The 60,948-nt window shown below is 37.0% G+C and overlaps 4 protein-coding genes and 1 long non-coding RNA gene across 7 annotated transcripts; 4 read left to right on the top strand and 1 right to left on the bottom strand.

The window, feature by feature from the left end:
* Positions 1–401: 401 nt before the first annotated feature.
* Positions 402–26,149, top strand: LOC127963883 (ral guanine nucleotide dissociation stimulator-like 1). Of its 2 annotated transcripts, none has more exons than XM_052563970.1 (18): positions 402–825; positions 15,996–16,106; positions 17,339–17,547; positions 18,299–18,373; positions 18,685–18,878; positions 18,989–19,113; positions 19,216–19,431; positions 19,816–19,919; positions 20,567–20,651; positions 20,976–21,065; positions 21,204–21,290; positions 21,483–21,515; positions 21,630–21,751; positions 21,842–21,931; positions 22,333–22,513; positions 22,602–22,853; positions 23,882–23,996; positions 24,098–26,149. In XM_052563970.1, exons 1-18 carry the CDS (start codon positions 691–693, stop codon positions 24,283–24,285), a joined length of 2,412 nt encoding a protein of 803 aa, XP_052419930.1. In that variant the 5' UTR covers positions 402–690; the 3' UTR covers positions 24,286–26,149. The 2 variants fall into 2 exon arrangements, with proteins under 2 accessions (XP_052419930.1, XP_052419931.1); XM_052563971.1 differs by lacking the exon at positions 402–825 and adding an exon at positions 11,962–12,180.
* An 880-nt stretch (positions 26,150–27,029) lies between these two features.
* LOC127963879 (perilipin-2-like) lies at positions 27,030–31,280 on the top strand. Its single transcript, XM_052563968.1, has 8 exons — positions 27,030–27,077; positions 28,131–28,197; positions 28,472–28,667; positions 28,774–28,856; positions 28,939–29,170; positions 30,044–30,390; positions 30,511–30,729; positions 30,845–31,280. The coding sequence occupies exons 2-8, from the start codon at positions 28,132–28,134 to the stop codon at positions 30,947–30,949; spliced, it is 1,248 nt and encodes a 415-aa protein (XP_052419928.1). The 5' UTR covers positions 27,030–27,077; position 28,131; the 3' UTR covers positions 30,950–31,280.
* Positions 29,488–30,603, bottom strand: LOC127963882 (uncharacterized). The gene is made up of 2 exons (XR_008154930.1): positions 30,455–30,603; positions 29,488–30,364 (listed from the first exon to the last, which is right to left on the bottom strand). It is a non-coding gene; the product is annotated as an uncharacterized LOC127963882 (long non-coding RNA).
* A 1,044-nt stretch (positions 31,281–32,324) lies between the features above and the next one.
* Positions 32,325–41,170, top strand: LOC127963880 (AN1-type zinc finger protein 5-like). Its single transcript, XM_052563969.1, has 6 exons — positions 32,325–32,472; positions 34,789–34,990; positions 35,107–35,212; positions 35,389–35,513; positions 37,812–37,919; positions 38,570–41,170. The coding sequence occupies exons 2-6, from the start codon at positions 34,831–34,833 to the stop codon at positions 38,716–38,718; spliced, it is 648 nt and encodes a 215-aa protein (XP_052419929.1). The 5' UTR covers positions 32,325–32,472; positions 34,789–34,830; the 3' UTR covers positions 38,719–41,170.
* Positions 41,171–43,342: 2,172 nt separating this feature from the next.
* On the top strand, positions 43,343–51,416 carry LOC127963878 (alpha/beta hydrolase domain-containing protein 17A). 2 transcript variants are annotated; one of them, XM_052563967.1, is made up of 5 exons: positions 43,343–43,718; positions 44,507–44,880; positions 45,831–46,025; positions 46,459–46,638; positions 47,832–51,416. In XM_052563967.1, exons 2-5 carry the CDS (start codon positions 44,513–44,515, stop codon positions 48,055–48,057), a joined length of 969 nt encoding a protein of 322 aa, XP_052419927.1. In that variant the 5' UTR covers positions 43,343–43,718; positions 44,507–44,512; the 3' UTR covers positions 48,058–51,416. The 2 variants fall into 2 exon arrangements, with proteins under 2 accessions (XP_052419927.1, XP_052419926.1); XM_052563966.1 differs by having other exon boundaries at positions 43,365–43,663.
* Positions 51,417–60,948: the final 9,532 nt, after the last annotated feature.

The raw sequence follows: 60,948 nt of genomic DNA, 5'->3' as shown, positions 1-60,948 counted from the left end.
AGTATCATTACTATCAGCTTCTGCCTAACTGAGAAAACAGAAGATGACTCTATCGGGTCCTCTTTCAACCCTTAGTCTGGAACAGCATCTTTTTAGCTTGAGAAGCTTTCAAAATAACAAAAAAAGACTTTCCCCATGTACAAGAGATATAACATTTTCTGTTTATAGTTCAAAAGAATTTAAAATTTCAAAGTAGTAATTGTGCTAAAATAACACTTTTGTTTAAACATCCTCTCAGTTTCCCTCCTTCAACATAGGACCCCATTTAAACCCCCCTTTTCTCTATTTTCTTTCTCTCCCTCCTTCTGCACACTCTGGGTATTAGTGCAGGGGCAGGGCTTATCACTCGCCCCTCCTTCACTTCAGTTAGAGAGAGAAAAAACAATAGACTTTAATCACTCATGTGGCCACAGCAGAGAAGCTGCCAGCATTAGACTGAGGTCGAGAGAGAGTGAGAGAGAGAAAGAAAGAAAGAGACTGTTTGTGTGTGTTGGGAAACAGCAATTGTGGACTTCTAAACACAGATTTGTTCGACTGTTTCCACTTCACACCAATGGACAAAAGGGCACACTCTAGAAAACTGCAAGAGATAATGCCCTTCTGAGACAGATAAGTAAACACACAGGCCTGCTATCACTGGAGCAACGGGTCTCTAGCCCTGAGCATGTGTGAGCAACCTGCACGGGCATCATGATCTCGCACTATCCGCTGGCATCGCTGCTCCCCTGGCCGCCCATCCCATACTGTCTGGACCTAGATGGGGAGGGAGGGGTGTCCCTGCAGAGGTACCAACCACGGTCACCAGACAGCAGCCCTCGTTATTGGGTAGGTCACTTACATTTGTCTGCAAGACTGCTGTGGTGTATTTCATTGTAGCTAAGTGCTAGTATGATGGTTTGCCTGCAGCTTGTGAATGGACTTTATTTGAGTTAGGGCCTATGCTTTCATGTTTGGATTCTATTCAGAAAATGTAAGATGAATTCAAAGTTAAATGACTCGTAGATTGATTTGGATTAAATTTATATTATGTTGGTTTTCAGTCTGCGTAATGATGCAAGCATGCAGAAGGAATTAACTGTACTCAAGCAGCAGTCTGAAAGTTGCATTTCACACGGCAATAGTTATACCTTGCTTTCTCAAGCAACAGCAGAAATATAATAGTTTCCAATAGTAAATCCAATCTAAAAATTGGACAATAAATACACACCAGAACTAATTTTTAAAAACTTATGACTAATTACACAACGTATCACAATGTGTAAAACTTATCAAATTGACAATCAGTCTGTAACCAGCAGGCTGGGTTAAGTATCATAGCACAGTAAGTTGTAGCATGTATGTGTTTGATTCACTAAAAATAACTGTTTTAAAACAATAATTTGCTCGAGAATCACACTACGCTTTTGGAGTTTTAAGTTTTTGATTCACAGAAAAGAACTGTTTTATAAGGGTTGTTCAGTCGGGAATCGGACTGCGCTGTAAGGATTTGGTTCACTAAAAAGAAACGACTCATAAGAATCATTCATTGGAAATGGATTGCCACTTGTCGCGCTGTATGGATTTGGTTCACTTTAATCGGCTCATAAGAGTCATTCTTTCGAGAGTCGGACAACACTGGTCGCTGTATGATAGAGTGCCTTGAAACGGAACATTTGTTCTGGTAATTTTATTTCTATGTTTTTTATGTGAACTTTAGTAAATTAAATTTCCTCAGACAAGTAGACTAGTCTAGGATATATTAAAACTTTTTAAGCTTTTTAATGCGATAGATGTCAGTGGGAGGAACTTGTTTAATGAATGTAAGTGTGTATGTGTGTGTGTTGACATGTTCATAATGGGACTCAGGTAAACCTCTTTGTAGCCTATAACCCAGTGCAATGAGGTTCACATCACTTCAGCTAAAATGTCTTGTATTAGCACTTTTGAATGTGAGCCATTCCATTCGGGGAAAGCTGAATCAGAGGTCAAAAGGGAAAACAACATTAGACCTAAATGTTTTCTCTCAAGAAAGCCACTAGATCTGCTGGCCACATATTCATTGACATGCAGAATTTGTGTGTTTGTGTGTACGTGGTGGTGGTAATGGTGTGTGGGGGTTTTGGAAAAGAAAAAGCTCTCTCTGTCAGCACTTTTTTAATAGTCATACACTGGAGCTGACTGCTGGTGACTCCATCTGTCTGACCGGCACTGACCAGAACAGTGAGATTCAGTTCGGGGAAATAGCATGACTGTATTATACAGAAAGAGGCTCTGCATCATTCATAACATCCTCGCTGGAGGGAGCGCACAGATTTGGGCAGTAAGATGGAGTTATAAGTAATGGATACTGAGAGAGGGAGATGGTGAGGGAATGGGAGTATGTGTGTGAGTGTTTGAAAGCTCATGTTAAGTAGCTTCAATGTATATATGTGAACTTACATAGCAGATTTGTCAGAGAAATTGCACAATGTGCTAGGGGTCAGTGGAAATGTTAATACATTTAAAAAATAAAAATGGATAAAAATATGTATAAGTAAAATATAATAACTACAAACACTAAATAAGTTGCAATTTACATAACTTTACATAATAATAATGTTCTTCTAACAATGAGGTCCTAGGGAGCCTATATATATATATATATATATATATATATATATATATATATATATATATATATATATATATATATATATATATATATATATATATATATATATATATATATATATATATATATATATATATATATATATAACTTTATATATACTTTTTAAATTAAATGTAGACTTTGGTTCTATTTATATTTGAAACATGGTCAAATTTTTTGCGGGTACTATGTAAAGCTCTGAGAGAATAGTTCATAGTGAGATAGAGAGAGGGAGATCCATCCTTATCCAACATCCTGACTCAAGTCTCTTCCTCTCACACTGGAGAGTTTCCGAGTATTGTTCCTCTGACAGCATATTGTTCCTCTGACAGTGGGGCCATAGAGCGCTCCCTCGTCACTTTACCCTACGCTCACCCATGGAGTCCAGTCCACACACATATTCACATACAGTACTTCACACATACACACTCACATCCATTCAAACACATTCAGTTAAATACCAAACTCGCAGATATGCGCACATACATAGACCAACACAAAATGACTTTGTCTCCCACAAACACCCCACAGATCTGAAACTCTCATTTCTCGATTATGCCATATGGGACCCCGGCCACCCTTCACCTCAGCCACGACATTCTCACTCCCTCTCTCGTTATCTCGAAAAGACTTCACATGATTATTTTTCCCTTCTCCAAATGCTTCAAACTGGAAAATACTTAATTCTAGAGACAAGAGAGGGCTGCATCATGCTTCAACTTTAACGTTTTTATCACTTGAAGCCTTTTACAGCTTTGCTGTACTGACATATCCGTAACCACTGCTTAGCTACAGTTACAAAACTGGTTGTTAAAGTTTGATAGGGCCTTCATGTTCGATAATTGCTTTGTTTTTGTGATTTTAATAATGAAGATGGTGGCCAAAGTTCAAGTAAGGTGGGTCAGGTCGCTCTGGATACCTCCTTGCACATTTTACCAGCTATAAATCCTGATATAGCTGCTGAATTTCTGCTTGACGCAGCAAAGCCTCAGTACAACCTTTGTAGTCAAGTGATCAAGGACTGGGGTCATTGCACTCATATATTCAGCCTATATGGCACAGTCCTGTTGCTGACATTCACTCATGAAGAAGTCAATATGGGTCAGTGCCATCACACTTTGAGGAAGCTTTGTGCAGGCTGTAAGAGCGTGTCTGGAATTATGCTGAATATAGGAATCGTAAACTAAGCATTTTCTGTTTCTGCATCACTTCCCTTTTTGGAATCTACTGGATGTTTGTTAAAAGCGACACTGATGGTTTTTTGTTAACCGGTGTTTCCTTGCTTGCTTTAAGTGAGTCACGCGTTGTAATGGAGAATCTGATTCAGTAATTCAGTGACAGTTTTGCAACTGGTAACAAGAAAGCACGAGGCATACTAGAGCTTATGCAAGTGCTGTAGTGTTGTAGTAGAATGAAACACTGTAAATTTAACAAAAGGAGATCAATCAGAGAGCAATCAGAGTTATGGCCTATGGTTAGTTTGTTTATGTTGTAATCCAATTACCTCTCGCATCTTGATAATTTCATATCTCTTCCCTGCTGTCTATGCCAAAAAAATGCCAAAAATGCATAGATCAAGGTGATGGTTAACTGGTGCTGTTTAATAATTTTACCTAATTTATTTGGTTACCTAACATTTGGTTTTCAGTTGTTTATTCTACATTGAAAAGTGCTCTTATTTAAAATGTATCTAAAATATCTCGCAAATACAAGTTTGCACAAATATATCTACACTTTTGTTCAGATGTTTGGTGCCAATAAGATTTTAAAAAATTTGGTAAGAAGTGTATTTTAAAATACGTAATTTATAATAATAATAATAATAATAATAATAATAATAATAATAATAATAATAATTTAAAATAACCTTTTGTTTTTAATATATATTTGTATATTTTAATGTATTTTGAAATATAGTTTTTTTCCCTTTTATTGTAATATATTTGTATATCTTGAAATATATTTCAAGATGTAATTTATTCTTGTAGAGGCAAATCTGAATTTTCATCAATCGTAACTCCAGTCTTCAGTGTCACGGGATCCTTCAGAAATCATTCTAATATTTTGATTTGATGTTCAAGAAACATTTCTATGATCAAAGTTTAAAACAGTTATGCCGTTAATATTTTGTCAAAAGCATGATACATTTTTCAGGATTCTTTTATTAATAGGAAGTTTAAAAGAACATTTATTTCATCTATTAAAAAAAAACAAGTGAAAAAACTAACTGAATATTGCATGCTCTTAAGGTATTTTAGTTACATTATAAATGGATAGCATTCTCCATAAATGTGTCAGTCTGCATGACTGCACTATTGAACTTCCAGGGTGGAGTTTGGTTCAGTGAGTGTATGATAATGGAACAAGTTACTAAAGCTGCTAATATGACTGCTGTCACCCTCAGTCTGACAGTATGATGCCTCAGGCTGAAGTCCAAAGATCACAAATCACTCAACTGGAGCAGAAAATTAATATACCCCTCATCTATAGAGCGAGGGGTTATACAGGGCAGATCAGTGAGTGGGAATGTGTGTATCTAGCATAATAGAAAAAACAAGTGCGCAAGGAATGGTGTGTTTGTGTGTGTACTTTATGTAAAGAGATTGCTCTTAAGTGTGTGTGCCCAGTAAATTCTGGGAGGTCTGTGAATCTTCTTAGCTGTGGTATAGATGACAGGTGTGGAGCCACTCAGGTCACTGCAGCAGTTACACAAACACACACAGGCCTCTTCAGCCTCACAGCAAAAAACAACAGCTCCTTCCTCCCAGCTACAGCCCACCCATTCATTCCCTCTTTCTCCCCCCATGGCTGCCTGATCCCTGTCATGTGGCCTGACTTATTCCCCCCTCTGCCAGAGTGGTTGAAGAGGAAAAAAGAAGGGATGGAGGGGTTGAAACTCAATCAGACAGGATCAGGCGCAGTGTTGAAGTTATTTAATTGTCTGAAGTTATTTATCTGATCAGCAAACACTCCCAGCAGACTGAATCATCAGAATCAGCATGTATATCTATCTATCTGTCTATCTATCTATCTATCTAACTATCTATCTATCTATCTATCTATCTATCTATCTATCTATCTATCTATCTATCTATCTATCTCTCTATCTATCTATCTATCTATCTATCTATCTATCTATCTATCTATCTATCTATCTATCCATTTATCCATCTGTTTATGATTATGGTGGCAGATGGTTTTGCAAACGTGGGGGTCCAAACCAGAATGACCACACTAACTAATTAAAGCTTATTAGCTCTAGGTCAGAGCAGAAGATTAATGACACCTACCGACTCGCCGCAAACAACTGGCCACCATATTAGTAATCAAAGGATGCCGTTCAGGATTTCCTCTGTTTTTGACCAGTCACTGAGCGTATTAAACCCACAGCTAAATGATTATAATAATCTTAATGCTGACTGTATAATCAGTCTGCCACAGTTCCTTTCAGGTTCTGTTATTATGATACTCTAAACACAGGACAGACCTCTGGAAAACAGATTTGGTTTTTTTTTATTTCAGCTGTCTTTCATTTCCCGCTGAGTATGGTTAAGCATGCACAGTATGTTTTATCGTATTTTTTTTATTGGTGAATGGCTACTAATTAATAACCAGATGACCCAGATGTTTCACATAAATCTAGAAAAACATTGTGGTAAAATTAAGGTTGATATAAACACTGCTGGTAAGGAGAAGATTGCACCATACTGACATGTTTCTTGGATTCAGTGTAAAACACTTTAATTGACATTTGGAGCAGATCATAACTCTTAACAATAAAACTCTTATAGTTCATTCTGCTTTGTGCTGATGTTGCAAACTCTGAGCAGAATCATGTCACACTGCCCTCTACTGGGCATGTAAACTGTTGTTGAGATAGATTAACACTAACACTTTCTCTCCTTCTCTCCTTTATTCCTTGTCTTCTTGAGATTCTGGGAAATTAGTCTCTGTGAGACTCTTTCACAGTTCCAGCCATTTGATGCTAACAGATGTTTTGACCTCACATTTCATAATGACAGAGTTTCCACTGTGGCATCTAGCCTGTGCTTCTTCTGATGGTGCTCAGTGGGGAAGATGTTGCTCTCTTCTTTGTTTTGTTTCAGTTTTCTTTCATCTGAAAACCCCAGGAGCTACTCAAGGACTTTCAGTTCTTCATTCATCTCTCTTGGTTGATTACAGTAATGTTTCTGTGATATTAAGTGATGTTGATTTATGAGGCGGAAAAGAAAACCGCTCACCCAGAAAAGGGAAATGAATGAAAATAGTGAAATGAGCAAAAAATGGTTTGTTTTGTTCAGAACTGAATACTAGCACACTGCATTTACTACACAGAAAGCGTATTTCACAACATTCAATTATGCATGTTTATTTGTTTGTCTAATATGAAAACAAATAGTTATTTAACCTTTTTTTAAGAAAAATTTAAAAAAAAAAACATTTCCACATTTGGAAACAATATGGATTTTTAATTCATCACATTGAAAATGGATGGTCAGGTGGATGTTCTTTTGAACTTTATATTCTTAATAGAACCTTTAAAGAATATGTCATCAATGTTTTAACATGTTTTTTTGAGCAGCAAATCAGAATATTAGAATTATTAGAATTTCTAAAGAATCATGTGACGCTGAAGACTGGGGTAATGGCTGTTGAAAATTCAGCTTTGTCATCACAGGATTAAATTATATTTCAAAACATATTAAAATCAAGCAAACAGATATTTTAAGTTCTAATAATATTAGAAAATATTGCTGTTTTTTTTTTTTTTTTTAGCAAATAAATGCATAAACATCAAAAACTGACTTTGTCGACTCCAAACCTTGGACCCAAAGTTTTCACTTGTGTTAGATTGTGTTAATTTCTTGTCAAGTTGATTTAAAAAGAAACCAAACATAATTTTGAAAATTATCTCACCGTGTTATGGCAACATGAGATCATAGATTCTTGAGAATGACTCTGTGACTCACAGATTAAAGTGAATAATGTTGAACTTTGTAGCAGACGGCGCTTCTGCACATAACAACCTCCAGGAAGGACTTGAGTTCCCTGGCCCATCATAACACAGAGAAATACACCACCACTGAAGGTTCCTTCCCAGCGCCCTCTAGCTCCAGCTCTCTCTCTGTCTGCGTCAGCTCAGCTATAACTCTTCTAGTGACACTGGTGCAACACAGCAGTCCAAAATCTGACCGTAAATCTTCCCATACATACAGAATGGACTAGACTTGCATTTTCTTTATCCCTCAGGTTTTTGCGAGCACCTTTGGCTGTGTAGACAAGATAGCTGACTAGTCGGTCAGGTACAATGACAAAAGGCACATAGAGTTGGAAGGCTTCAAGCAGGAAGTGGAGAGATTTCCTGGAATGTGAGTTTTTTCCCCCCACAGTGGTGCAATAACATCAGTCTCGTTACTCATGACTATTTCACAGGCCTTGTGCGTATGTGTTTTCTTGTGTGTGTTTACACGTATTTGTGTGTGTGAGTCTACCGCAGAAGGAGAGACTAACTGGAGACTGCGACTGTACTCTAGGGAGGTTTAGATTCATTATCCCTATTCAGTATCTTGATTCAGTCTCTATTGGTGTCGACAGAACAGAAATCCTCAGCCTCCCTAGGGGTCTAAACATGCTCCCTAAGATTCCCTCTAAGCCTGTTTCCTAAGCTCACCCACTATGCATCCCCACCTGAAAATAAACACCAGAAAATCCTTCAACAAATGAAATATTTTGCTCTATATATGCCTATAAAATGAAAATTCTGTCCGAAAATTTTCCGAAACCTGTATGATTTTCTGTTTTTCTCAGAGCACAAAAGGAGATGTTTGGCCAGATGTTCACGCTGTTCTTTTTCAAACAGTGAAAATGAATGGTGTGCAGAAGCTATTAAGCATTATATATAAAACAGACAAAAAAAAAAAAAAAAAAACACCAGATATGTGAGATGTCTTGATGCACTTAAATTCACTTAAAACACTCTTCTGACACACTAGTTTATTTATTTTACCTTCTAACAAGAATTTTTTTTTGAAGAGTAGAAAATTTTTTGTACAGTTTAAAAGTCTTTACTGTCACTTTTGATCGATTCAATGCATCCTTCCTTGCTAAAATAGTATTAATAATAATAATAATAAAAACAACCCATGCATAACAGAAGAATGAAAATTCCCAAAACAAAAAAAGTTTGGCAAACTATTGCTTAAACAGGTTGCATTTTTACAAATTAATATTGGGTCAATATAGATTTACTGTAGTTCACACACCTTGAATGTAATCAAATGATACAGAGTGTTTCCTTTAGAGATTGGCTTTACTACTGCTGCGGTGGTTGTGCATATGGATACACACTATCTCTATCTATTCCCTAGGGCTATAGCAGTGTATGAGATCAGAGGTGTGTGTGTGTGTGTGTGTGTGCACGTCAGCCGGGTCCAGCCCAAGCGTCTGCCATTTGTCAGACCTTGTTGTCGTGCACTGCAATGACATCACTCCCTTTTGAAAGCAAACAGCTATCCCTTGGGGGGACGAAGAGGTCATGTCCTCTCCCACTGCTTCTCCATGCTTCCCAGAGCCCCCGAGAAGCAGCTGAGTAGAGGACACCCAGTCAGACCGGCCTGGGAACTGGAGCGGATCCCAGAGAATGAGGGTTTCCCCTCTGAAGCCCCATTGCCCTCACTCACCGGACCACTCCTTTGTATGTCAAACACACTTATTGAATTTGTTGTGACTCTAGGCATGACGTTGAGAGTGATGTAGTTTGGTTTGAGGGAGTCATGTGATAGGTTGTCAGGGTTCTCCAGTGGTTACTCGCATGCATTTTACTAATACAGTCTTGGTCCTGGTATCTAGAATGTTAACCACAGTCAAGGATATTAACCGCATGGATAAACCATAGAGCTTGACTAAATTCCATGAAATTCTAGATTGAAAATTATTTGCTTGTGGACTAGACTCAACAATTTGGTTATATTTGGTTATATATGCTGACTTGACATATGTAACACACTTTTGTGGTACCACTTATGTATTTACATTCTTGCTCATCTATCATGACTGCCTACAATGGTAGAGACATTTTTTATTTTATATTTTTTTTAAATTTCTAGGCTATGCTTTAAGCACTGCAAGCCTTCTCTTAGCCACTTAATATATCTTTTGTATTACAAATGTCGGTTTATATATATATTATCTGTTTTCCTGATGTAATTGCAATTTAACTTGATAGGTCATGTGATTAATCATGGATGTATGTGATCATGTGATCATACATGGTTGTATATATGGAGGTGTGTCTCCCCACTTTGTTTCATGTCTGATGAAGGGCTTGGACCCGAAACGTTACACGTGGTGAGCAATCATTAAAATTGCTAAGGAGCATTTTCTGGTGTGCGGACTCATTGTTTACCTATATTTTGAAAAGTGCCTTCAAAAACCTCTTAATGTGCTATACATTTTTTATTATTATTGGCATTTTTAATAGCTTCTAATTCAAGAGGTTCTGATGTTCCCCAGAACAGTTTTGAGAGATATTTTATGTAATTTAATCAATTTCTCAACTAATTCATTAACATCGACACAGGACAAGAAAAAGCTAGATTTGAGAACAAATAGCAACATGGCAACATGTGATCAATGTGGTCAAGTCAAGTCTTTGCATAAAGATAAAAATAACAGTAGAGCATATTAATACAGATAGATACAGAATAAATATAAAATACAACTATACAAATAAGGGCATGTTAATTTTTTTTTTTATTAAATAGAGTAAAAACCAGTGAAGTAAACAAACAGTGCAGATAAAAAGATTGTAGTGCAAAAGAGCGTATTCAGACTGATTTAAAGTGACAAAAATTCTGAATTTATTTTTTATATAAGATGTATTAGTCTAGGACATTGATCTCAAACTCAATTCCTGGAGGGCCACAGCTCTGCACAGTTTTGCTCCAACCATAATCAAACACACCTGATCCAGCTAATCAAGGTCTTCAGGATTACTAGAAACTTCCAAGCAGGTGTGATTTGGAGCTGGTTGGAGCTAAACTCTGCAGAGCTGTGGCCCTCCAGGAATTGAGTTTGAGACCACAGTGCCCTTATTTGGTTGGGAAAGTATAAAATCTGTTTATATACTATTTTATACTAAATGTTTGGGATTGAGCAACATTGCCTGTAAAATGTATTTAGTTTGAGGGAGTACTCTTAGAATCTGTCTTCATAAAACTATAGCCCTTGAGGTTTATGATCTCACCGCTGGCCTTGTTAAGATGGAAGTAAAGGGCAGAAGGAATTGAAAAGCTTTCTTTTGTGTTCCCCAGTGTCGCTGCATGAACGATCACAATGATTCTCTATGGCGTCTTAATTGTCCTCTAGGAAGCATACGTGTAGCTGGACATGTGAGAGCCTGACTGTGTGAGAGAATGAACTGCCACATAACACCTGATCATTTCCACCTCGTCTCCACTGGGTTCAAACAAATGAAAAACCAGACGTCCTGCACGTAAGGGACATAATGGAAAATCCCTTCAATCAGACAATCAACTACAGCGTCAGCCTTCCTCATATTGTCTTGAGTTTAGCCATCCAATCATATTAGAATCTTTCCATCTTAAAGTTAAGATGTAATGGAAATAGGTACTGTATTTTCTTCTTTACTGTGACTTAGATCCCAAGAGAAACAGATTGCTGAAAAATGAAAAAAATGTAGATTGGGTACTTGGTTGAGACCAATGATTGTTGATTGGATGGAGGCAGATCTGAATGAGAACTCACAGTATATTATAATAAAATGACATAGTTTAAGACTAAATTATTTTTGGTTTTTGGACAGGACTCCCTGGTAGGAGAGATTTACATCTCAATGGAATAATTCCAGGTAAAAATAAAATAAGTAAAAAAATATTTCTTAAAAAATAAAGTATAAATAAAAATGATTGAAAATTAAAAAAAGTACTTTATAGCCTACTACTATTTGGAGAGCTATCATCACCATCCTCTTACAATGTATGAAAAAAGAAAACGGCTTGACCATTCTGCTAAACAGCACCTACTTTTCACAAATAGCCTATTCTGGAGTCACATGAGGGTGACTAGATGATAGAATTTTAATTTTTTGCGTGCACTGCCCGTTATCGTGAGTTTTAAAACGTTCTTCGGTGTTAATGTTGATGTTCAGTGTTGATCTATGATGGTGTACAAAGTTATTTAAAAAATGTACGCAGCATTCCAAAATAAAAAGGAATAGAAAGCGAACTACTAAAGCGGGAGGGAGAGAGAGTGCAGTGGGCGGAGTTGTGTCATTCACTAAGCGGGGGTGGACTGCAGAGCCAAAGGGAGGGAGGGAGAGAGAGAGAGAGCGGGGAACAGCTTGCAGAAATCAGTGTCGGGCTGTGTATGTGTGTGCGTGTGCGCGCTGCGCTGGAGGAGAACAATTCACCCAGGATAGTTCTGCGTACTACACTTAAAAACATTTTCGCTGGACTTGGGCTGTGTTCTAATGCCGCTACAGGACGATGAGAGAGGCCCTCACCATGAAATTCGCCTGGAAAGCTAAAATGGTAAGAAGTTGCGGTTCGTTTGCCTCCTGCACACTGTTGATTTTGCGGCTTTGAGCTTCTAAGAGAAAAAGACAGGAGCGGGAGGGGGGAAATAGAGCTTGGAGTGGAGGATAAAGAAGAGTTTGAGAGGGGAGGGGGTCGTGGGGAATCTAAATCATGCTGTTAAATTACATTTTACTGCAGTAATATATCTCTCCCCTCTGTTTATGATCCACACGCTGATTTGGATCTGAAAGTCTCCACGTAGGCGGCGGTTCCCGTTAGTTTCTGACTCTAGAAATACTTCTACTTTTATGATGAACAGCCTCCAGGCTGCAGACAAAAACAAAGCGGACAGATGGGCTTAACCCCACTTGTTATTGTTGTTATCGGTGAGGGATTGTTTCTCGTGGACTTTGGGGTTGTGTTGTTTTTGTGTGCAGGCTGTAGGGGGTAGAAAACGTCTCTGTTTGGGATGATAACACGGTCAGCATCCTTTCATTGTTTGTTTATAGGATTTTAGGGACCTAAACAGAGTCCTCAACTGTCCCACAGCTTTTAAAGTCTATTCGTTGCAATGCTTTTTCAAGGCTTTCATTATTGTTAAAAATATAGTGTTTAAGTTATCTTACCATATAAAGTCGCATAATCAATTTAAATTGACAAAGCACTATACTTTTTAAGTACTTAAGTAGGCTACTTGTTTTCATGTTTTTATTTATTTATCAGATATTACATTTACATATCAGATAGATGCTTTAGATATGCATTCAAAGTATTTTTCCTACGTTCTTGCTATCTTTAGGAGTAGAACCCATGGAATTGGCATTGCTTTTTTTATTATTGTTAATAGTATAGCAAAAAAAAAAAAAAAAATAGAAGCAATAAATATTAATCAAATTAAGTAGTAAATAATAAGAAAAAGCCAGTGATAAAAATAATAAAATGTTATAATATAATACAGTTAAACTGAATAAATTAAAGTTAATATAATTAAAGCAAAGAAACCTAACCTCAAAGAGCTCTTGTCTAATCTGATCACATGTGCCCACTTTACTAGTACTCCACTTTTTTATTTCAGAGAAAAACTATTTTGTTTCCTCATGTAGCCCCACCCTCTCTAATATCTGCCTGTGCCACTGAGCAGGCTTTTAAAGCCGCTTTGGAAAACATTTCTTCCAGTACAAAGGGGCAGCACAGTGCACAGACTGTGGGCTCGGCAGGGTCCGGGCAGTGGGTGAGCAGACCTCCTACCATTGTTTTTGAGTGCGGACTGCATGACTCATCCAGCTGGGTATTTATCTGAACGCACTGTACAGGAAACGGCCCGGGAAATACAGACAGACTGATCCACTTCATTCCAGGGACAGTTACTCTTTCAGGCGCATAAAACTGCAGACGTAGTCTGGATGTGCAGCAATAGTGAAAAAGCTCAGTAGGGAGTTGTTTGTAATGTCAGGGTTAATGACTTTGAAAGTAATGTACATAGGCTACAGGTATATGTTCTTTTAAACTATTACACATTGATTGTAGAAATACATACACCTATAAAAATGAACTTTTTTTTTTTTTTTTGCCTTTTCTGAGATTCAGAAAAACTTTTTTGTACTCGAGCGCTGGATACACTTGTTGGACCTATTTATCACGGCTTTGGATGAATTCACATAGTAATACAAGGACAGGTCCATGATGGCAGAATGCAGCCTGACTTTTTCCAGACTTCTGGAATCTTTTTGGATAAAGTCTGTTGACATCGTTAGTGAAACAGCAATATTTCATGAATGCATTTAGGTGCATTATTTAATGTGCATGAAAGCAACAGCTTGTTAAACATCTGTATTCATTTAAAGTCTTCCCACAGTATCTTGAGTAAGCACTGCAAAAATAAGTAAATAACCACATTTTTAAAAACGAAACAATCTTAATGTCTAATGAGATGGTAAAAAAAGGTTAACAATAGTTTTTTTTAGACTAAAACTAGTCTTCATATGTTTTGTATATAAGTATATATATATAATATTTTTTTCTTGTTTTTTGCACTCTAAGGAGACTTGTCTTTAAAGGAGATCTATTATGCTACTTTTTACATGATGTAAAATGTCTCTTGATGTCCCCAGACACTGTATGTGAAGTTTTGGCTCAAAATACCTCACAGATAATTTTTCATGGCTTGTTAAAATTGCCAATTTTAGGGTATGAGCCAAAACATGACATTTTTGTATGTCGCCCATTAAATGCAAATGAGTTAGCTGGAGGCCTCCTTTCAGAAGAGGGTGGAGCTTCAAGAGCTCAAGCTTCAGCATACAAATAAACATTCTACTGTTAGTACAAGCCTGTTATCTTTATAGAAAATTTACTCTGTTTAAAAGTCAGTAATTGAATTTTACTATGCATATTAAATGATCACTTATGAATTACACATACGAGGAGCATTGTGCGATTAAAAATAACAACAGCTGGTCTCATTGTGCCTAAGCTGCTTTTACAAACTATAAAAGTCCCACAAGCGGTCAAATTCACATTGCTTTCATATGCAATTTTTAACTACCACATTCCTTTTTATGATTATTCTGGTAGCATGTGAAGGCAGCACCAGTGAAACAGGCATAGCTTTAGCAACATTAGCCTTTACAGAGTGCTAAGAAGCTCTTTCAGAAGTGCAATTTTGGAAAACAAACGTGTGATGCTTACTTTGTCTGGAGCTGATGTTCACACACGAAGCGTTGGTATTGATCCCTAAACATATAGGGGATTTTTTTCCTGTGATATTTCCTTTGAAAATGAAATTCAATGCTAATGCTACATCAAGAAAACCGTAATGTTGCACTGCTGCTTCTCACTCAGGGCTGTGTCTATGCTAATAGGGCATAGAGTGTCACAAATGGGCGGGACTTTCCTATTGTGATGTGTACATTGGGAGAAATCTGGAACTGCTCATTTTGGAGAGACTGTTTATAATTTATTGGGATTATAAAAGAATGAGTGGGTGGATTTGTACCATTATAGGTTGGTTGTTTTCACACACTGCGGCCACACAACTGTGTTTAAACACCTTATAAAGGTGATTTTTGCATAATAGGTCTCCTTTAAAGCTAGCATTTTCTAAATGGTATTTCTTTTTATTTAACTTCATCATTTTTAAATTAAAATCTTTTCAACCGAATGCAAGTTGGCATTTAGATCTGCTGTCATCTTAATCCCTGACCCCCTTTTTCCTTTTCAATAATCCATTTCACTCATATACGTCACAATGCTGAAGAAAATAGTTTAATTGAGGTTATAGACAAATTTATTTTGGATATGAGAGACTGCACAGGATTTCGTATATCACAGCTCTACTTTAGTATTATCTAAAGTAGGCAGAATTTATCGATATTCTCTGTCTGACAGTTTAATATGAAAATTAAGCTGTGCACAGCCTGAAAGGCTCCACTCACTCAGACACTTAATGTTGGCCATCCCATTATACTGTTTGCATTTGTGTGTCTGACTGAGAAAGCCTATGTGTGTGTATGTATATGTTTACAGACTAAGTCTGGTTCTTGAACCCCAAGGCTGGATGGAGATATCCTTCACTGTTAAGAATCTGTAAAAGCTCTTGGGCTGATTTTTTAAATTCCAGGCCAGCTCTGATCTCATTTCTCTCTCCCCCTCTTTCTGTCTCCATCCTCCAAATGGGTTATCATTTTCTCTCCTCCACTCACTCCCTGTCAGTCTTTTGATACTAAAATTTAAAGCCAGAGTTCCTGTTTATGCTGAACTGAGACATGTTTTTCCCCAATTTGACGCCATGACATTCCAAATGGAGTAACATTGATTGTTTTCTCCCTCTGCAGAGCTCAGTGCAGGACTGGGGAGAGGAGGTCGAGGAAGGAGCCATATACAACGTGACGCTGAAGAGGGTCCAAATCCAGCAGGCGGCTAACAAAGGCGCAAGATGGCTGGGGGTGAGAGGAGGCCTTTGATCTAAATGCACTTCCACTCTTTATTTAAAGAAACAATTCGGCTGCCCATGCTGGGCCAGCCAGACCGTAGTGCATATTAAGGGTGACGTTGTAAAGCTTTTTATGGTTTACGGATGTATTTATTTGTGGTCGCAAAAAATGCATACAACTTTTTAAAGAGTGGTTTGTTTGGTAAAAGTAAAAGCCAAAAATGAAAGTTCTCACCATTTATTCACATTGATGTCATTCCAAACCTGTATGACTTACTTTCTTATACACAAAAGATTGTGTTTGTTGTGTCAGTCGTGTTGTTTTGAACCCCACTAGCTTTTATTATATGGACAAAAACATTCAAATTACCTTCTTTATGTTTTCCTTAATGTTATCACTACTTATGTGTTTTAGTGGCAGGAAAACATTAAACTCTGTTCTCTGTTGCACATTTTCAACCGAAAATTTGCTGCATGGATTTCAGTGTTTATACAACATTGTTATTTTATGAAGGCATGCTGTTATGGCCCCGTTCCGAATTACAGTGGTCAATATGGTATAATCTGTTGCTTTAACCATGAATACATTTTTCCATAATGTCAACACCCTTCTGAATCAACATCAAAAAAACAAAGCACTTATGAGCTGATTTGATTTCCATAGGGCTTTAGTTTGTTGTAACACAGCTGTTTCTACACTAAATGGGTGTCGAGTTAAAACCTAGTTAATTTAATGTAGAGTCATTTCATGATTTCAAAAGTAAGTTTGCTTTACAGTAATCATACTACAAAAATGTAAACAGAAATTCATTTGACATTGCAATTTAAAAGAAAGCACGTCTTACTTTTCGACACCAGTTAGAGCTCTGTTTCAGAGAATTCATGGTGCTTAATGTTTGACCTAGTTTTAGGGACTGCAACTCAATCATTTTATTTTTTCGCCTAGAAGATTTAGTATTTTTGCTGATTCAGTGACATTGACAGTGGCCTACTTTTAAATCACTTATTTTTGTGCGAACCATATTTATTCAACTAATGAAGCATTTTTAAGAAGTCTGCCGACTTTTCCAGCATGTCTCAGAGAGGGAGGAGGAGAGTTGCTCTGATTAAAAGCAGATTGTAGAGTTTCCTGTTGTAGCGTGCTTGCACTACCAAGGTCTTTTTCTTCCCCTGTTTATTTCTGCTTTTCTTGATACTGGAGTGCATGCTTAAGTATTTTCCTGTCCTTCTCCTTTGCTCTCTCAGGCGGAGGGTGACCGCTTGCCCCCAGGTCACACAGTCAGCCAGTTGGAGACGTGTAAGATCAGGAGTATCCGGGCGGGGACACTGGAACGTTTGGTAGAGACACTCCTAACAGCGTTTGGTGATAATGACCTGACCTACACCAGCATCTTCCTCTCCACATACAGGGCCTTTGCTACTACACAGAGTGTACTGGAGTTGCTGCTGGACAGGTGTGTACTCTAGTGTGCTTGTTTTTAATTGCACACATCATAAATGTCAGGTGAAACCTGCGTGCATTCTGATGCATTCCGAAGTTTTGAATGTTCATGTTTGCATGTTTGCTTAGTGAAGAGAGGTTGCATTTTGTGGTCACGCACGCTAAGCAAGTACTAATGCCCATCTGGTATTCCTGGTATTAATGTAAACGCAGTCGGTTAAATTGCATTAATGTAAACCGGTTAAACAAAAAAGTTGAAAATAGTATAAGGAAAAATAGTAGATCTACAGGGTTCGGACAGTACCAGGGAATTTTTTTAAAGTCTTATTTCAAGGTCTGGAAAATTCATGGAAATAAATTTAATGTCATGGTGGAAGTGTCAATGGTCAATATGCAAAAAAAAATTCTAGTTCTGTTCACTCCCTCGAGTATTTCTTTCACTGCATATTGCTTTTTGTATAAACTGCTTTATATCATTAGTTACTGAAATGTGGGAAACCTATCTCTATCTATGCAATATACTTCCCAGTTTAAATGCATCAAAGTAATATTTTATTACTAAAAATTATTTTATGTTATCCAAGTGTTTGATATTTAAAAACCTTTACTAATTAAAAGTGGACTAGATCAAGTGATACAATTTTTTAAATAAAAATAATATGACCACTTCACACAACCTTTAGTTTTTTGGGTCCTTGTTCAGTGGTTACTGCCTTTACCATTTGTCAGAATGCTCACAGGTTGGTTTCTGTCTTGGTGTTCAGGTATGGCACTTTTGAGGATTGTGAGGGGGAGCGTAACCAGTGTCGGTCTGGAGAGAGCGGAGTTGCTGTGAGAACGTGAGTTCCGTCGTCATCGTGGTTATCTGTGCTGCCGTATCTGCTGTGACTTCCGATCAGCTCTCGTGTTTATTGCTTCATTTCCATGGAAATGCAAAAATAGAGGTCAAACACTATGATGTTGTGTGCATGCTGGTGTGTGAGTTAAGAAGCAATTAGAAATAAAAGGGATCTGATGAATAATGGTGCTTGGTTGCTGCATGAATCACAGCATTGCAGCTGAATTATACTATGAGAGATTCCCTCACTGGTTTTCTCTGGTTTATACAAACATCTATGTGTTCTTATTCTTATTTTTTATTTTTTTTCAGTGCTTTGGCCTCTATTCTAAGAGCCTGGTTGGATCAGTGTCCAGAGGACTTCCAGGAACCTCCATCATATCCGAGCTTGCATCGTGTGCTGGGTTTCCTGCAGAAGGCCATGCCAGGCTCAGAGCCAATGCGCCGGGCTCAGAGTCTGCTAGAACAATTGCGTGTCCAGACAAGCCTAGAAAATGAGACTGAAAGTAAGACATATCTGGTTACTGTTAATAATTTTATCCATCCTATCTAACTTCTTGTCTATTCATGTTTGTTCTGTCTTCCTGTGCTTACAAAAACTGTCCGTTTGTTGCAGGAGGCTTTCAGTACACCAACCCTTTCTGCATTGGGGAAGATGAGGAAGTGGAAATCGATTTGCAGGAGGACTTCTTCTCCTTTAAGGTTGACCTTGTAGCAGAGCAGCTGACTTATATGGATGCGGTGAGCGAGAGAAACCTAGATTAAATCAGTACTAAGGGAACACAAAATATTATTTTGTACTGTCTTTGGCTCAAGCTAAGAAATATTTTCTTCTTTCCACAGCTGTTGTTTAAGAAGGTGGTTCCTCATCACTGTTTGGGTGCCATCTGGTCTCAGCGTGATAAAAAGGACGGCAAACAGAGCGCGCCCACCATCCGCGCCACCATCACCCAGTTTAATGCAGTAACGGCATGCGTGGTCAGCACCATCCTCCGTCAGCGACAGATGCGCCCGCATTTGCGTGCTCGCATCATCCAACGCTGGATCGACATTGCACAGGTGCACAACACACACACATTTGCACGGTCACATCTCCCAGTATGACTTAAGTTTTGCTCACGTTTAAACCTGTACCGTTTCATTTGAGCCGAATCTGAAGTGCTTTAGTGTTGTGTGATTTTTCTAGCAATACTTTAGATAAAGATAAAGCCTGATGTTGATCTGGAATATAGTTTTTCATAAGGCATTTACTGTTCTTGGTGCATTTGGGTGAAGACTGACACCTAATCTGTTTCTTTGTAAGACATAACTGTTTTAGATGAGATCTAGATAAACCAAAGTAGACATAATAATGACTTTCAACCTCCCAGATGATTTCTGAAAAAGTGTTTTTAGGACCATTTGTAAATGAATATGTATAAACATGGATTAACGTGTTCTCAGGAGTGTCGCATTCATAAGAACTTCTCATCTCTGAGAGCCGTTGTATCAGCGCTGCAGTCCAACCCCATCTACAGACTGAAGAGAGTGTGGGCCTCTGTTTCCAAGTAAGTTCTATCAATAAATAAACCTGTCAGTCATTTCTTGATTTCTAAAAATGATATAGACTGGTGAAATTATTCAAATCCTTTCGATAACATTGGTTCTGTTTACCTGTTATGTTATGATTCCTAGGGAAGTCTCTAAATGAATGCCATTCTAAAGTTTGGGATCACTATTATTGATTTGAAATGTACACTTATTCAGCAAGGATGCATTCCATTGATCAAAAATGATGGGAAAAACATTTGAAATGTTACAAAATATTTTTATTTTAAATAAATGCTGTTCTATCAAAGCATCCTAAAAAAAAGACAGTTTCAAAACTCCATTGAGTTGCACAATAATTTTCAAGTTATAATATTAAGCATTATTTAGTACCAAAATAGGCATATTAAAATGATTACTGAAGGATTATGTGACACTGGAGTAATAGCTGCTAAAAATCACATGAATAAGCTACACTTGAATATATATTAAAATAGGAAAGAGTTATTCTAACATTGTAATGGTCTTTCACAATATTACTGTTGTTACTATATTTTTGTCAAATAAATTTGACATGCAAAAATGTTGTGTATTCTGTAATGATTTTTGATATGATACCAGGAATGACATGCTCTGAGATTGTTTTTGTTTCACTCTGCAACTTTAGAGATAGCATGCAGATGTTTGAAGAGCTTTCCGATATTTTCTCTGACCAGAACAATTACCTTACAAGCAGGGAACTGCTAATGAGGGTGAGCTCATGCACACGTCTCTCTTTTTCAGTTCTGTTGTGTTTTCTTTGCACAGAGGCATTTAAATTAGCTTTCCCCGAATAACTAGGTCAAAATAAAATAGAATGAATGATAATAAATACATGAAATCTTTTGCCTGTTGTGTTTGTATTTTGAAAATGTGTTTATTATATTTTAGGCTAATTTGATGATGCTTTCAGGTACAATCAGAGTGTAGTAGTTTCAACTCTGTTTTACAAAAAAAAGTTCAGAAAATGGAGACAGTTCTGCCAATTCCTCCTGTGCCTGTAAAAAAAACTAATGATATCTTTCTGATCTTCACAGGAGGGCACCTCAAAATTTGCCAGTCTGGACAGCTGTGCCAAAGATCACCAGAAAAGATCCCACAAGAGACTGCAGTTACAGAAAGAGATGGTGAGTACGGTAGTTAAAAAAACAACAACAAAAACTATTGTCAGTATATACTGATAACAGAACATGTGTTAAATATTGTTTAAAATGTGTCATGTTACCTTAAAGCTAACAAATATATATCAAACTTTTTGTCTCCAGGGTGCCATGCAGGGGACGATTCCATACCTGGGTACATTTCTCACAGATTTGACCATGCTTGATACAGCACTGCCTGACCATGTGGAGGTGAGCCAAGCTGCAAGTCCAACCACACATTTCCAGACAAAAGGAAAACCTCATAAAGAATTATCTCTGTTATTACTGACCTAACATTCCCAGACTGTTGAGGTTTTCATTACCAAGGTTTATTTGACCTTCTTTTGGATGAGTACAATGATGAGGAGAATCTGGGCTAAAGTCTATTTCTGTGTTTCACAGGGAGGACTGATCAATTTCGAAAAGCGGCGCAGAGTAAGTACAACATTCCTTATTATTTGGTTCTTATTATAGTCAAAACATCTGCTGAATCTCATTACTATAGGCATTCAGATCTGTGGGAATGTTGAATAAAATCTCTCTTTGCAGGAGTTTGAAGTGATCGCTCAGATTAAGCTCCTGCAGTCTGCGTGCAATAGTTACAGTCTGACCTCTGATCCCGCCTTTCTGCGCTGGTTTAAAAGTCAGCCTCAGTACTCCGAGGAGGAGAGGTACACACGGTTTTCACTTTACATGCCTTTTTTTTCATCTGAATATTGTGTAAGTCTCAAAAATAATATTTCTCTCGGATTTTCCTGCAGCTATGCGCTGTCTTGCGAAGTTGAAGGATTGGGAGAAAACAGCCCAACGTCACCGAAACCCCGCAAGAGTATGGTGAAGAGATTAAGCCTGTGAGTGACCTAAAACCAAAATCTTGATGCCTACATTGATCATATTTTATTCTTAGGACCACATTAAATCAAAATTACAGATCTGTGACTCAGCAGTCCATGTCTTGTTAACTTTTATGCTAAAAGTTACATTTAAATTAAATATGTTTAAAAATGTACATTTCACCACCACAGGAGTAAAATATAAAAATTATGTTATATAGGAAAATAGAAAACAGAAATTTTCAGTAGTATTTCAGATTTTACTGCATTTTTAATTTAAAGAAAGGAAGCCTTGATGAGCAAGAGCGCAATCGTACCGGCCCAAAACTTTTCTTTCTGAATTATATTGCATATTCAAAGAGGATGACAAATTCTAATCATGTATTTAATGCCAGTTTTTGTCCTTCCAACTTCTCTAGACTTTTCTTAGGAACAGACACCACGAACACAAGCTCTCCTGTAAGAGAGAGCCCTCGATCGCCTCCTACTGGCAGCTCTGGGGAGAGCATGGACTCTGTCAGTGTGTCTTCCAGTGACTCTAGTCCCTCAGAGGGTGAAGGCATGACACCCACACACTCTATAGACACTCATCTGAAGAAGGTACAAACAACTTAATTTGTGACCACATTATTGATTTACTATTATATTAAAATAATGTATTAAATACACATCTGTTTGGTTACCTTAGCAGTCTGATTCTTCCTCCTGCACCTCATTGCACTCCATGGACACCTTCTCTTCTACAGCCAGCGCTTCTATATCTCTGGCCTCCCCGACCCTGCCCGGGCCCCCCTGCATGCACCACCGCTCGATCTCGTTGACGCCCATGTCCCCCTCATCACCTGGATTTCCTCCTCCCTATAACACACAAGCTCAGGATGCGTGCATCATCCGAGTGAGCCTTGAACAGGGAAACGGAAACCTCTACAAGAGTATCATGGTTAGTGAGGAATTAAATATCATTAATCTACTTTTAATAGTGTGCACTGTCTATTCAAGTATATTGGACCATTGGTAATCTATTGGTCAAATATTCTGATTAGTTATTGATAGACTACCTGCAAGGGTTATTAGTAAACTAAAACAATGAAAAAAAAAACATTCTTTTTAATTGAAATAATACAAACGTTAGCTGAAGTACATTTTATTGCGATCATTTCTCATTTAAATTTAGTCTAACTTGATGTACTAAAATTACTAAAACAATAAAAATATAAAAATGTATATTACAAGCTACAAAAAAAGACAAAACAAGCTAACCAAACAACTAAAACTTTAACTAACATTAAAATGGAAAATAAAATTATTATTTCTGATTCAAAATAAAAACTATAACAGTATCTCAATGATGCATCCAAAGTCCACTCTGCGGTTTATGAGTTGTCTTATATTAAATGTTGTTTAAAAATTTATGTTGCTAATTAATTATTGTTATTTTTTGTATCTAATATGTGTTTGAAATCAGGCAGATATGCATGTAAAAATAATTAATAAATTTAAAACTGTGGTGTGGGTACTGGTCAAATATCATGAGATAAATTGTGATTTATTTTATTCTATTGACAGCCTCAGAATTTACCAAAAAAAAAATTAATCAAATCTCTCCTTCCTTGATTTGAAATTCAGTACTTCAGTACTTAATAAAAAATCATCATTATTATTATTTTTGAATTTTAAAATGTTTCTCATCAGGTTTATATATCCAACATTTTATATTTATATAATATAATATGTTATATAATTTTGGAATAAGCAGAAATGTTATAAATAATGATATACATATTTCCAGATAATATTTTAGGGATTTCATTTGGCTTTAGTACAATGATAATATAACAGCCAATTATATATTTTTTATAATATAACACTTATAAGAGGTTATATTTAGAGGTTTTTGGAAAATAATATCACTAAATTAAGAGAGAGAAGACTTTCTGATGTAAAATGCATTATTGTTTCTCCATGCAGCTGACCAGTCAGGACAAAACTCCAGCTGTGGTCTCCCGAGCCATGGCCAAACACAACCTGGAGGGTGAGCAGGCCGCTGACTACGAGCTGGTGCAGGTCATCTCTGAGGAGAGAGGTACGACATTAAAACTTGTGTATCTGGCATATTAAGAAATGCTGTTTAGGTTTCTTATGGTGGAATGCGGTCATCACAATCATTTTTCCCTCTTTCTCCAGAATTGGTCATCCCAGACAACGCCAACGTGTTTTACGCCATGAGCACATCTGCAAACTTTGACTTCCTGTTGCGTCTGCGTGGTTCTGAGGGGAGGCCGGTTCAGATGCGCAGTCGTTGCAGCTCCACACTACCGCGCACACAGCAACGCTCCAGTCTGTCCCTCAGGCACAGCAAGGTCACACTGTAACCTCTGACCTTTTTTTGGACCAGAACAGACTTTGTTAAAAGACTACAGCCGGTGGAGTATTAGAAAATGGCCTTTAAAGACTATTTCAAGGGGAGTTTGTTGACTTCAGAAACATTTCAGAACTAATATAGACATCTCATGTTCTGCCATACTGCCTTTTGAAATGAAAGGCTTATGTTAATAGCAGCATGTGCCTCCGCCTCCCAACCTGGTCAACAAAAGACACATCCCATCCTCCCTATTGCTGGATATTTTGCACAAGTGCAGGAAAGTCTCCTGCTCCTCATCAGTATTTGCATAATGGCACATCGCTTCCTAGCCAAGAGGCCTACACAACTTTCTCAGAGAGACAGAGGGGAACGAAAGAAAAGCTGTGGGAAGAGAAGTTCAACGACAACCCTGTTGCCTTTATCCACGTTAACGATGGAACTCTTGTATCAGTATTGAAGACGAACTGCAGTAGCTGTGACTTCGTCATCAATGTGTCCTTCTCCTGTCCACTTGTGCACTGTGTGGACAATGTGGATCGTATCCCTAGACTTAAAGTGCTTAGACTGGCTCACTAAGAATCCACAGAATTACATTTACTTTCCATCTTTAAGTGCAAAGTGAAGAAAAGAACAACTGTTTCCTTTTAGATATCACAAATGGTAGGTATCTATGATGAAACAAGATATATGAAGTTATTTTTTCTGCCTATTCTAAGCATTTTATCTCTGTTTCGGTGTTTCTTATATTGTGAGCTGTGTGATGAATGCAGAGAATATGCATTCTGATTGGTTCCTGCTTGGTTTTATCAAGTCTGTGGTGTTTCCTTTCACGATTGGATCCATGTTGTGTCTTTAAGGTGTGGTCACACAGCACCAATAGGATGGGTTTCTATTAGGAAACCTGGATTGAGCTGCCTTCCTCTATGAAAGTGCACTTACTATAGAGTGGGCGGAGTCAATAGGTGTGTACTTAAAAGAGCACTTGGTCCACTTTTTGTAGCTTTTTTTCTCTTCTGTCTTCAAGTATCACTATATTAATGATATGCTTTTCTTTTTTGTTTCTTTTTTATACATATGTCTTTTGTAAGAGATGAAGAAGTAGCCACGGTATCTATGGAAAAAGGATTTTGGAAGTTTTAAAAAGATTTTGTTAACTAAAAATGAAAATGTAAAAAAAAAAAAAAAAGCTGTGAAATGTGAGTGTGTGGTTGTAAAGTAAGCATTAAAACAAGTCAGTCATTTCCATCAACCAGTACAATAATTCACTGTCACTGTACCCCCGTCACCCTAAAAGAAGTTTTCCAGAGCAATTTAGACCTGTTACGTCTGTGCACCCGGTGAATAACACAAAAACTAGTTTTACACAGAGGCATTTTAACAACAAATAGTTTCAACAGTTTCTAAAGGCTTATTGAATTTTTGCCTTAATCCTGTTCTTTCTCTACATAATTCCCATATATGTGTTACTCTGGTATGTTATAATCATTAGTTGGCCCTGACTCCTGGTCAAATGTCGACAGATGTATTACAGAATGTGCCAAACATGCCTTTTTATTCCTTTTGTTCTCTCGCACTATTTAGGAAACTTAAGTTTGTTACATGGAACACGTAAGACTTTGATGACACTAACAGTTTTTCAACAAGGTAAAAATGTAGCGTTTTATCGGTAGTGGGGGCAGCAGTGTTTGTATTTTGATTCTTTTGTCTTAATTCAAATTTATTCAGCACTTGTGAATTTTCTCCATTCTTTAATTTGAATATTTCTTCACTACCAAAGAACTGTACAGAGAGTCAGTGAATATATTATTATCCTTATTATGTTTTGTAATTTGAATATCACTTTTCATGAATTAAATGGAGACTCTCTGAAAGTACTGTGGATGTTGACTGAAATTGATTCACACCTAAAATACCATAAGAAGAAAATAGTAATTCATACAAATGGTTTTGTTTTATAATTCCTTTCTTGTCTGTTGTCTGTTTCTGTACATGATTAAGTTAATACTAAAATATCATTGCACTTTCACCCAGATTACTCAAGTCAGTACTCACGGTGGATGCTTTGACAAATGTACACGTCACCACATTACTCATCATCAACATTATCTCATGATTAGCAGGAGTGTAGAGGCAGGTTTTTTTTTTTTTTAATCCACTGGTTTCCAATCTTATCTTGTTTGGTTGTCGTCAGAGTTGTAAACACCACTGACATGGAGGGACAGGCCTGGATTGTGGACCAAGTGGCCTGTCAGAGCCTCAAAAAACTCATTCTGTGCCACTTAAGATCTCCATAGATGTTTGGTCACACCTCAGATGAATTCAAAAGGTTCATGATAATGATCACCGGTAAACTTCCAGAATCTTTATCAGCCCCCTGATAAATCTGGTATAAAGGTCCAAAATATTGTGAGAATACATGGCTCATTAACAGGATAATATGATGTTATAGTATACTAGATTATATTGTGTTCTCTTTTAAGACTATTGTATACAAGAGGGATTTTACAGTAACAAAGGTATTTAATAAAAAAGAAAAGAAAACTATACTTCTTTATCAGCAATAATGTAATAATTAAGATGATAAACTTTCTAAGGCTCTAAGGAAATAATGATATAAACTTAAAAAAAGACAAACATTTAAAAGTTGTTACCAATAACTGAGGGTAGTTTCATAATAAGAGGTTTCAGAAAGGCTGATTGGTCTGTTTTAAAGAACTCCGCCTAACGTTGCTCTTTTATTGCATCAAGTTGACACGGACAGCATTACACACTTCTACGCGAAGGACAACGGATCAATAACAGGTCAGTCCATGTGACAGCTGTCTGAAAGAATGGGAAAATGGCTATAGTGTGCGGGATGGAAAATAATAATCACTTTTCCTAGGTTAATTAATGTGATGTCAATAGACATATTATTCTCAAAGGGCGCGAGTTTACGATTGCGTTTTTTATTCCTAAGTTTTTTTTTTCAAGCGCACTAAAAAACCCGCCTCAGAAACAAAAAGCTTTCAGTTTTGTAAACTACAGTATGAGAAATGAGTCCACTGTAAAATGATGGTCTACTATTAAAGTAATTTGTCTACCGTTTCGGTCTCGTCTATCTGTCAGATTCCACACGGAATGGCGCAACAATAAAATTCCTCAGGAAGTGGGTGAAAGTTTACTGCCCTTTCTTTCCTCCGTTCAACGCTCTTGATTTGTCATTACGAGAAATAACAAGAATGACGACTATACTATCCTACTAACGCCCACTTCTTTGAAGTGTAGCGAAGAGATGATTCATTTGAGAGCGGAAGTTGAAAATTATTTACATTTATTAATTTAGCAGACACTTTTATCTAAAGCGACTTACAAATGAGGACAGTGGAAGCAATCAAAAACAACAAAAAGAGCAATGATATATATACTAGATTATATTACTCACATAATTTGTTAAAGTTTTCTTCCTAGGCTCAAAGATAGACGTTTTTCGTAATTATAAATAAAGCATACATAGTATGACACCATATAAGTTATTAATTATATCATTAGTTATTTCACAATACGAATTTATTATATTACCTATATTATATTATACAAATATCTGCCGTCATTTGCTTACCTTCACGCTGTTTCAAACCTGTATGAGTTTCTTTCTTCTTCTGAGCACAAAATAAGATATTTTGAAGATTGCTGAAAAAAGAATGGAAGTCAATGGTTTCATTACCACCATAAGAAAGAAATTCATACAGGTTTGGGAAAACATGAGTGTGAGTAAATGATAACGGAGTTCAATATTTGGTGTACTATCTCCTGTGTTTGTGTTTATGAGATGGATCTCAGTTTTTCTGATTAATACCGCAACATCTTCCACAGAATGGCAGATAACATGAAGACAGCAGAGAAGGACACAGAGGCATCACAGGCTACTCAGGAACAACAGGTTGGTCGCATGCTTTATGACTTACGGTTCACAACAGAAGTCACTATGAAGACCTACAGACAGTTTCATAACAGAAGTCACTATGAAACACTGAATGTTTAGGTCATAAGGAAATGATTCTTGCATAAAGTGACATTCAATTTAGTGCACCAATCTGTAGAAAAATGGTTTTATGAACACTTCAGGAATTCATTCTGCTCTTTTTCATAAATTAAGTTCATTCTACATTGTAACTGAGAATAAACAGCAACAAACTTTAACATTTGTGTTTCAGAGTGTGGTGTCCCGAGTGAGCAACCTGCCGCTGGTGAGTTCAGCTTGTGGTGCGGTGTATAATGCCTACAGCTCTACTAAAGATAGTGTGCCGCTCCTGAAAGGAGTAATGGAGGTGGCAGAGAGCGGGGTGCGCACACTGGGCACTGCGGCTTCAACAGGTTCCAAACCCATACTAGACCGACTGGAACCACAGAGTAAGGATCTTAGTCTTAGATGTAGTGTGGTGTCTATAATTTGTGAAGTTGTTCCTACTGGTTTTTGAATAACAAGTTGTTTTTGTGTTTTTTTTCTCTTGTGTAGTTGCAGTGGTAAATGAATATGCCATTAAAGGGCTGGAGAAGGTAGAAGAAAACCTTCCCTTTTTACATCAACCAGCAGACAAGGTAAAGTCTAGACTGACTTGTTCTGCATAAAACTTGAAGCACCTTAAATGCTATATGAATCAGCATTGTATTTCCATTGCAGCTGGTATCCGACACAGTGGGCATGGTGTACCAGTCAGTAACAGGAGCAAAGGATGCTGTGGTGGGGGCTGTGCTGGGTGGTGTGGAAAAGACACGTATGGCTGTGGCCGGTGGCATAAACACTGTCATGGGGTCCCGTGTAGGCCAGATGGTCAGTAATGGTGTAGATAAGGCCCTTACCCAATCTGAAGACTGGGTGGATCAGAACCTTCCAATCAGTGAAAAGGAGCTTGGTGAGTGTAGATGCACTTTAGACCCGGTAACATAATAAAAAAAAATAGATTAATTATTCTAGTTAAATGTAAAATTACCTAAAACAATCCCAAAATGTTTCTGAAATCAGCCTTGGGATTGAATACACATTAGCACAATGAAATGGTGAAGAGCACATTCCTGTTGGAAAGACTTTTTTGTTTCAGTTCTGGCAATAGGGAATGCAGTGCAGTGCAGAAAACATTTCACTTTCAAGTCCCACTATTGCTTTGTTACCCAGAAATAAAATTAAAAACACACTGACCTGAATCTCAAAGTGTTTCATACAATAAAACACTTTATTTCATGTATATTTATATTTATGTATTTTATTATATGTATATACAATATTGTTCAAAAGTTTGGATTCAGTCATTTTTACAAATATATTTTAATGTAGAAAGCATGGATTAAATTGTTCAAAGGTGACAGTAAATGTATATAAATTGAAAAAAGAATCTATTTCAAATAAATGCTGTTCTTTTGAACTTAATGGTTTCCACAAAAATGTTAAGCAGTCTAAATGTTTTCAAAATTGATAATGTGATGATATTAAGATTTTTTGAGCATCAAATCAGCATATTAGAATGATTCCTGAAGGATCATGCGACACTGTAGACTGGAATAATGGCTGCTGCTTTGCATTCACAGAAATAAATTACATCTGAAAAGATATTCAAATACAAAAATGGGTTTTTAAATTGTAATATTATCTCTGTATTCTTGGTCAAATTAATGTAGTCTTGGTGAGCATAAGAAACTTCTGAAAAACATAAAAATATTTGAATGACCTCAAACTTTTGATATGTATGAATGTAAGATATTGACACCACCAGTGTTGTTTCTGCCTACAGCTGCGCTGGCTGAACCAAGACCAGGTGAGGAGGAAGGATTCATAGTAACTACTAGACCCAGCTATTTTGTCCGCCTGGGTAAACTGTCAGCCAAAGTTCGGGAGAGGGCGCTTGAACAGTCTCTCATTAGGGCCCGCAAAGCCAGAGACACTACGCATGCAGCTGTGACTCAAATGACCAGCACTATGGACCTGCTGGAAAGTGCCCGGGTTACCTTGGCCAGTGCCAACCAGCAGCTAGGAGGTGCTCCGGAGCAGTTACTGCAAAGATGGAAAGAATGGAAGGAAGGGCAGCCCAAAGAACTGCCGGAGAATGTAACAGCTGAGACAGAGAAAGACAATGAAGAGGTACAGTTTGTATTCTACTTGGAATGCAATACAATATACATCTATGAATATTCATATGTCTTACTTCAGACTGTCTATCAGACACATTCTCAATGTGTATGTGTGGATGCCTCCTCATAGGAGATGGAGTCGAGAGCTCTGACGATGGTACGGGGTTTGAGCGATCAGTTGAAGGTGGCTTGTTCAGGGGTTGTGTCCAGTGTACAGGGTCTCCCAGGCACAGTGCAGGAACAGCTTCTGAATGCTCGACATACAGCTGGAGAACTCCAGGCATCGCTGAGCAGTACCAAAACACTCACACCCATGCTCTTAGAGCAGACACGGCAGCAGATTGCTCAGGTATAATCAATCTGGGTGTATGCAGTTTTGTACATAGCAGTTGTTGAGATCTATTTTATTCTATTCTAGAACTGTATGTAGAATTTAAATGTGTAATGTATATTTTCATTAACAGGTACGACAATCACTGGATGGAGTGGTGGAGTACCTTCTCAATAACACTCCTCTCAATTGGCTGGTTGGGCCTTTTGCACCTCAGAAAACAGAGAAAGGTGATTGAAAATGCAGTACAATTTAAATCTGATGTTTTGATGCAGAAAATGTAATACATGGTCAAAATTGTTGTATCTTGTATCTATTTCCATTTAAAAAAATAACTAGTGTTAACTGGAGTCTTTAGACTCACATTAAATTGTTTATATTACAGTATAATGAACATAAAATGTCAAATTTTCATTTCATTAATGTCAGTATTCTAAACCAAGCACTAAAAGCACTACCAGGTAGAGTAGGAAAGTTTTTGCTGTGTAGCATTTAAAAGTTTCTTAATTAGCCTATTTAAACACTGAATACATGTACTTTCTGAATAAAAGCAAACCATGCATACTTCACTGGTTTTGTAGTTCGTGATTTTCTTTTTATAACTCTTGAAAAATAGATATGCAGATTTTTCTAAAATGCACAATAAATGGATCAATGAAAAAAAAAAACTTTCTAAGAAGGTATTTCTTTTGTTACCATTTGTGTTTGCTTCCTGGTCACAAATTAAGGATTCTAAAGAGAGGTCATGTTTTATAATGAACAATTTCAGCATATTAAAGAATACGTATGCAATGTCACAGAAGCCAATTCATCTTTATAGTGAGTATATCTCTGCTCTGCTATGCTCTTGGGTGTAAGGCAAGACACGTAGTTTTTTTTCATAAACTGGTCATTTTTGTGGTTTTTGGCTATTTCGCCTACATAACATGTCTTATTTAAGACTACTGGAAAGAAAATGGTTAAAATACACATTTAATAGATTATTATTATTATTATTATTATTTTACATTTGATCTATTTACAGCTGTACATATAAATTATGCTACATAAATTCAAAAGCAATTTTTATCAAAATGAGTTATTTCTCACACACTGACCCGGAAATCTAGACTTCACCAAAACGTAGTTTTATTCCTATCTATATTGTGAAGATTTGTTTATGTATCATTCACTGTGATTTATGTAACATTTTATTCCTTAAAACATCAAAGGTATTTTTTTTTCTTGCTCCTGACAAAATTTTCTGATTTATGTAGTGATAAAAGATATTCCGCTGTAAAACAAACAAAGTGAAACAAGAATTTTCAACTCTATCAGAAGTGGAACAGGCAAAAAATAAAACTATATAAACTGTGAATATAATATAAGGCTACAGCAACATGTGGATGCAGCTAAATGAATAATTCACAGAGAATGAAGCTGAAATAGGAAGCTTTGACACTGAACTTGAAAATGAAAGCACACGCATTCCAAATAATTGCACATGACCATTTTGCCTTCCCTAATATAACTGCATTTTCACCCAAATAGTTTTTTTTCTCTTTTTTCAAACAAATAAACTGCATGTTATATAAATACCTGTGGGCTGGACTGAGGAAAGTGTGACGAGGTTTCGATGATGGCCAAAAAAGAAATGGTGACGTCACACCCGTTGTTTCGGATGACGTTTAGAGAAGCAGGCCGCACGCGCATAGCAGGAACTCTTGTCAGATTTCTGTGGATCAAGGTCGTCGATTTTCCCTAATTCACACGGAAATACGGGTAAATATTCGAGCAAACGGGGGTTTTAAGCCACCGCAAGTGGTCGTGGTACGGTCTCGAGGTTCTAGCTGTCCGTTTTGTGTGCGTGCCATCACGTCAGCTAGCCGTTAGCAGAGCTTAGCGCGTTAGCCTGGCTAATTCAGTATCACAAACAAAATTTCTTTTCACATGGTCAGCGATTTTAACGCGGTCAGCTGTGAATAATATTGACTACTTTCGAAGGAAAATGTTTGCTTTCGATGTCGCTTTGACGCTGACACCAATTCAATTTGTTGTTTGTCGCGGTCCTCGGGTCAAAGACAAAATGTTTTTCTAATTGCGGAGCGGTTCTCAGCTGATTTTTCCTGGACATGGTCCAAAATAACCTTATGTATTCCCCGTTTGCTTGGTAATGTGCCTTTTCAAATAGTTAAGTTAAACTACTATTTAAAAATTAAACCCCTAAGTTACTCGTTGTAATTTACTCGAATTGAAGCGCAATTGTTGTGGGATTGTAAATCGTCATTTGATCTGCATACTGTACAGATGTCAGTAAGTTAACCTGGATCATTCTTTGCTTTTTTGGGAAGCAAAATGCGAACAAAGGAACTTTTGTTTTCGTGCAGCACATTTTCAGCCTGTAGCAGGGTCACCAACAAATAAGTCAAAGGGTTTACAGTTGGGTTAAACAGTTTTCACCAGTTTCATTGATAAACCTTATGTCTTCTCTCTTTCTAAATAAATATTTTATTTCATAGCAATGTCAAGAGTAAATAAACAACATAAAATGGATATTATTTTTACATCTTTTCAGCAAAGTCAAGAGCACAAAAGATATCAAATTTGATGCATTTAATGTTAACCGTGTCTGGCATGTGTTATGAGCCAGCAATTATACATTTATAGTTTTTAATGTGTTTTAGTTGGTAACACTTCATTTTAAAGTGTCCTTGTTACACCTTATATGTGTTTATAGTACTAACTTTAAATTATGCCTAATTATAAACAACGAACCAAACTAGGTCTGTGTATTGCCAAGAATCTGGTGATATTTATCACAATACAGGGGCTGTGATACGATTTATTGCGATACAATCCTATATATTTTTAGGAAAGCTGTCATAAAGAACAAACCACCATATGCAAACCTTAGCAATAAATAAACAAAAACAATTATTTAACCAGAACACAGTGGGATCTGCATTTGTATTAATCAGTCCCTGTAACATTCAATGTTATTGAACCACTTTTTGTGCAGTATGAGTAAAAGGAAAAAAAAAAATTAAGTGCTTGCAGGATCGTTTAGTTAAAGGATACTCCACCCCAAAATTAAAATCTTGTCATTAATCACTTACACCCATGTCGTTCCAAAAAACGAGGCTTGTTACTGTCCCATAGACTGCCCAGTAAGTTACACTGTCAAAGTCCAGAAAAGTAAGAAAGGTGTCGTCAGAATAGTCTGTCTGCCATCAGTGGTTCAACCGTAACATTAAGTCTTTCATACTTTTTTTGACAATTTACTTGGCAGTCTATGGGACAGTAAAAAGCCTCCTGGTTTTCATCCAGAATATCTTAAATTGTATTCCGATGATGAACTATAAAAGCCCAAATGATGGAACATTTCAGCTTTGTACAACGAAAAAGGGACTGGGACAATTCTTTCATCCTCCATTACTAGCAGCAAGCTTGTGCCCTAGTGCTAGTATTTCCTGTCACTCAGACACTCAATATTTTCTTACACCCCTAAACCAAACCCTAACTCTGTAGCAGTTGCATATTGCTTATTAATATTGCCCAGTACTCATTTTTGAAGGACAATTTACAGTGGAACCAAATAGTTTTGCTCAACAATGAAAATTGTGTCATTGCTTATTCACCCTTATGTTATTCCAAACCTGTATGCTGTTTATTTCTTCCAAGGAACACAAAAATAGTTTTCACATCTTCACATTAATATTTTCCATACAGCAACAGTACGGAGTGACCATGGGCTGTCAAGCCACAGAAAGGACAAAAAAAGCACCACAAATGTCTATGACTTATATTCAGTGTATTCACACAATGCTATGGTAGCACACAAGTTTTATAACGTTTATGGTGCTTTTATAGGCCTTTTTTTAAGCTTGATTGCCAGTGGATACAAATTTTTATGGAAAAGATCTATGTGAAGTAAATTTTTCTGTTTCATAGAAAAAAAAAAACTCATATGGGTCAGGAATGACATCACGGTGAGTAAATATTAAAAAAATGTTAGATACTATTTTCCTTATCAGTCCCGTTCTGCCACCTAATGATAAATATGCTTATGAAATACTAATTCTTAAATCCGAATTCTAGGATCGCCCTCTCCCGTCCCCCTTACCCCCCTTCTCAAACAGCATGGCTCAGGAGACAAATCAGACGCAGGTGCCAATGCTTTGCACTATGGGATGCGGTTTCTATGGTAATCCTCGCACCAATGGAATGTGCTCTGTCTGCTACAAGGAACATCTGCAGAGACAACAAGGAGGGGGACGAAACAGTCCCCCAGGTGAGAAAGGTAGGATACCTAAATGGTTTACATGGCACATGCACCTATTGTATTAGGAATCAAACATGTTCACTCAGTTTTGAAGTTAAGCAGAGTTCATTGTTAGGTTCCTCCATTTCTTCCAGCTGCCACATCTCCTGTAGGTTCCCCAGGTGCATCTGCGGTAACAGTGGAGTCCACCCCTGTACCCACTACAGAAGCCGTTACCCCTCCTGAAGAACGCACATCTAAGTAAGAAGTCCTTTATAAATCTGAGACCGTGCATGCTTCAATTGGTACAGCTTCAATAAGTGCAAAACAGTCTGTAGCTCATTGGTAATCTCTTAATGAGCACAAGCTGCTTATGATGATATAGGAAGGAATTATAACAAATAACCCCTGTATTTGGTTTAATTGTGTTTATGCAGTAGTTCGCCCAGTCCAGTAACCCAGCAGATGACGGCTATGAGCATCTCACAGGACACAGCAACCACTGATTCAGACAGAGCAGAAGTAGAGGAGGAAGAGGAGGAGGGCTCGTCTAAAAGCACAGGTCTGCTGAGTCTCATATATGCACATTGTACAAAAATATTCTACTCCGAAAATATATTAGAACCTTTTGAAAAGGTCTTTCCCGGAAGAAATTTTGAATTTTTTATTGATGATTAAATTGAAAGATTCCATATCATTTTTATCAGTACTATTGTTGTTACTTCTATGTTTTTGTATAGTGATTGCTTCTTAATTTTTTTTTTTTTTTTAATACTATTGTTAATGATACATTGAAATGATTGTTAATGTTGCCATGAATATAGCCTAAAATGGCGTTAAAATATAAATACATTAATACTGAATTATTTTCGGGGTTATTATAGTTAAAGGGTTAGTTCATCCAAAAATTTAAATTCGTCCATGTTCTGCTCGCCCTCCAAGCATGCAAGGTGTATGTGACTTTCTTCTTTCAGAATAATCCAATCGGAGTTATATTAAAAATTACCCCTTGCTCTTCCAAGCCTTTCAATGGGGTAAGTGAAAATAAGTTTCATTTACTAAAAAAATTAAAATGTTGCGGTACCAGGTTTTTTTTTATTTTTTTAAGTACCAGTGGTACCCAGTCAACCCGGTTCTTAATGTTATATCCAAAAGATATGCAGATGCACTCTCTTCATAAAAGTTTTGAGAGATGGCGACTTCAAAAGGAGGAACCACACCAAACTAACAAAACACTTTAAAGACAGACACCCAGATCAAATGAAAGAGTTCAAGCAGGTAAGTTTCATTGTGTTTCCCATACATTGATTTATTTGTGGCGGCCTGGCACAATATCAAAACTGACCACCACAAATAGATTTTCCAAAAGGCTTTGACTTCGTGAATAGACATGAGCATTGCGTGTGTCAAAGTCGAAACCCAGTGTGGGTGACTTTATATCACTGTATTTCTGAAGGAAACTGTCTGTCTTCAGAAAATGATGGATGTAATTTTTATTTCATCTTGCTTGTAATGCCTGAGCAGTGTTTGTGAGCACTGGCTCAGTGCTTATTTGATTACAGCCGTTTCTGGAGAAACCTCTCTCACCTGCTGTACAAGCGCCTGCTGATGTATGCAGACACAAATAGAGTGCAAGGCATTTTTAAATGTGTTTTTGTTTTGCTTTGGTACCGAGAACCGTGGATTTTCAGTGGTATTGGTACAGAACACTGCAATTTTGGTACCGTGACAACACTACACGCATCTTTAATAAAACATCCCTCACACGGCTCCAGGGGGTGAATAAAGGCCCCCTGTAGCAAATCCATGCGTTTTTGTCAGATAAAGATCCAGATTTCAAATGTAATAAACACTTTTTTTTCTTTCTAACATCTGCTGACTGTGGGATGCGGAAGACGTGCAGGTGGATGATGGAAGACGTACGTATTTCAGATCCTTGTTTTGTGCTTCTAATTCGTGACCAGCGTTTTGTTTTGATCTCTCTCTCCACGCTTGTCAACAATCACTCAGCGTTGATGAACTACAACATCCGCCTGCACGTCTTCAGATTCCACACAGTCAGCAAAAGTGAGAAAAAAAGTGTTTATTAGATTTGAAATCTGGATATTTATCTCACAAAAATGCATGGATTCACTACAGGGGGCCTTTATTCACCCCCGGAGCCGTGTGAGGGACGTTTTATTACAGATGCGCGCAGTTTTTCACGTCTTCTGAACTGTTGACAACAAACACCCTCTTACCCCATCGAAAGGCTTTGAAAAGCAAGGACATTTTTTTATTGAACTCCGACTGGATTATTCTGAAAGAAGAAAGTCACACACATCTAGGATGCTTCGAGGATGAGTAGAAGATGGACGAATTTTCATTCTCTGTGAACTAACCCTTTAACTAATGCTAAAACTATAAAATGGCTTTTGTTCCTTAAAATGAAAAAAGCTTTAACTAAAATGAAATTAATAAAAACTATAATATACAATAACAGCACTGGTCATGCATGGTCTCATCTTTTATATCAGTTGAATAATTATTAGCAGTGTATAATGTTAAAAAAAAACTTTAATTTTAGTTGCACGATGCAATAGAATTTTAAATATACATTTTCTAAATATCTTATTATTGTTTTTAAATTACTTTAAATTGTACTTCTTGCTCATTAAACCATTGCATACATACCAAATTGTTCAACATATCAAAGATATCATTGGCAGATTATTTTAATATTAAACCAGTTGTTAGTAGAAGTATAATAAAAATTCTTGGTTATTAAATTATAATTTGTGGTTTTGATTGATATATTTGAGATTTAATCTTGTTTATAAAGAAATAATCTGTCAAAGGCTGACCATTTGTTTAATCACAGGGCCAGTAGGGGAAGCTACACAGCCTTCTTCAGATGGAGATCAGACTCCTGACAAGAGCAAAAAGAAGAATCGATGCTTCACATGTAGGAAAAAAGTTGGCCTCACGGGTAAGAACTAAGGGAGAAGCTTTTTGTTTCATGAATGAGGGCTGGGCCACACTTATCTTTGAGCAGTTTTCAAACTTTACAAAATATAGCATATAAGTTAAGAAAGTCAACAGATCTCCTCCTAGCTCAAATATATTTACTTTTTTGTTAGGTCTTATTCCCATTTCTTTCACAAATACAACGATTTCCCTACATGCATGTGTATTGATATTAATAAGAAATGTTTTTTGAGCACCAAATCAGCATATTAGAATGATTTCTGAAGGATCCTGTGACATTGAAGCCTGGAGTAATGATGCTGAAAATACAAGGAATAATTAGCATTCTCATATATATATATATATATATATATGGACATTTAAACGTTTTATAATACTTTTTTAGCCAAACATTTAAAAGGTAGTTTATGATTATTTTCCAAGATCAACCTAGTTGCTCATTTATTTCATGAAAATATAAATCTGTCAATTTGAGTTAATTTGTCAAGTTTCTGTGTAGTCAGACAGCATATTGCAAGTTAGTGCTGCATTTCACATGGTCCTGCTGGTATCCTGCCTATTCTTTAGAGACCTCAATGTTAAAACTTTCATACCCTTCGGAAATACATTGCCGACTGAAAGACTGATTCCACTTTCCTTTGTTTCCTGTAGGCTTTGACTGTCGCTGTGGTAACCTGTTTTGCGCTATCCATCGTTATTCTGACAAACATGACTGTCCCTACGACTACCGAGGAGCCGCTGCCGCCCGCATCCGCAAGGAGAACCCCATCGTTGTAGCTGAGAAGATTCAGAAGTTATGAGGACTGACAGCTAAACGAGCAAAAATAGTTTGACCTGCAAGTTTTGGAACCATGGCGCTGAATAACACCATTCTAAACTGGGTTCATGTCTTCATTGTAGGATAAGGTGGGTGGGGTTGTAGGGTACAGCCCCTGCTTGGCCACTCCCTAAACTATCATCTCCCTGTCTCTCCAAGAAGGCCGGTGTAGGGATGTGTGTGTGTGTGTATGTGAGAGAGTGAGTGAATGTGTGACCTGTTGAGAGATGTGTGTGTTTTTTTTTCTAGAGAGCCAGGGAGAAGAGGGATTGGTTGTCATGTGGGCATCCATGTACTTCGGGGGGAGGGTGGACTCTTTAGTTTTTACCCTGGCATTGATTTTTGTTAGAATATTAATATTATTTTTTATAGGAGCCCTGAGATGTGGGATCAGGAGTCCGATTGTAAAGGGTGGGTGGGGTGGGCCATCGAGAGGGAATTTCTCTGATATTGCAAAACTTTGAAGAATATAGATTTTAATGACTACTCCTACATTTACCCATGTAAGATTATTTTACTGTGTAATATTTTTTTTTCTGATGAATTATCCCGACACGTCAAATCCCAGCCTGTGCATTTAAAAATATTTCTCTTTTATATATTGACTTATCATGCTAATGTTGGGTGCATGAATAGTTATTGGATGGGTTTGAAGGGGGGAGGGGTGGTGTGTAGCAAGAGCCTTGACATAAGCGAGTGACTGAGTTTTTTTTTGTTTTTTGCTTTTCTGTTTTAATGAGTGTATGGCATCAGAAGATCTATATTAATATATTGTACGTAGCTCGAATTGTGTGATTGCATTCTATTTATTTTGTATTATCATTTGGTTGGTTGGTACTGGAGGATTGGAAGCATTTGTTCCAAAAAAAATTCAATAGGTTATCCCTTAATTATATTTTTGTCTATTTACATATGCTTTTAAAAAATAATAATATAGTTCCTGATGGAGTTGGGCTTTTCAGAATCGAAGCACAAGATCGTTCTTCAGTTTCTTCGCACAAACGCATCAAAAAGTGCAGTTAGTTTAGGCTCCTCAGTGCTGTCCGGAACCTAGCAGGCCCGTTATTGCTAATACAGCCCAGTGATTAACTTTCTTTTTACCTTTGCCATAAGAGCAGCAAAGCTTCATGAGCAAAGTATTCGATAACCACCAGCAACAATGCATGCTCGCACAAATATTAGGCCAAATGCAGAGTTTGCTACAGAAGCATATTAACATTGCAACACGAATGTAAAAGAAGCGTCCCATTGCTTGGGCGAATGAAGCCTGCTTTCCAAATGAACAGGATTCTAATGTAAATACTATGTGGCTTCCATTCAAAAATAGAATGTTTGGGAAAGAACGGGAAAGATTCAGCTGTTTTGTGTTTATGTAGTGTTTATTAACTACCCATGCGTAAGGAGAAAGGTGCACTATGGTGTTCTGTCATCCTTTGAGTGACTCGTGTCTTTGTGCTGGTTGGTTTTAATTGATTTTTTATTTTTTAAAGGGCTGAAACAACCATTTTGTATTTATCCTCAGTGTGGTCCAGCAATCTTCCCTCATAATGTTTCTTGATTTTCTGTGAATCTTATACAGTCCCTTGACTTGTGTTGATATATCTGATTTGAAGTCCTGGTAATGACCTTGCTGCTTTATTAAGGAAATAACCTGAGCTTTAATTAGCACTGTCTGTGATTGCAGCATTATCCTCGGTGGGGCTGCCAGCTCAAGAGGGCTTTTGTGAAAGGCAGGTGTAAGTGGCTCAGCGAGCTGGCATGTGTACATGCCATGCTTGGCTGAGCCGGCATCCTGACAGCCTTTTAATGAGGTTTGGATCTCACGCTTTCTGTTTCTGTCTGCACCGTTTGCTGGAGGATAATCCTACCTTTCTAGGGTTCGAGTGTAGGGATTCAGACAGTGTTTGGGAATGTTAGACTCCAACTCCTGGTGAGGTTGTTGTAGTGTGGTGGGCACAAAACTGTGAATGTAGTCAACCACTTGACTATGAAGCTCCATTGGGTTAAAAGCCAGTTGGTCACCTCTATTGTTGCCTTCAGTGTCTGATCAGACTGTTGGCACTGTATGCCAGTGCATTAACCCTTAAATGCTAGCAATGATTAATCGCCTTCATTGCATGTTATTGAGCAAAATAGAGAAGTGACTTCTTCCTTACATGTAATTGAAGAAGAATTGCCTTGATTTTAGTGAAGGTGTCGAGATTAATTTTTCTCCCGGTAGTTCATCAGAATATTCTGATGGGTGATGTGAGTTTCAGCTCAGGCGTGTTCAGCAGTACGTTAACCAGCATTCATGAATTAATTAACCAGCGTGCCCAGTCCCCCAGAGACACCACCAGATACATTTTGTTTTCATTTTAAATTTAAGATTGTATGATGTGTATGAGTAAGTATAAAACCAATAAAATCACAAAGTTTATTTTAAATTTACACAATGTCTTCTGTGGTTCTTTTATTGTGGACATATATTTGCCCAGACCATCTAAAGCAGGGATCCTCAAATCTGGACCTGGAGATCCACTTTCCAGCAGAGTTTAGATCTAACCCTAATCAAACACACCTGAGCATGCTAATCAATGTCAATCAATGTCTTTGGGATCATTAGAAAATCACAGGCAGGTGACTTTGATCAGGGTTGGAGCTAAACTCTGCAGTGCATTGGACCTCCAGGGTAAGACTTAAGGAAGGGGGATCTAAAGCATTGGTTCTCATAAGGAGGACCCAGCGCAGTAAATCTTAAAATGATCAAAATCATTTAAACTTGAATACAATTTTAGAAGAACATGTAAAAAAACAATGTCAACATATTTTGAAGTTTTAGATCTGACGACATTTGAAAAGGGGCCTTGGACCAGAAGGTTTATAAACACAGATTCTTAAAAAAATAAAGATTCTTAAAAAAATAAAGAAAAATAAAGAAAGTTTTCGTGGTGATGCAGTTGAGGAATCATTTTGGGTCTATGAAGCATATATATATATATATAGAACATTTTCCCTCTATAAAGCACCTTGGAAAAACTGGAAATGTTTAATATATAAAGAAACATTTTCCATGGATGTTTAAATAAGTTAAAATTAGCTGAAAATATAATCACCCTTAGGCCATCCAAGATGTTGATGAGTTTATTTCTTCATCTGAACAGATTTGATGAAATTTAGCATTACATAATTTGCTTACCAATGGATCCTCTCCAGTGAATGGACTTCATAATCCAAAATAATGCTTTGATACCAACAAGGAACCTTTATTTTTAAGACTCTAGTGTGTCGAATTTTTGCTGAAAATGTACTTTGTGTTTTGAGTGGAGTAAACAAGATCTGTAAGCAGTGCAAATGTCCCTGTCAGTATATGAATCACCCTGCATGTTTGCCACATCGGCAGCTGCCCACCTCAGACTGTCTCACCAGCAGGCATCTGGCTACTGTCTGTTTGCACATATGTGGTTTTTAGTTACTGGGTTTAAATGGGTCGACATTTATCTGTAGCATGTCAGCAGTATCTCCACCCTTTCTTACTAGGCATCTCAATGATCTATTTCCTTGGTATTCTAAAGTCGAATACGAAAAGGGACTTGATTGTCTTTCACTTTTGTTTAAAGAAAAGTGAAAATGGGCTTCACAAACCGCACAAGCATTTATTTTATAGATATTAATGTTTTTTTTATGCACATAACTTTGTTTAAATAAGAGTATTTGGTAGATGTCTCTTGCTGCATGACTGTAATCATCAGCAGTCTGCAGATTTGACATCGCTGTAAGCAGATCTGACAGAAGTTCCCGGGACGCTCCTCCCTCGATGTCTCGTCAGCGTAATTTCCGGATGCGGTACAGAAGAGTAAAGACGTTTTAACAGGATGACTGTCATCCACTTTGTGTGATTTCCTCACCAAGGACTTGTCCCGTCACGTGCGACTTAGCGGACTCTCTGATTGGTTACATGCCTCTCGATAGTGCGCTTTTCAGATAATTAATTTACAATAATAATACAATGACTAATATATATATATATATATATATATATATATATATATATATATATATATATATATATATATATATATATATATACTAATCTAATCTTGATACTGCTATGTCAGAAATAAAGTTACTCCAAAGGAAAAATATTGTTGGAATTCCCATCTGTGATGTTACAAATTTTGCATTATATGTAAATACACATATATTATGTTCATTTTCAAAAAAATGTATATATTTTTGTATTTACATATATTTTATATTTGTGAATATAGAAATAATTAATTGAAAATGTACTTTGTGTTTTGAGTGGAGTAAACAAGATCTTTTGAATAAATCAAGAACGACAAAAATGATACAATTTTATTAAAAAGATATATGATAAAATTAGTTTATTTCGTTTTTTGTAAAGGTTATTTTTAAAACTATTTTATAAATAATAATCATAGTTTTTTTCTAACTTTATATATATATATATATATATATATATTTTTTTTTTTTTTTTTTTTTTTAAACAGTTTATATTTCAACGTTAATTAAAACATACTCCGTAATTAAACAGTATCGTATTTGAAAATATCATTCGCTTTCAAACCAACAGGTTTTTAACCCATCTTTACTTATACCTCTACAGCGCCTCCTACTTCAAGCCGAGACGCAATGAAGAGTGGGAAGGCTAACAAACATTTCTGTTTAGAGTGGAAAAAACACCGCTCTATTAGCCTATACCAGCTGATTATTACATGCCAGGACGGTAGCCAGGAAACAACTCGGAAAGACAGACCAGAAATCCTGTTTTTTCCTGGAGGGCTCGGCTTTGTATTTGCGGATGGAGACATGTCCTCAACGGCGTCCAGGCCTTTATTTGTTGTCTGAGAGGAGTCGTAGCTGACTGGCTAGCTGGCTAACTCCCCACTACCCCTTCACTACGAGCTAGCTACTTAGCGACAGAGGTGTGAAAATATAAAGAAATCCGGCTTTGGCAGCCTGTGGTCAAGAGAACGACACGTATGTGTATACATATATACATTCATAGTTTGTTAGCAGTATAATGTTCGTTTGCAACTGAAATGAAGTATAAATGTTGAGTTTGCGATAAGCGGGTCTGTCGGGACTGATGTGATCACTGGTGGATATTTTATTGGAGCCTTTTAAACCGACAATATCAGGCAATATATATTATTTATATTAGTAGTCTATTCAGTGTCAGATAGCAGATAGACTATCAGTTTTAAGTTGGGAGGACAGTATAGCTGGGAGATAGGTTTACAGGATGCCTAAGTTAATTCTACCTGGGTATTACTTATTAACCATTTGTTTACTGTTGGAGCTTTTTACTTGTTTAAGCTTTCGTTTGGAATTTTGCACACACACACACACACACATATACGAACTCTGTCTTTGTTTTTGAAAGACTTTTTAAAATGATTGCCCAATAGATTAGATGTTAAATTAGTTATTTATTATATGTAAGTACTTTGTTTAAAAAAAAAAAAAAGTTTAAACAGAAAAAAAATATCAGAGAAATATCCTTTAAAATTATGTACATTCACATGAGATCATATCAGTAATCTTAAAAAGACAATTTTATTGTATGTTGAGAGGGTCTGCACTGTTGAGATCATATGACCAGCAGTGTCATTTAATAATAATAATACAATATTTTGTAAATTATTAATATTACTCCAAATATTCTAAACTTACGACAGAGTCCTGTTAAATATGCAAGTAGAAAAACACATAAAATGTTTTGTTATATATGTGTTAATCACAATCTCCTGTCATCTCTCCTGCAGCTGACAATGAATGGGCTTTCTGTGAGTGAGTTGTGTTGCCTGTTCTGTTGCCCCCCCTGCCCCAGCCGTATTGCTGCCAAGCTTGCCTTCCTGCCCCCGGAACCCACCTATGCCCTCCTGCCCGATCTGGAGGCTGGGCCGGTACCGGCCGGACCTACGGGGACGTCAGGCCTCCGGTCCCGGGGAGGAGGTGGCGGGAGTTCGGTAGCTGGGGGGAATGCTCCAGGGGAGGGGCGCTGGAAGCTCCACCTCACAGAGCGGGCAGAATTCCAGTATTCCCAACGGGATTTGGATGCCACGGAAGTGTTCCTGACTCGATCTAGTAGGGGGAACAAAGTGGGCTGCATGTATATCCGCTGTGCCCCCTCTGCCAGGTAGGATAGATGCTTTTTTTGGATGAGTTGTGATTAGAGGTTTTTTTTTTTTTTTTATAATATATATTGAACTCAAAATGTCACGTTTCCTGTGATGGACCTCCCCTTTTCCTCCCATGGGTCATTTACATTCCTTCATTATTTTTCCATTTGCCATTGTCCCATTTCCTGCTTCCCTCTCTTGAGTTTGTCTGCTATCTTTACCCAGAAGCCACTCCTTCCTGGACACATTCTTTCTTTATCACGCGCCACTTTATACTCACTGTTATTCTCACTCGTTCCTTTGTCACTTTATTTCCTCTTTGATTTTCAGTTGAGTACAGTTGTTTTTTGCTGTGGTCTGTACTGTGGATGTCTTCACTACCTGTTAATATGTTTTTGGAAATCTGCCATTTATATATTTTTCTTGTTGTAAAATAAAATTATTAAAAATTTTTTTTTTTTTTTGTTTTTAATTGAAATGAAGCTGGAATAATATCAATATAAATATTTAATATAATTAAAAGTGCTAATTTTGCTAAAACTAAGATTAAATTAATGCTAAATAGAAATATTTGGGGAGTATAAAAGCACTTACTAAAACTACTATTAAAATGATCTATTTTAATAATAATATATAAGAAGTGATACTAAAAAAAACACCGTTTGATATACAGACAGTTTTTTTTTTTTGCCTTTGGATTTGGATACCTTGGTATTCAACACACTTCACACACACACACCCGTGTTATTTATGAAACTGTTCCCTGTGGCGTATCGGGCTCAGGCTCACTGCAAATGCACTAACATGCCCAGTTCTTCAGCGAGTGAAATTATAGGTTATTAAGTCTCTTTGTGGATCCCTCTTGTCTTAGATGTTGAGTCAGACCTTGAAATGATGTAATGAGCATACTAGAGGGTGACTTTGTACTACAAATCCCATCATCCCTTTTGTCTGTCTCTCTCCTCAGGTTCACTGTCCTGTTCTCCCATGGTAACGCAGTGGATCTAGGCCAGATGAGCAGCTTCTATATCGGCCTGGGCACTCGCATCAACTGTAACATATTCTCTTATGATTACTCTGGCTACGGGGTCAGCACAGGGAAGCCCTCGGAAAAGAATTTGTATGCAGACATAGACGCAGCGTGGCAGGCTCTACGCTCACGGTGAGACGTGAAATCAATACCAACGCAAAATCAAAACAACTGCATTACTGGAGTAGATTTCAAGGTTTACAGTGCTGCATCCTGTTGTATGATCCAAACAACTGTTATAAATGTAGACTGATCACAAGTGACAGTATAAAGATATTTATAAAGTAACAAAAGATTTATATGTAAAATTAATACATGAAACCATTAAGTGGAACACGAAACCAGAATCGAACAGAGCAAAATTTTCTTTAATTCTGTTACTGTGAATATTTTTAAAGGCTGATGAAAATTCACAGTATATGAATAGTTCTGGCACAGTTTGTTCCCCAGCAATCAAATTCATACTGGTCTTGGTGTGATTAGGCTGTAAATCACATTGACTTGAGACAGTTATTTGTTCATTGAATGACATTTAATTGGCTTTTGATTCCTCTCTTTGAAAAAGATATGGCATCAGCCCAGAGAATATTATCCTGTATGGACAGAGCATTGGCACGGTGCCTACAGTAGACCTGGCATCACGATACGAGTGTGCAGCTGTGATTCTCCACTCCCCCCTCACCTCGGGCATGAGGGTGGCCTTCCCCGACACTAAGAAGACTTACTGCTTTGACGCGTTTCCCAAGTGAGTACCAAATGCGTTGGGTTCCTATTTGTCCTCGGTTATTTGTGTGTAGCTTCCGTTATACTGGAAGACTGACAGGGCATCATCACTGTGGTTTGTTTATGAGCTGGTGATTTGCCTGGTCATGGCCAGCACAGATTGCAGCTATTTATGAGCGATTCCCTGGGTTTTGGTTTTGGCTAGAGAGCAAACCGAGTGTGTTGTGATGTGGATTGCTGCCGGAGATTATACTAAGCTTCTTGTTTTGACACAAACTGCGTCTAACTATCACACATTGAAATATATAGATGCAAAGCATTTTTCAATCTCAAAATTAGACCTTCAGCTCTCGATTAAAGGGAATAAGAGTTATTATTGTTCAAGTTTCATTACAATCATTTTGACTGCTGTGTTTCGGCAGTGACAGCGGTATAGTGGAGCTTGGCTCTGCTCTGTGTCACTCAGTGCCAGTGTAGCAGAACACATGGTCGCCATACAGCTTCGTTCAAAACCACCACTGTTCTCGCACAAATGCTGTGTCGTTGGCAGGCAGCTGTTTAGTTTGCTGGCATGCACACATACACACTTGCATGCAACACATGCGCCACACTTGAATGTAGTTGGCTACATAACAATTTGTAATTGTTGTTATTATTTATAAGTATTTGGATGTTCTGTTTGAAAGTTTGTAGTCCATATGTAATTTTTTGATGCTGACCAAAATTAGTAAAACTGTAATATGTATTTTTTTTTTATTATTGTTATAAGGGTTTTTACTGTCAGGATAATCAAATTAAATGTGCCCTTGCTGAATAAAAGTATTCATTTCTCACATAAAAGCCTCAAACATTTTAAAAGTAGTGTGTATTCTGTTATTGCAGATTATGTATTCAGATGTTGAATTATAGAGTACATTTAAAATATTTTTTGCATGAAAAGAGAACATAATTTGAGTCACATCTTCAAAAATGAAAACTAAAATCTAAACTAATAAATTAGAAAAACACGTTACTGGAAAGTTACAGTTTGAGCTGTTGTCATGCTACCGAAAAATGAGTTGGAGCTGAAATTAATTTATTGCGTTTCATTGATCATATATGTCAAGTGTGAAATTAGCTTTTCAATCTATTAATGAAGTTCTTTTTTTTCTGTGTGTATTGGGGAAATCGTGTTTCTTCTAATACCCTGTGTTCATTTGTGTGTCTCTGTTTCAGCATTGAGAAAGTGTCTAAAATCACGTCTCCAGTGTTGATCATCCATGGGACAGAGGACGAGGTGATAGATTTTTCCCATGGGCTGGCCCTGTACGAGCGCTGCCCCAAAGCTGTGGAGCCGCTGTGGGTGGAAGGAGCCGGACACAACGACATCGAACTGTACAGCCAATACCTAGAACGCCTGCGTCGTTTCATCGGGCAGGAATTGGCCGCACAACATGCCTAAGCTCTCCTTCATCTCCCTCTTGTCATCCCACCATCTCCCAGTCCAAGCGAGACTGAGATGGATGCGTCAGTAACTTATTGAAGGCTGCCATTTTGTATGAACAACGCTACTGTTGGAGCAGCTCGACACATGCTCTGCTGCTCACATTTGTTTTAATTTTCTCCCTTTGTTTTTTCATCTCCATGTACATGTGAGTGCGCATGTGTGTGTATATAAATGTGTGCGCATGGGAACTCTGGGGAATGGAAGTGGAATTTCTCTGGAGCAAGAATGGATGGACAAATTCCTCTGCCTGTTTCAGTCCAAAGGAAAGAAGCCAGACGCTGTCCTGTACCTCCAACCTAATGGTGTTTCTCAACATCTGAGCATTCATTTGTCAGTTGAGCGGTGCTCATCTCTGACCTGCTCCCATGATGCCTCAGCCTGAGAGATCTTCACTTCCCACTTCTCATCAGGCAGCCCTAAAATAGCTCATTTCTCAGAGCCTGGCAAATTTCCTAGCCTTGCTGACCCTGCAGGATGGAATAAACCGGTTGTTTGGTGGACGATTTCAGGATTAAGTTTTGAAGCATCCTACACAGGTGCAATGATGCCCTCCTCTGCATCTTCATTCACTCGTCTAACCAATTGGCTTCCTCTGGACGATGTGTGTGGGTTCATCCAATACTGACATCTATGCACCGACGTTCCCTTCCAATGAGTTTTTGCCTTTATGTAAAAGCTGAGCTTGGGATAAGATGACACCTAATGATCTACACCGCTCCAGGCAAAGAAAACCACAATCCTGGGACGTTGGCTTTTGTTTTTGCTGTCTCTTTCCTTTCTTCTCAGCATGTGAGGGTGTCCATAGCACCCTGAGGTGAAAGAAACTGGGAGGGCTTCTTGCTCATAATCATATTTCAGTGAAACCACCCTACTTGGGATGACATGATACAGAGTACATTCAGGTCCAAATCCATACATCATGTTACTGAACTGTTGGGCCAGTAGAAAGATCAAGGTTTCATTATCTTGTCGGGACTTTCCTAAAGCCAAATCTTCGGTGTAGCATTTCCACATTCATTCTCAAGTAGTTTAACCTTCTGAACAGGTTTTTGGTTACTGGTTTACTTGTGTAAGAACAAAAAATGCACACAACGCAGGTAGCAGTCAGGTAAAAACAGAAAGCACTTCTGAAACCTTTGGCAAAAACACACAACTAGCAACCAGTTTTTCTTGTTTTCAGACTGACGTCAACTATGTTTCTATCATGGAAATGTTACTCCTCTCTTGTTGGCATTTGAAATGGAGCTCAAACTATAATCATGCATATTTACTCTGTCTCTTTGGTGATTTATGTTTAAGCAAATCATTTCAAAGCTGAGCACATCATTTAAACACTCATTTTAACGATAATAAAGGATTTCCCTTTTTCATTCAACGTCAAATTGTTAGTTAGTGGCACATGGTTTAATCCATCCAAGCAATGTTCTGAGCTGTAGGTAGGTTTAAAGCTTATAACTAACAATAAAGGCACAAAAGTGAGGTCATTCTAAACCTATTGTTGCTGTGTCTAGTCAAGATGCTTGTCTTCAAAAGGAGTTCATCTGATATGATCTGGACGCAGCTATGACTCTTAAAGCTATCGGGTGTATTAGGAAGATTGGAAAAGCTTTGAAAAACACTAGCATTTAATTCAAAATCCTTCTGAGGTGTCTTTCGTTCAAACTAAGCTTTTCAACTGTGAATTATCAAGGGAACTTGCTGCTATAGATCTCGATTGAATGGTCTCAATGAAATTAAAGAGCCGAACCCTGCAACCCTTTGTTGTTTTCCGATGCATCGCAGACTACCATGCCTTTTCAGTGAGATAAGACATTGTGGTCTTGTCATTCTAATTTCCACAATTTAATTTGATTCATTTATTTCAACAGCTTGTCTAGGTAGGTCTTTGCTAGATAAGGTATTCGGATTTTAATGCACCAGAGTTGATTGGACATCTGATTTCATCGCTAGATATTCTGTCTATTGTATTTGTTTTCTGGTTAAACTTAATCTATCCTCACATTTTCTCAGCTTTAGATGTCATTCCCATACACCGTTGGATAAAAGTCTAATACATATGGGACATAAAAGTGGAAACACTTCAGGAATGTCGAAGTCGTTATCGGATTGGTTAAATTCTACAGGATTTCCGCGAGACGTGCGAGTCGTGTTCTTTAACGTTCCGCCTGGAAACACACCAAACCCCCTCACGAAAGAAGAAAGCTGTCTTGTTTACAAATGTGACGGCAAGCGCTTATCAGGATCAACTAAACGCTGAATTTTCACGGCATAGAATCTTTCAAATATGTCCAAGAGTTTTACACACCGGTCTGTTATTGTTGCGACATTTCCATGCCTCGATACGAGACGACGAGCGAAACAAACTGTGATTGGTTGTTGGACATGTCAGTCAAATGGCCTCATGGGTGGGCCTTGGCCAATGGAAGCTGCCATGAATTCCAGACCTTCAGCCAGAAGGTCTGGCTACGCGAGACTAATCCACACACCAGTGCCCTGGTTAAACTGACTCCCAATAATGCACAAAGCACAGTGATTCTGTATTCTGAAAACAATGGTTTGTACATAATATCTGAAACCTAGTTCCAGCAAATCTGATTCCATGTTTCATATAAGTATGTAATCTGTGGTTGGATACAAAGGGGCTTGTTCATTCTCCATTCTAACCAAAGATGACAGGTGTTGGGAGTTGCGATGGCCGCCCACTGCCATTTGTCAGCGCTCAGATGTTGATTGAAGGAGGAGGCGGTGGACTTTGGCTGTTCAGACAGAGCCAGGTCTCACACAATACAGACTGCTGTTGATGCCCCAGAGGGGAAGTTTTTGTGTGGACTGTTGGTGTGTGTTTACCTCCTGTAAGACACAAGTGTTTGGAGGACCGAAGCAATACTGACTTGGAGCCAGCAGACTGGATGTGAGGATGCTTTGTGTGTGCACACAACAGGGGAGGACATTGATTTGGGGTGGGCCTGGAGTTACCCAGAGTCTCCATCCCAACACATTCAGATTCATCAGTTTTTATTAAGATTGTTTTTTTTTCTTTTTCTTGTTTAAAGAAAGTAAGTTATAGAAAAGTCTTTTTAAAACTATCAGATGTATGTACTGTATAACATTGTTTGAGAAGCTTAATCTTGAGGTTTGAAAATCAGTTTTTTTATCTTAATGGATCGGGAGCAAGAGTCATTGGGGTGTTACGGTTTTATCCTTTTATGCATTATTGTAATCTTGTGGTTTTTAGTTTTAAATGTTTTTTTTTTCCTTTTCCAGAATTAATAATAAAAAGAGATCTTAGAATAAATAAAATTATGAATTGATAATGGTTGTAACCTATTGTAATTTATTTAGCAATTTATTGTGTCTGTGTGTGTGTGTGTATGTATTAATACATTTACATTAGTAAATAATGATTTTTAAATGATCACTGTCAAATAATTGTGAACCTAACATCAGACAAGAATATCACATTTATACAGCAATGCATTTCCAGTCTTTTTAATTGATTTGTTTTACATTTACTTAATTTGAAATTCATTTATTTATTAACATTACATTTAATGCATTTTAATAATTGGACAATTATTAATATTTTCAAATTCATATTTGATGTATTTAATCTTGAATGTTACATTTTGAATTGATAATTATTGTAAAGATTTTCTTGAACAAAAGAACTGGCAACAGGAACATCACATTTACATGCAGAAATATTCATATTTGTTTTAGAACATTTATTAATATCTAAATAAATTCAATACACTTATATATACAAATGCGATGTATTATTTAACCTTTAACTTGGCAATATGAATTGATATATATTTTTTTTTTTTGTAAAGTGAAACTAATATCGCATTCACATGCCAATATATTTACACATTTTATATTAAGATTTGTTTAAAAACATTTATATTTAAAATATTTAATAAATAAATGTATATTTTAATATTCTATGTATTCATAATTTACCTTGAATTTGACTATGAATTGATAACTATTGTTATCAAGTCTATACTTAATGTATCATGTAATATGCTGGAACACATTTGTATGCTGAATACGTAACACATTTTAAATATTTGAATACATTTATTTACATTCTCATTTAATACATCTATTTTGTATTTTTATATTTAATTTATTTAATATGAACTTGAAATGATAAATTATTAGCTATTGTAAATCTCTTTTCTTGTAACTGCACTCGGGAACATCACATTTATATGGTGAAATATTTTACAGGCTGAGTTTCCCACAATCCTTAGGCTATAAAAATCCTCAAGAATTGTAAAACGATGGTAGCAGCTGACCTGCATATTAAATTGTGATCCTCAACTCCTGTGGCACAGACATTAAGTCCCAACAATCAATGATGATGCATTTATAATTCAAGGCACAGAGAGAAACATTCTGATGTGTGAGAGTGACGGAGAATATTCTGTTGCCGTTGGCCGTTTTGTTTATTCATCATGTAGCAAAATTTCTCTTTTCATCTATGTAGTGTTCTCCTCAGATTCATCAGTTAATGCCAAACCGGTCTCTAGACTCTTGATTTGAATCTTCCTATGGAAAACAAACCAGTATGAGAGTGTATGTGTGTGGGCGTACAGAGAGAAAGAAAGATTTCTGGAGCAACAGATGGGTTGTTATTATCTGAAAAAAAAAGAAACTCCAATTATCTGCCTCGTTTTAATTACTGCCCTGCAAGCTTTGGCATGACCCAGATTATCGGCAACAGCTACAGTCAATGCATATATTGCCAGATGGGATTTAAGGCCTTCTGTTTAGTGCACACACAATGCCTACATCTGAACATGTATGTGGATATACACACAAAACCTTGTTTCTACAGTTGAATCACACTTGGATTATTCTCACAATGCTAATTTGCTTACATTCAAATGCATCTCATTAGTTTGAGACTGCTTTAGATGTGATATGCTAAATACATGGAACATTAAAGGAATATTTTGTGTTTAATTCAAGCTAGGTTAAAACTACAACATGTGGCGTGATGCTAATTACCACAAACAAAAAAGATTTGGACTTGTATTTGGTAAAAGTCAGACATTTACAGTGGAAGTGAATGGGGTTAAACTGTTAATACTGATTTGCCACAACACCATCCCTGCTGAAAAAAAAACAACAACAAAAAACAAAAACAATAGAAACCATCAGAATTTGTAATGTTTTACAGGTTATAATGGGACTTGTATTGGTTTTAATGGAAACTGTAATGGTGCTTGTGGGTTTGGTCTCCTTCTATAGTGGTTTGTTAAAACAAGTAAATCCTAATGGAATATTTCCCAACACACACTACAGGGAACCTTTTTTTAATGGTTTTAATGTTTAAAAGTTGATGGTTTGTAATGATATTTGTAGTGAAAACTAGGCCTATTGGAATTTATGTGATGGTTTCTATTTTATTTTTATTTTTTTCAGCAGCATTATTTTAATGTGGACAAATCGCTACTAAGTGGCTTTTAACAGCGTAACGCCTAAACGACCATAAAAACCACACCTGTAGCTCACATAACAAACAAGTTCTAGCAGAGGAATTAATGGAAGTATAAAATTATAATATTTACATTAACATCACTGTTTCAAATCCTCCAAAAACCTGCCTCACTGTTAACAAAAACGATATGATTTTGTGTTAACCAACATCATATGATTTTAGTAAACTATTATTTACTGTTTGAATCAATAATATGCAAACATTTTTTTTTTTTTTTTTTTTTAGAAAAGTCAGATTTCCAGTTGTTTAGGCCTACTGTCAGTGCAAGCTTTGTTATTGTACGTAGCCTAGGCCTATTTATTTCAGCACAATACAAAGGTAGATAACTGGATGAAAATAAGACATGTATCACTGGTTGCTTCAGGAGACGTGATTGTTTTTACCATAGCCATCCTTTGTCTCTCGAGTTTGAAAGACAGTTTGCCCGAGGCTTGCTAGGGGGAGATGCAGTGCAGATTTTAAATCCGACCACTAGGGGGCACTCACTACATTCTCAATGCACTGAGAGGTACTCCTTCAAATGGCTAATAATCAACTGTTTTATTAGACATAAATGTGGGAAAGTATGATTTTGAAGGTGCTGTATGTCGAAATTAAACGATCTGCTAAAGAATGACGTAAAAAAAAAAACTTTTAACTGCGTGTCGATGATAACTCACTCCGGGGATAGATAAACTTAATAGATAGAAAGATTTAATAGACTACAACTGACAAATGTAAATATAACATATAAAAAGTGTGTTACAAACTGCATCATTTCTTTTACATTCCACTTTTTATTGTCATATTTATACATTTGTCAGATCTGCTCTATATAGATGAAGCTCTTTATTGAAGATTCATCATGGAATGACCCTTCCTGATAATAAAAATAACAGCTATTAGAGTAGCTATCAGTTAAAAAAATTTTTTATCATGTTATTTTGACATTATAATTATTTTTTTGCAGTGTGATATCCAGCACACCAACAAGTGTTATATTTGATATTTATGTTTCATTTACTACGTTCTGTAATTAGCATCACTAATGAAACTCTTCCTTCCTCACCACAGCCACAAAATATGTGTTTGCACTTCATTACAGAGTGTTTCATATCTTCACTGTCATCTGACGTCTGCATTAAAGAAATCTGTGCTGCAGTCTCACTGTGGAGGGGGAAAAACATCAGAAGTATGTGTTTAGTCCTCACTGTGTTTGTGTCTGTGCCTATCACACTGCTAAGCAAACAAACATAACCCTGAGTGCTTGTGAAAAGAGATAGATCTGTTCATGGAAACCAACTGAACTGGAATATTGCACATCGCATTTGTCACGGTTATTGTTTTGTGTATTTTTCTTGAGTGTTCTTGAGCATTTTTTCCCAAGACCAGCTACGGCCCCCGAGGCCAGCAAAGTCATATGGTTCTGCTTTGCTCACATTTAGCTTCGTTGGGTCGATTTATTGCGGTCCAAATTGACCTGGATATTGGGTAACTGAAGATTCGGGGACAGCAGGCGAATGGATGCAGTGCCTCAGGATATTAGGGTTATTCCTGCCCTGTTGTCAATATTAGCAACCTCTTATGCTGTATGATCGCAGATAATCGGATCAATCATGAGCTGTGGTGTACATTTGCATACTGTACATCACCCCATAACCTAATTAAAGGAATATTTCACCCAAAAATGAACATTTCTGTTGATCCAAGATTGGTTTTTCATTGCAACAGATTTGGAGAAATTTTACATTATATCAATTGCTCACAAATGGATCCTTTGCAGTGAATGGGTGCCATCAGAAAGAGAATCCAAACAGCTGCTAAAAACATCCCAGCGCTCCGCAAGTAATGCAGACGACTCCAGTCCATCTTGTGAAGTAAATATTTGGATATTTCTAACTTCAAACCACAGCTTCTGGCCAAATTGCCAGTCCATAATAATAAAAATACTTTTTCCAGTGAAAAAGTCCATAGCCTGTTGTCATCTCATGTCAAAATCCACCACTGTATTTGTTTAGAGCTCTTTTGGACTGTTTCTGCTTGTAAACAGTACTTGGCCTGTGTATATTTTCCTCCTGATTCAGATTAGATTACTTTTTAACTGGAGAAAGCATTATCAAAAAGGAATCCTATTTAGCTTCAAGCAAAGTGTGGATTACATGTGGAGTATTATGATGTTTTTATTAGATGTTTGAACTCTCATTTTGATGGCACCCATTAGTGTAGAGGACCTTATGGTGACCAAGTAATGCTAAATTTCTCCAAAACTCGGATGGCCTGAGGATGAGTACATTTGAATTATTGGGTGTACTTTTTAAAATTATTATTATATTTTAGTAACATTTTAGTAATCATTGCCTGAATGATATTTATTTGCATGCTTATTTGATTTCTTAGTATTTTCGACTTCAGTTTGGGAGGAGAAAGCTGTATAGGTAATGATTATATGCAATTTAAATCAACATTATCTTCAGAATTCAGTTTTGTTCCAAATGCAGTGCAGAGAATGCTTGCATACATTCTGGCTTGACTCTTTATATGGATGAACAGATTATACTCTTTCCAGATATCAGCATCAAGGTCATAAGAGCTGTATTATAACCCTCAAACTCTCCGCCATCTGGTTCTGGCATGAGATATCATCGCTCTGTCGTTTTATCTCACATCTTATGTCTGGAATCATGTATGTGCTGGCTACATTTGGTATCAGTAACATAGAGGTTAGAGAAACAAATCATGACAAAGATGAAAAATGATACATAAACTTCTGCCCTGAGAACATTTATCATTTAATAACATATTAGTGTGTGACCTTGGCCAGGCGGATACAGGAATTGGACTGAAACATATTTCACGTGGATGTAATATAACTTCGAAGACTTAGCCTTGCATCAGCAGTAAAAAAGAATTCACCTGCCACATCTGTCCCATTCAGTGATTTCCTGTGTGTAAGTGTGTGTGTGTGTGTGTGTGTGTGTGTGATATGATTTTGAGGTTTTGGCTTTCACTTAATCATTCTGTCTTTTTACACCCTCACACATCTGCATAAAGAATTCAGCTTTTAAACTGCCAAATTCTGATTCCCACTCAGATAAGAGTTGAGAGCACAAGTTGAGTGAATTGCGCGCATGAGTTGAACATTAGTCCAGTAACTTAAGAATGTTTACAATAGGCTAGATGAAAAACAATGAGAAACAAATCCTGTGTCTGTTTTCTTAATATTTTTGATTCCAGTTTGTAAAGAAGAAAGTTTCTGGCTATGATTATGATGAACTTTAATCAACATTATCTTTGCACATAATTTACTTTTGTTGTGACTGCATAGAGTGCTAAAAGACTGTCCTTATGGTTTGACTCTTTTATATGGATTGATCAGATTCATTTTTTATATGTATCATATTGCAGTTTCTGTCTCTTTTGTGCAATTTTTCAAATATATAATATATAAGTTGTAATTTGCATCTCTTTTGTAATATTTTGTAATATACTCCTGCTTAAATTTGTCTGTCAGTTTACTCATTTAATCTCTTTACACAAACTGACATCACTCATTAATCTAAAACATTCTGTCACCATACATTAAGATATACAAACTTTAAATAAACCTCATATGATTTCTGTAACAAATTCTGTAATTATTACTCCAACAAACCCGTGTAATTCATCAGCACAGAATATCTGCTGTGATTTTACTGTTTACATTTCATTGTCATTCCATGACGTTCACTGGAATGCTTTCGCTGTGTTTTTTGGAATGAGTCCAGTGTTGCACAAAACTCCGGAATCTTTGAAATGTCCTGTGCAGTTAAGAGTCGGGATCCATTACACAATCGCGGGGAACTCATCAAACCGTCCCTGAGTGGGCAGCAAGCATGCGAGATGGCTAGAAATACACCCCACTGCTCCTAGGCTGACATTTTTAGAAGCATTTTACCAAACTCACCTGAACATTTATAGAGGTGAAACGAAAACCGTTGTCTCCAGGGCAACACAACAAAAGCTAAATGGTTACAGGAACCCATCGTGTATTTTCAGACAGGCAGTTAGGCCTATCATTCAGTAGGCCTTCAAAGATAAATAAATGAACCCAGTTTTCTGTATGCTTTTTTCAATCCAGAGGCTTTTAATGTCCCTGTGTTTATTGCTCTGGGATCATGTCAGGTGTGGGTTGCTGGCGGGTCAGTGGCTGCGGTGTGGGTGAGGTGAGATCTGCTCGAAGGTGGACCGCCGTGACGACCTCATCACAGACCACAGCTGCCTTACTAAACAAGACCTTCAACTGTGAAACATTGACCACTGAGAAAAGAGAAATGAGACTCTATTCTATTTTCTATTTTTACAAGATTTTTACTTATTATATAGGCTATATACAGTATATTCTTAAATATTAAGCTAATTGGGGTGTCACTTTGCATGAGACTATTACAACTTGAACTAATCTTACATAAACGGATCAAATGATCTGATATTTTAATAGTCTTACTGACCTTGACACATAGTTATGAAGGTCCGCAGGAGTCCTTTCTGATATAATTTACTGTTTTATTCAAGTTCATTAAACCACATGACTTTGATTTGGCAGACAAAAGTTTTTTCCAATTTTAATAAGCAGCGAATGCCAAAGTACTTAATAAGGTTTTCTTTCAAGAATTTCATTCTTCTAATGAGGTCTTTTTCTTCATTATGATATCACTGTTGCATTACTCTGACATTTTCGATTTTATGCCATCCGTAAAAAATTTTAATACAGAAATTAAAAGCATGCTTATCATAGAAGAGGCGTGTTCTAATCATTGTATGTATGAATGGCATTTTGAATGTATTTCCAAATAAATTAGTAGATTAAAAAAGCACCATGTCATTGACCCAGCTACCAAACTCAGCACAATAGATTGTTAGACTGGTCCAAACCAGCTCCATTTTTACCAGCACTGGATATCTACCAAGTTCAAATGTCCTGTAATTGCATTTGCATTCACGAACGTTGAGTCAGGACTCCATGGAGAGTATGTTTATTGAGACGCAAGTAATAATGGCTGTTGATTCAATTTGTACATGTGCTTGCGATTATAGTGAAAACAGTAAAGAAAGAGGCTCGGATTTGGGTGGCTGACAAAAGTCACCTAGGGCTCAGCTTTTTGTTGTGTTTGGCACTTGCTGCATGGATTTCTACTCATGAACAAATAAGGCTTTGGAGCTTTTAGACAGCTATATGATTGAAAATATGTAGACCATTAGGCTGTTTGGTTTCAAGCCAGCACAATGAGCTATATGGTGCTTTACGATATGGAATTATGGAGTGAAATCTTGTTACTGCAAGAACAAAAGCTAAGCTACTGTAAAGCCACTGTGTATTTGAAGCAATGGTCCGAAACTGAAGTATCCCATTCCATTAAAAACCTAGACATCTCTAATAATAATGAACATGGAATAAACTGCACAGCTATTCGCCGGCTGCTATCAGGACCTGCAATCAAATCACAAGGAAATGGAGACATGATGGTTGGCTTGTGACTTCAAGTAATTTGATTGTGCTTGATCACATGCAATGCTGCCCCTGGGCTACGATATATGTCATTACCCAGAGATATCACATTGTACCTCATATTGTGGCGTAATTGTGACCTCACTGTTCTTTTCTCGGCCAATCACCTATATACACACCTGGCAACCAGCGCTAGCCTGGAGCGGAAGACAGGAACGTTATTTTAGCATCTCTGCTAAGAATGATGACTGTTTCAGAGTTAGCAGTGCGCTGATTCAGGGTGATCTTTGGCTGCTTCTCTAAGAGCTAAAAAATGTTGCTCTTCAAAGGTCTTTGTCTCTGATAAACTGCCTCGTTTCGTGTTCCCAACACAGTTTTGTGGCCCGGGTTTGAAGCAAATGCTCCATTTCCGAGCGGCAGTGTGGGATGAAAGCCAAGAAGAACAAAACTGTGCTTCTCTTTTGTTTATTTATTTGTTGTCAGTTCCGTATCACTCTCTTGCGAGAGTTTTACTTCAGATCAAATGTGGGGAAGCAAACAAAGCAAGATGTTTCCCTCAAAGTTTCTTTGGCCTATTTTGATACTTTTTATTAAAAGATCACAATAAGGAAAATTGTACTGGGTAACTGTGGACCAAATATTGACTTTGTGTGCAAGGGCCAGAATGGTCACAATGGTTCTCATGCTGTCTAAAAACTCTAAATCATGCATGATAAACATATACCACACACCTAGATTTTTTCTTTTTCTGTGCATAAACATAATTAGAATCGTGTTGAGGAAATGCTCATGGGTTCACTTAGAGGGACTTTTTCAGGTGTGCTTATATCTGTCTGATAATGTCAGACTATTTGTCATTCATGTACCTGCCCAAGGCATCCTTGGCTTATGAAGGCATCAACTCTTGAATAACTCTTTGCTGTTTGCACTGAGCCGACTCATCTATTGTTGTCTAGACTCCTTATGATAACTTGGAAGAGTATGATCACAGAGAGAGGAATGAGGAAAAGAAGAAGAGACAGGAGGAGAGGATTGTTATTATTACCCTCCCTAAATCTCTTATGAAAATCTTACCTGTATATACATTTTTAATATATATATATATATATATATATATATATATATATATGTGTGTATGTGTGTATGTGTGTATGTGTGTATGTGTATATGTGTATGTGTATGTGTATATGTGTATGTGTATATGTGTATATGTATATATGTATATATATATATATATATATATATATATATATATATATATATATATATATATATTTTTTTTTTAATCTTCGATTGAGATTGCCCCCAAAAATATATATAAAAATGTATATTATACATTATTTATTAATAAAAATGTATAGTAGGCCTAATAGTTACGTAACGTCCTTGTGAACCAAATGTGCTGCAAATGTTTATGCTCGAATAGGCCTTAACTCCATCTCCCTCTGCTTTGTACCACCTGCACAGAATGGTATTTAAAGTTGGAATGGAACAGAAGTTCAGATCGTCTTTTCTTCCCTATTTTGGAGTGTTTATTAAACAATAAAAGGGCCATGGAGAATTAATTGAACAGGTTCCTGGAAAGGTGGGATTATTGTCCCGCCCTCGAGGCAGTGCACACGTCATCAGAGAAGAAACATCATAGTGAGGAAGAGAGAAAGATTATGCCACAAAATCTACTCTTGTAAAGCTTTCTTATCAAAATTAATGGATATTGACAACAAATGCCGTTTTTGTAATGTACATGAGGAAGACTTGGGTCATTTGTATTACAGCTTTGATTTATCTTTAGCCCCAAGAAATGTTCCTACACACACAAAAGCAAAATGTTTAAATATGTTGTAAACTTTTACATTTTGCATGGTAAATA

This window comes from Carassius gibelio, chromosome B8 (genome assembly GCF_023724105.1).
Source record: "Carassius gibelio isolate Cgi1373 ecotype wild population from Czech Republic chromosome B8, carGib1.2-hapl.c, whole genome shotgun sequence".
Classification (NCBI taxonomy): Eukaryota; Metazoa; Chordata; class Actinopteri; order Cypriniformes; family Cyprinidae; genus Carassius; species Carassius gibelio.
Note: the sequence above shows the minus strand (reverse complement) of the source record. Positions and strands in the feature narration are given on the sequence as shown.

Excerpts from the sequence above, each read along its gene's own strand:
- LOC127963883 (XM_052563970.1), top strand. The coding sequence starts at position 691 with ATGATCTCGCACTATCCGCTGGCATCGCTGCTCCCCTGGCCGCCCATC. Across the intron at positions 21,752-21,841 it reads CAGTACTCCGAGGAGGAGAG|CTATGCGCTGTCTTGCGAAG; the intron begins GTACACACGGTT and ends ATTTTCCTGCAG. Across the intron at positions 22,514-22,601 it reads TAGACACTCATCTGAAGAAG|CAGTCTGATTCTTCCTCCTG; the intron begins GTACAAACAACT and ends TGGTTACCTTAG.
- LOC127963879 (XM_052563968.1), top strand. The coding sequence starts at position 28,132 with ATGGCAGATAACATGAAGACAGCAGAGAAGGACACAGAGGCATCACAG. Across the intron at positions 28,668-28,773 it reads AGACCGACTGGAACCACAGA|TTGCAGTGGTAAATGAATAT; the intron begins GTAAGGATCTTA and ends TCTCTTGTGTAG. Across the intron at positions 30,730-30,844 it reads CACGGCAGCAGATTGCTCAG|GTACGACAATCACTGGATGG; the intron begins GTATAATCAATC and ends TTTCATTAACAG.
- LOC127963880 (XM_052563969.1), top strand. The coding sequence starts at position 34,831 with ATGGCTCAGGAGACAAATCAGACGCAGGTGCCAATGCTTTGCACTATG. Across the intron at positions 34,991-35,106 it reads CAGTCCCCCAGGTGAGAAAG|CTGCCACATCTCCTGTAGGT; the intron begins GTAGGATACCTA and ends CATTTCTTCCAG. Across the intron at positions 35,514-37,811 it reads GGGCTCGTCTAAAAGCACAG|GGCCAGTAGGGGAAGCTACA; the intron begins GTCTGCTGAGTC and ends GTTTAATCACAG.
- LOC127963878 (XM_052563967.1), top strand. The coding sequence starts at position 44,513 with ATGAATGGGCTTTCTGTGAGTGAGTTGTGTTGCCTGTTCTGTTGCCCC. Across the intron at positions 46,026-46,458 it reads TGGCAGGCTCTACGCTCACG|ATATGGCATCAGCCCAGAGA; the intron begins GTGAGACGTGAA and ends TCTTTGAAAAAG. Across the intron at positions 46,639-47,831 it reads TGCTTTGACGCGTTTCCCAA|CATTGAGAAAGTGTCTAAAA; the intron begins GTGAGTACCAAA and ends TCTCTGTTTCAG.